The sequence below is a fragment of the Gossypium raimondii genome, chromosome 8 (genome assembly GCF_025698545.1).
Source record: "Gossypium raimondii isolate GPD5lz chromosome 8, ASM2569854v1, whole genome shotgun sequence".
Lineage (NCBI taxonomy): Eukaryota > Viridiplantae > Streptophyta > Magnoliopsida > Malvales > Malvaceae > Gossypium > Gossypium raimondii.
In genome coordinates, this window is record NC_068572.1 from 41160120 (window position 1) to 41232208 (window position 72089).

The window sequence follows — 72089 nt, forward strand, 5'->3', positions numbered from 1 at the left end:
ACCTACTGCATCTTTAGAGGTGTAGGAATTGCTTTGATCCACTCCACCGCAACATCGGGGAGATAGGATTCGTAACTCGTAAATCTGCTTAACTGTGATGATGGGGAAGTAAGATTCGCTGTTGTCAATCTGCCCTACTGCAACTTCAGGGGGATAAGACTTGCTTTCTCAGTCTGCTCCACTACAACCTCAGGGAGATAAGACCTGATGTGATCTACTCTGCGCAACTTCAGAGAGATAAGATCTATTATTTCAATCCACTCCACTGCAACTTCAGGGAGATAAGATTTATTACTTTAATCCGCTCCACTACAACTTCAGGGAGATAGGATTATTGGCTTCAATTTGCTCCACTGCAACCTCAAGGAGATAAGATTATCGGCTTCAATCTACTCCACTGCAACCTCAGGGAGATAAGATTTGCTTCTTCGGTCTGCTCCGCTGGAACCTCAGGGAAATAAGACCTGATGCGATCTACTCTACTACAACTTCAGAGAGATAAGATCTATTACTTTAATCCGCTCCACTACAACTTCAGGGAGATAGGATTTGTGGCTTAAATCTACTTTCTTACTCTTGAAGATAAGATTCGCCGTCCTTGATTTGCTCCGCTATTGCTTACAGTATGTGTGTAACCTTACAAATGTTGAAAAATGGCTTTATATAGCTGAAAAAAATGAAAATTACAAAAGAAAATGTATTTTGCTCTTTTTTCTTCTTTTTTCCTTTTTTGCTGTCGATTCTGCCTCTTCTTTTTGTCCATCTTTTGTTGCTTTGTGCGTTGCAGGTGTACAGAGGTCGTACAGTGACGCATGTGAAGAGTGGCTCGAAGGTGTGGTGGTGCACGCACGAGAGGGGGTGTACTGGCTGCGGCGCTGGTGCAAGGGCTGAACGCCTAGGTTTTCTGCTTGTGGTTAAGGCTGTGGGCTTAGGGTTAGGTGATTGGGTAGTTTAGGTTAAAACGGGTTGGGCTGTAATTTTGGGCTAGCTGAAATTTGTAAATGGACTGCTATTTCATTGGACTCTTTTTTTTTAATTTGATTTATTTTATTGTGTGGGCACGGATCAAAATTGGGCATTACAGGTTTAATATTTTGTTTGTCTGGTAATGCTCCGTAACCCTATTCCAGTGATGGATACGAGTTAGGGGAGTTACAAATTTGACTTAGTTAATATCTCACATAATTCGAGATAAACCCGACTTTGGCAAAGAAGGCGTTATGGAAATACGAGTCAATGTGAAGATTTGTGGAGTTATCCCTCGTATTTTTCGGCTTTTCTTCTCCCAGTTAAACTCTATTTTTAGTTTCCCACTTAAACTCTAAAAAGTGTAGGTTATTTTAATATTAGTTTCCCACTTAAACTCTGATTAGTGTAGGTTATTTTAATATTATTTTACCTACAAATTTAACCTATATATAGTCCCTTTTTCCATCCTAGAAAGATAACCCATTCCACATTTAGGTATTAGCTTTTACAAGCTTTTAGAGAATTTTGTGTTTACGTTTTGAGGGTTCTTATTTCGGGTTTTGGGGTTAAGTTTTATCTCAATCTTTTGTACAATTCGTTTTTGCCATTTTAGTGAAATTATCTTTGCTTGTGGTTTTTTATCCTCTTCAGAGGGATTTTTCCACGTAAAATATTTGTGTTCGATCTTTTCAATTTCTTTGTTGTTTTACTTGTTCGTTGCTTACCCCAAAAAACTCAATAGCAATTAGACTTTTACAACTTAATAATTGCACTAAATTAACTATTTACTTTATTTAATTTCTTATTTTATCTTTAATATATTTTCATACTAACTCCGTAAATCCTCCTATTATTATCACACTAACTCGGTTCATGGAATTGGGTTACAAAACTGTATTCTTCAACACCAACTAAAGTCGAGTCCTTACAATTATTATAATAAAACAACACATAGTATCTTAGTAACCTTCATGAAGGATGTGATTCTTATCAAATTAACCAGTTAGCGCAACACCTCTTGATGTGTCTGGTAACAAATTGTCTCAGTAACTCCCTATAAATAGATTAAATAATATATTTTATCCTTTGCAGTTAACAAATCATAAATCACCAACAAGTTCAATTTTGTTATGCAAATCACTAGACTTACAACACTTTACTCATGCCAAACCTAAAGAACCAACTTACCAGAGAAAAAGGTTTGTACTTACACCTCATCTACATGGCATTTACATGGTACCCAAGCTGAGGCTTGAGTATCGAAAAATCCTTCAAGCGAACCATCATTCCTTACTTCCTCAATCTCGTCACCATCAATCTCACTAGCTCCATCGATCTTCAGCGTGGCCATGGCACTGTTACTCCCTCTCTCCCCAACATACCCACTACTGCTAGGACTCGAAGGCCTTTCGTCACCAAGTATTTCTCGATTCTCCACTGTTAATCGTTCATCCTCTTTATTGTCGTTGATTTTTTCGTTTCAACGATCCATTGGAAATTCGATCACCATTTCCACAATTAGGTTCCAATTTAACAAATTTGGTCAATGCCAACAAACAAATCATTCATCAAACAATTTGATATTGGAATTATGGTTCAATCTGGTGGAGTCATAAACAGAAGACGAATATGAAAGATTCCAACAACATTTACTTTTTTCCCTCTTTGACAATAAAATCTAGGGTTTAGAATTGGGAAAATGCAATTGAGAAAAAAATTATAATTACCAATACCAACAACACTATTATGCTCAGCTACTAGTCAAAACCTTAACAAAGAAATCTAAAGTCAAAATTAAAACATTTGAAATTAACGAGTGAATTTAACAAAGAGAAGCAAAGGAGAGATCCAATATAAGGAATGAGAGTGAGAAACAATGTGCCTTTAAAAACTGGTGTTGAGAGGCTCTAAAATAATTTGGGCAATAAGGAAGGCCTTGTTGAATTTAACATTTAATGTGATTTCCATAATGAATGGCATTGAAAAAGCATGTTTGCGGCGTTTTATGATAAAACAGCCACCAATTCTTGCACTATTTGCGGCATTCGCAATAAAAATGCATTTAAATAAAAAATAAAGTAATATTTGAAATTAAAATTATTTAAAAAATTAAATAAGTGGGGCATTTATTTCCAAATTAGTGGCCTTTATAAGAGAACGACTACAAAATATAGAGAACATATGTGACATTTATTTAAAAAGCGCCATTAATTATTTTATATAATGGCATTTATACTACAAGTGTTGCTAAATGCTAAACCTCGTGGCATTTTTGTAAAAACATCACAAGAAATGCCGCTGAAGCACCAAATTGTTGTAGTGAAAAACCATATATTTGCTAATTGAATGATAATTTATTAATTTATAATAAAATTTTATTAATTTTGTAAAGGTTTAATGATGCATTTGACTCTTAATATTTACATTTTTTTTTGTTAATTTGGCTCTCTCTTTTTTTTTTTTAACAAAATTTGTCCCTCAATATTTTAAAAAGAGTTGAATCTAGAGGTGATAATGGGTTGGGCTACCCGGCCCAGCCCGACGGTCTGCCCAAAAAATGAGAGAGTTCGGGTAAAAATATAGGCCCGAAATATGGATTTTGGTAAAAAAAATAAGGCACATTTAGAAAACGGGCCGAGCCTCGAGTAAAACTTTTTTGGCCCGGGCCCTGCCCAAATTATATATTAAATATATATATTTTATTTTTAATCAAATATACTTTTTAATCAAATATATATATTAAATATATACTTTTTTTGTTGTAAAATTTAATATGGGTCGGGCCGGGCCGGGCTCGGGCTCGGGCTTAGCAATTTTCTTTCGGGCAGGGCTTGGATAAATTTTTAGGCCCATATTTCGGGCCGGGTCGGGCCCAGGCCTAGAAAACGGGCCTAAAATTTTGTCTGACCATCAACCTTTTAAAAAAGTCAAATTAGTTTTTTTTAATGGAAATATTGGCTAAAATGTTAAATTTTTAAACATGACAACCAACATAATAATCCATGTATATTTCATGCTAGCTTTTTGAAAATTTTATTATTATTTTCATACAAATCTCATATGTCACCTTTTGTTAAAACAAGATTAAAATTCAATATTAATCTACCATATACACTTTAACATTGACTAATGGTTTGCGACTCCTCTCTATCCATGTTATTATAAAATAATTAATTAAAATGTAAACTACACCACATGTCATTCAATTATTGCTTATTTTCATTTTTATCATCCAACTATCATTTTTAATTTGGTCACGTAATTATTGTTCATTTTCTTTTTGGTCACCCATTTGTCAATTTTTAATTTGGTCACCTAATTAATTGAGATTGTTTTTTTAGGTCCATTTTCATTAAATCTCGTTAATGTAGCAATTAAAAATTGGTATAATAATAAATTTATTCTTCAAATTTTACATATTATATCGATTTAGTCGTAATTTTAAAAAATCAACCCTCAAAATTTACAAATGATCTCAATTTGATTCTCAAAATTTATCTTCCTCTTTCGCTTCCCTCACCTCCACTACCATGTTGCCTCCACCTCCGCATCCTCCTTCACCTTTCTCCACACGCGCACAAAAGTAGAAAAAGAAGAAGAAGAAACTTCCTTTCGTCTTTCTATTTGAACTTAATTTATCGTTAAATATTAGTACATATATTCTTACCAAACATGTGTGATTTCTGATGCCTGCTTGTGAGATATTATTCAATTTTCATCTTTTTCTCTTGAAGTTAGGATTTGAAGATGAATCAATAAGTATCAGAGACCCATTTGCTCAATTTTCCTACTCTTTCAAATGCAAGAAACAATTTATTATTATTATTATTACACTTTTCATAGAGACCATTGTTATTGTTAATGATTATCATTTTGAAACCCATAAATCCAAGTTCAAATCTCTACCCAAATTGTTTTTAACTCAAATCTTCTTCAGATCCATGATTTTCAACAAATTTAAAAACTTGGAATATAACATAATTGGAAAGGTTGATGATGATCAAAATAATAACGAAGCTTTACCCTAAATCAATCATTAAAGGTGTCAAAAACACCTTACCCTTTACCCTTTATATGTGCTTTTTGGCAAAAGTTTAGGTTCAAACTATAAAAAAAAAAAAAAAAGCAATTTTTTTTTTTGGAGAAAGGTGAAGGAGGAGGAGGTGGTGGTGGAAAATTTAGATCATTTGTAAATTTTGAGGGTTAATTTTTAAAATTATGACTAAATCAATATAATATGTAAAAGTAGAGGCTAAATTTATTATTATAATAGCTTTTTAACTACCATGTTAACGAAACTTAACGAAAATAGATAATAATAACAACAATCTTTATTAATTGAGTGACCAAATTAAAAAATGATAATTGGGTGATCAAAAAGAAAAGGAAAAATAATTAAATAACCAAATTAAAAATTTAATAGTTGAGTGATTCAAAAAGAAAATATATTATAATTGAGTGACATATGTGTAGTTTACCCTTAACTAAAACATATTAATAACAATTATTTCATGCCATTTTAGTATTTATTTTAAAATATAATAATAGAAAAGTAAATATATCCTCCAAAATACACAAAAATAACAGAAGACTCCTTTCTCTTCCTTCGTTCTACAAGTTTTATTTTCCTTTACTTGGAGCACCCTTCTCCATTTCTTTCTCTTGACAACACAATAAATATCCACCGTAAATTCCATAATAAAATATTAAACACTTAACAACTAAATAAACATAATTGCCTTGGATAAATGCAGTAAGATGATGATAACTAACATCATTCAAATGATTTTATAAGCATTTAGCATTTGTTTGAATGCTAACATTCTCTTCATAAATTATCTTGAATGATTAATCACTTCATTATCTGGTTTTGAAAATAACTCCAAATACACTTTAAAAGATAAATATAAAAAATGGAATGTTTGGTAAACAAAGTTTTGGATTTTTTTGGTTGATTTGGACACAAATGAAGGATTGGTTAATCAAACCCTCTAATTGTACTGTTTGGTGAATGGAGGTTTGCAAGAATTTCTTGGGTTAAAACCTCCAAAACAAAAAACGCAGAGATGAATAACTCTTTTCACAGCTGATTGTGAATGAGATATGTGGAATGATATACCTAACCATGCTTGCTAAAAAATTACTCCCTTTATCACACGCTCTCAAACCTAATGATATATGTAGAATGATATATGTATCGATTTCTTGAATATTTATGGACTCTTAATCATTTTCAATTTACTTGTGTAAAATGATTTTCTATGCAACTTTATATGAATTGAAATATGCTACTTGACAAATTTATTCAAAGTGTGACATAATTGTTGACACCATTTTTTGGATGGAAAAACGGGGTCGACTTGGGTTTTGAAAAATGAAACGGGAGTCGCCACCAATCCTTTTTTATGAGGTGTGATTGGATCACCTCGAAAAGTGGTTGTTTTTAATAAACGGTTTGATTTTATTAAAACAACAAGTTTGGTCCACGAAATTCAAAAAAAACGGTTCGGGAGTCGGTTACGCACGAGGAAGGATTAGCACCCTCGATACGCCCAAAATTGGTACCTTAGTTGATTACTTAATGTCTTAACGTCGAAAATTGAGAATTTTGGAAAATTTTAAAAATACGATCCTTGTATTAAAACGTTGAAAATTTTCAGGAAAAGGGCATGTTTCACGTTATTCGAGAAAGAGAATCATATCCAGTAAATTAGGACAAAATGTCTCGAATTCTCGATACACGAATGAAAATGCTTGTTCAAAAGATACTTAACTATCTTGGATAAAAAAAAGGGATCACGACCAGTAAGTTAGGACACGATCCTTTTTTTAATTCCCGATATCGTTTAAAACTTGAGTTTGAAAAGATTCATGTAATAAAGTTAAAAAGAATATTCAATTGTTTAAATCAAATGAAGAAATCGCAACCCAATACATTAGGGCACAATTTATCAAAATATTAAACATTGAATATTACATTTATTTCGAAAAATCCTCGTCTCGAGAAAATAACGTGTCACATCCAATGCGTTAGGACACAACATATTAAATTCTCGATAATGAGTTTTTTATCATTTTTAAAAGAGTAATCTCGATTATTTAAGTTCAACGAAGAAAATTGGAACCCAATACGTTAGGGCTCGATTCTCTCAAAGATCCAAAATACCGAATATTACTTATTTCTAAAATTTCTTGCTTGAAATCTAAATAAGAGTGGGTGTAATGGAATAACAATGATAATGATGTAAGTAAAAATAATAATACGAGCAATAGCATCAAAGATAAGATAAAATAAAAAGGACAAATCAATAGCATACGAATAAATATATAAGCAAATAAAGTTAAAGCATTCGCTTAAAATAATAATGAAAATGTAAATAAAGAGATAAACAAAAAATGAACAAAACTATATAAAAATAAAAGATATATATATTATATACATAAATACATTTGTACAAAAAAAGGATATGTAAGTTGAAATATAGAAAAATATACGTAAGAAAAAAATAGGTTTTTAAAACATAAAAGTATGTATAAATATGTTTATATGTAATAAAAACACGTATATAAAAACACGTATGTATATATGAAATACAACAATAATAAAGTATAAATATGTACATTTATATAAATGGAAAAAGTAGATATGTAGACGTATATATATATATTATAAAGCATAAACCTAAGTATTTAAATAAAATTCGTATGTATATACATATATATTACATAAAGATAAAAGGTATAAGTATGTATATTATAAAATAAAACCGTGTAAGTATGTACATATATAGATGAATTATAAAGTAAGTAAAATATGAGTATGTATATAACAAAGTCTAAAACGGTATAAATAGGTAGATTAAATGCAATAATAATAATAATAATAATAATAATAATAATAATAATAATAATAATAATAATAATAATAATAAACTAAATAAAAAAGGGCTAAATTGAAAACCAAAACAAAATAAGAGGAAAAAATCAAAATGAAAAGAAGTCAAGGATTAATCCGTGACGTGCTTGAAAGGAGAGGGCCGAGGTCAAATAAACCAAGCCCCAAAACGAGCGCAAAGAAGGACTAAATTGAAACAAAATAAAACTTTGTGGCCAAATTAAAAATAAAAGAAAATGCGAAAAGGGCCAAATTAGACACACTTCAAAGTCGAGGATCATGCAAAAATATCCCTTTAGCGAAAACACGCGGATCCTCCCCTCGGGTCGGGTCACCGCGCAGGTCAAGGGAGCCTTAAACATCGCCGTTTTGAAATTCCTATAAAAGCTTTTTTTTTTGCTATTTCATTTCTTAAAAACATAAGAAAAACAAAAGGGTCTTCCCCTTTCTCTGCTAGGGTTCCAAACTTGGAACCCCGCCGCCGTCTGCCGCATCTCCATCGCAGCGCCACAAAGGACGGTGGTCGGAGTCGTGCGAGAAAAATGGGTTTTTAACCCTCATCGTGTGGTATCCTTGAGATCTCAGATCTCTCAACCCGCGGGAAAGAGGGAAACCCACAACCCCTCTCGGACTCGAATCGACGACGGAGGAGAAGCCCTCCGATGGCGCAACCACGGTGGTTCCCGGTGAGTCCCCTTTCCCTTTTTGATTTTTCTATTTAATGTACGAAATAAAGAAAATAAAATAAATAAAGAAATGCGAATCTGATATCCAAGCCTTGAATCTATTTTTTTGATTGTTTTATTTATATGAAAATGTTACAAAAGAAAAGAAAAGCCCCGATTCAAAGGATGAAGCCCCTCCAAATACAAAGTAATGTTTGGCTTTTATAGCCTATCTATTTCTATATTTCTTTTTGTCATTTTTGCTGCTATTTGCGTGTTTGTTCCTTTTTGCGGGGTGATGGATGAGTGATGGAGCGGTGAGGGGTTGGTGGTGCGGCGTCGAGGCGTCTGTGCGCAGTGGCAGAGTTAGAACCCCTAGGTGCGGCGCACCTAGGGTTTGACATTGTTTCGATTTGTTTTCTCTTTTTGGGCTAGGGTTAGGTTATTGGGCCTGTAGGTTGTGGGTTAGTGTTTAGGTGGGTTGGTTTGTAAAAAATTAGGTTTTGGGCCGGGCAAAAATGGGCTTGTACAGCTGCCCCTCTTTGCTCGTTGTCGTGTAACGAGAATAGAGCAAAGACTAAGAAAGACCAATTTTGTCTGGCCTCGCCGCTTCTCGACTTCTTTTGACGCTTCTCTTCTTCAAGTAGCCTCATTCCAGCCCACTGTGTCTTGTCGCTTGACTCCGCTCCACTGCACTTCAAGGAGACCTGACTTGTAGCTTCAGTCTTCTTCGCAGCAACTTCAGGGGGATAGGATTCGTGGTTTTAGTCCATTCCACTGCAACGTCAAGGAGATAAGACTTGCTATGGTAAATTTAATTTGACCTACTGCAACTTCAGAAGTATAGGATTCATCATTTTAATCCGCTCCACTGCAACTTCAGGGAGATAGGATTTGTGATTTTAATCCGCTCCATTGCAACTTCAGGGAGATAGGATTTGTGACTCTTCGTGGAAACATTTGCTATCTTCAGTCTGCTATACTGCAACCTTAGTGAGATAAAACTTGTAGTTTCAACTTGTTTTACTTCATCTTGAAGAAATTAAAATCTGATGCGATCTTCTCTCGCAATCAGAGAGAGATAAGTTCATGGTTTTAATCAGCTCCACTGCAACTTCAGGAAGATAGAATTGGCTTCTTCTGTCTGTTTAACTGCAATTTCAGGAAGTAAGATTCGTCGTCGTGGCTTCAATCTATTTACTTACAATTTCGGGAAAACGAGATTCACTGTCATAGCTTTAATATGTTTCACTGCATCGCTTGGAAGTAAGATCCACCGTTGTGGCCTCAATCTTTTTTAAATTGTAATGTCGGGGAAGTGAGATTCGCCGTTGTAGCTTCAATCTGTTCCGCTGCATCGCTTGGAAGTAAGATCCGCCGTTGTGGCCTCAATCTTTTAGATTGCAATGTCGGGGAAGTGAGATTCACCGTCGTAGCTTCAATCTGTTCCACTGCATCGCTTGGGAAGTAAGATTTGCCATTGTGGCTTCAATCTTTTGAGTTGCAATGTCGGGGAAGTGAGATCCGCCGTTGTAGCTTCACTATATTCCGCTGCACCGCTAGGAAAGTAAGATCCGCTGTTGTAGCTTCAATCTTTTTAATTGCAATGTCAGGGAAGTAAGATCCGCTGTTGTAGCTTCAATCTGTTCCACTGCAACGCTAGGAAAGTAAGATCCACTGTTGTAGCTTCAATCTTTTTAACTGCCGGGGAAGCAAGATCTGCTGTTGTAGCTTCAATCTATTCCACTGCAATCTGGAAGTAAGATTCGCCGTTAGCTTCAATCTTTTTAACTGCCGGGGAAGCAAGATCTGCTGTTGTAGCTTCAATCTATTCCACTGTAATCTGGAAGTAAGATTCGCCGTTGTGGCTTCAATCTTTTGAATTACAATGTCGGGGAAGCGAGATTCGCTGTCGTAGCTTCAATCTGTTCCGCTGCATCACCTGGGAAGTAAGATTCGCCGTTGTGGCTTCAATCTTTTGAATTGCAATGTCAGGGAAGTGAGATTCGCTGTTGTAGCTTCAATCTGTTCCACTGCATCGTCTAGGAAGTAAGATTCACCGTTGTGGCTTCAATCTTTTGAATTGCAATGTCGGGGAAGTAAGATTCGCCGTTGTGGCTTCAATCTATTCCACTGCAACGCTAGGAAAGTAATATTCGCTGTTGTAGCTTCAATCTTTTTAACTGCCGGGGAAGCAAGATCCGCTGTTGTAGCTTCAATCTGTTCCACTGTAATCTGGAAGTAAGATTTGCCGTTGTGGCTTCAATCTTTTGAATTACAATGTCGGGGAAGCGAGATTCGCTGTCGTAGCTTCAATCTGTTCTGCTGCATCGCCTGGGAAGTAAGATTCACCGTTGTGGCTTCAATCTTTTAAATTGCAATGTCAGGGAAGTGAGATTCGCTGTCGTAGCTTCAATCTGTTCCATTGCATCGCCTAGGAAGTAAGATTCACCGTTGTGACTTCAATCTTTTGAATTGCAATGTCGGGGAAGTAAGATTCGCCGTTGTGGCTTCAATCTGTTCCGCTGCATCGCCTGAGAAGTAAGATTCGCTGTTGTGGCTTCAATCTTTTGAATTGCAATGTCGGGGAAGTAAGATTCGCCGTTGTGGCTTCAATCTGTTCCGCTGCATCGCCTGAGAAGTAAGACTCACCGTTGTGGCTTCAATCTGTTGAATTGCAATGTCGGGGAAGTAAAATTCGCCGTTGTGGCTTCAATCTGTTCCGCTGCATCGCCTGAGAAGTAAGATTCGCCGTTGTGGCTTCAATCTTTTGAGTTACAATGGGGAAGTGAGACTCGCCGTTGTAGCTTCAATCTATTCTGCTGTATCGCCTAAAAGTAAGATTCACCGTCGTGGCTTCGATCTTTTAAATTGCAATGGGGAAGTAAGATTCGCCGTTGTGGCTTCAATCTGTTCCGCTGCATCGCCTGAGAAGTAAGATTCGTCGTAGTGGCTTTAATTTTTTGAATTGCAATGTCGGGGAAGTAAGATTCACCGTTGTGGCTTCAATCTGTTCCGCTGCATCGCCTGAGAAGTAAGATTCACCGTTGTGGCTTCAATCTGTTGAATTGCAATGTCGAGGAAGTAAGATTCGCTGTTGTGGCTTAAATCTGTTCCGCTGCATCGCCTGAGAAGTAAGATTCGCCGTTGTGGCTTCAATCTTTTGAATTGTAATGTCAGGAAGTAAAATTCACCGTTGTGGCTTCAATCTGTTCCGCTGCATCGCCTGAGAAGTAAGATTCACAGTTGTGGCTTCAATCTTTGCAATGTCGGGGAAGTAAGATTCACCGTTGTGGCTTCAATCTGTTCCGCTGCATCGCCTGAGAAGTAAGATTCGCCGTTGTGGCTTCAATCTTTTGAATTGCAATGTCGGGGAAGTAAGATTCACCGTTGTGGCTTCAATCTGTTCTGCTGCATCACCTGAGAAGTAAGATTCGCCGTTGTGGCTTCAATCTTTTGAATTGCTGCAAACTATGGTTTCTTCGATCGCTTATTGCCGACAGAAGGCAAGATCTGCTATCTTCATTAACTGCTCTCCGGGAACTCGACCAGTATAATCCATTTGATGGACCTATTTATGCCTAGTGTTTAGGATGTCATGATCGAAATGAATCAAAATTTCCTAACTAGATGTGTATGAATGATGTTTGCATGAATGCAGAATGTCATGAGAATGATCCATTTTTAATGTTTGAGTTATCATTACCCATTGTTTTATCACTAACGTGTTACGACGCCTTCTTGCTTGGTTGGCATATCCAAAGAAACACTTAATCAGATTGCCCCCACTGTAAACCTCCAAGTTCAATCCACTGGATGCAAAATTTAAACCATGTAAACCTCCAAGTTCAATCCATTGGATGCAAAATTTAAACCATGTAAACCTCCAAGTTCAATCCACTGGATGCAAAATTTGAACCATCTTTCTCCCGCTGTAACCCAAGGATAGAAAGACTTGGCATTTTCTCGATCCTCTGTTATCATAATTCAATGATACAGAATGTGAAACTCTTTGGTCTCCTACACCATTCCCAGGGTGTCATACCAAATGTTTATGCACAATTGCAAAATTGTTCTCTGAGAAAACCTTTTCTCATCACTCGATGATCATTGTTTGTTTGTTCATTGAAGCCTTCACATCTTGTGATTTTGTTCAATCAATATTTGGACAACAAAATCTGAAAGGATAGTCTTTATTTAGACTCTTCCTTCTTAGATATTTCACCCTTTAAACTTGGTGTTTTCTAAACAATAGTCTTGTTTCAGGCTCCTATATTATTTAGAAACTTCTAGAGTAATATGCAAAACTTCCATTGTGAAAGTATTACTAGTCCATTAATCATTATTCTAATGCAACATGCTTGCAAAAGATCACAACGATAGATAAAATAGAATTGATTTGAGACCATAGCTCGAAATGAATAAATTATCAAGGATAGCAAGAATAAAAAGAGGAATTGATTAAAACATGTATCTTGAAAAAGAAAAAAGTATTCCAAGAATAACAAATTCAATAGTATGAGGACTAGATGCCCCAGATATCGCAGCTTGAACTTCTCTGTACAAACTCTTTGAAAGACCATTCTGAGTTTGACATGTGTTTAGGAGATCTACAAGACTTTGTCGATGCCCCAAGATGTCGCCTACCCTTTCCTATTGATTCAGGTATAACAAGATCACCATATGCCCCGATCTGATCAAAATTTGAGCTGCTCTGATCGCCTCATGCCCCAATTTGATCCAAAATTTGAGTCGCTCTGATCACCTAATGTCCCATTATGATCAAAAATTTGAGCCGCCCTTTTCGGGTTTTCAACTCAAATCCCCTTTGGTCTCAAGGTGCCCTTTGCGGGTTTTCACCCTGGCTTCTCCTTTTTCTTTTTTCTTTTTTCTTTTTCTTTTCTTTTTTTCTTTTTTTTCCTTTCTTTCTCTTCTCTTTCTCTTTTTTTTTTTTTTGAACTCATTGGATTAGGCATGTCCTCGTTATCCTTTCCGATCAAGATTGACGCTTTTCCAGATAAGACCTTCCACATAAGGTTCTTCCCATCTTGGCATGAAGTTCTTTTTGTGTGGGAATGATCTTCTTCGATACCAAGTCCTTTCATGGAATTCTCTTATTCTTCTTCCTCTTTTTTTTTTGAGCTCGCATCTTTTGGTGCATTTGACCATGATGGATAACTTTGAACATTCCTCCTCGATCGGGATTGGGTCTAAAAACTCAGAAAGAATCTCATCTTCAATAGACAAAATCACGATAGGCCCAAGAGAACGGCATTGCCCCAGCAGAGTTTTTTTCCTTAAAGTGCCCTTTGTGGATTTTCACCTTGGTCCTTTCTTCTTCTTTAAACAAAGTGTTTCTTGACTAGATCCGAGTTTATAGGATTAGCAATCTTACTCAGGATTAGTGCTTCTCTGAAAAAAAGGTCTTCTTTACAACACGGAGACATCCCCGGCTTGGCATTCATTTTCCTCTAGAATCCTTTCGTTAAGGAAGAATCTTTTTCAACATCTAGCCCTCTCGTGGAATTCTCTGAAACGAGCCTATTTATTACGGGCTCATATCATTTATTTCTGGTACATCCGACCCCTGATGAATAGCTTTTAACTCTTTTCCTAGGGTCAACTGATCACATCGAGATTGGATCCCTCTAACCAGCAATAAGGGGATTTCAATAGGTAAAACTACCTTAATCCTGTAAACCAAAAAGAGAGGTGTTGCCCCAATACAGATGTTTGACAAGTAATGAGGGCAAATGGTAATTTATCATGCCAGTCCTTGTTCACCTCTAGGTAATTCGGTGACAAAATGTGCTGTCTGCTTTTGAATTGATTTCAGACTTCAGTTATCATGCTATCATTTAAGTTCAATGCATTTTCCAATACCATCCTCTCTGAAATTCTATATCGGTATAGGATAACCTTGATCCATGAAGTAGCCTCTCAAAATGAAGCAATGCCCATTAGAAGTCTTCGATAATGGTGATGTCCATGCCCCATTTCGCTCAAAATTTGAGTCGCCCTTTTTCGGGTTTCCAACCCAGATCCACCTTTGGTCAAAGCGCCCTTTACGGGTTTTCGCCTTGACCTCTCCTTTTTCTTTTTCTTCTCTTTTTTTATTTTTCTTTTTTTTCTATTTTGACTTTAATTTTTGATTTTTTTTGATTTTTTTGATTTTTTTAATTTTTTTTTTGATTTTTTTTTTAGTCTGAACTCATGAGATTAGGCAAGTCCTGGTCATGCTTTTCGACCAGATTCAATGTTATTCTAAAGTCTTCCACATGAGATCTCCCACTTTCATCTTGTATGTGAGAAACCTTCTTTGGTATCAGATTTCTTTCATAGAGCCCTTTTGGTACGCAACTGCGACAGAAAAATTTGGATCTTCCTCTTTAATCAGGATAAAATCCAACAACATCTCTAAGGGATGGAAACTCGACTTCAAATGGGCAAAGCTATGCTGACTCCACGAGAAAGGCATTGCCCCGGGTATGATCATACAAAGACATCTTTGAACTCTAGAGGTAACTCAACAAGGTCTTGCTTTGTCTCTGTGGTCAAGTCAATTCTAGTCTTCACCAAGCTCACAATTTCTAATGATTCCTTGAGAGGTAGGATCTATTTATCCTCTTGTTCTACCATCCTCAACAAGTCCGAAGATAGGCTATAATCTATGTCATCTTCAAAGTCGTGAGATCCCTCTAAACACTTGTCTCGCTCAAAAGGAGATTCTAAGTCTGTAGCAGTGTCATTCATGTCGTTGATATTTGGGGACCTATTATAGGTACGAAAAATGTATGAATTTAAGAATGATTATTTTTACGAATGAATGGTTTGGAAAAAGAATGAAAGAATAATTATTCATAAAGAATGAAAGAATAGTGGCTCAAAAATGATCGCAAAGATGCATTTCATTAAAATGAGTCTATTTCACAAAAGAGTTCTTGTTGCTTCTAGGCTAAAAGCAACAAGTTTGTTTTGAATATTACTCTAAGTAAGTTCTAAATACTATAGGGGTCTCTTCTACAGTCTGATTATTTAGAACACCCCCAAGTTTATAAGGGCGGATATCTAACAAGGTCCCTTTTTGTCTTCATGTATGACATTGATATGAACATTTTTTGACCCCTTCACAGAACTCAATCCCGTTGGACCTTAGCTAACCGCTCATGTATTTGTAGTTGGTCTTGCCTCCCCTTTTGGAGTTGTTCAAGTTCTTCCAATCTTTGGCCCATGTCCTTTTGTTCCTGTTCGGGTACCGCAAGAATGTTGGCTTTTCCAGATTAGCTAAAATAATTTTATTCAATTAGGGTCACTTTGTGAAAATCTAATGCATATAATGCAATGTAATGCAAATGCATGAATGCAAAAAGAGACGTTGATTTTTTTGATTCAATTATATTAGAAGAACTTTACTAGAAAACAAATCTCTTTACATAAAGCGGATATACATACGGCCTTGCCCTTATATTCCAAGACAACGATCCTTTTCTTCATTCGCGCGTTAGATGAATCTCACGAACTCTTCGAAAGGGACGTCTCTTTTATCTCCTTTTTGCTTGATCCAGGCCTCAGCTCGTTACTCGTTTATCCTCATGATGCTCGTTGGCTCCACTTTAAGAAAGTTCAGTGGTTCTTGAATAATCTTTGTCATCTTGAATCATCGGGCATCAGAGCAATAGTTGTGTTGTCTTCTATCATCTTTCTCTTGTTGTGTTTTCTCAGAACATATTCGGGCAACCGTATTATTTTCCACTTTATCAAAAGACCCATTTCCTTATGACAAGCTCTTTATTTAACAACCGAACCTGAATCAACACCTCTTTATGATAAAAATGCAATGCAATCATCAAAAAAGGAAAATAGGTTAGTACAAAGCAAAAGCAAGCAAAAATAAATAGAACCCCTATTCGGGTGAATACTAGGGGTTCGAAGTTGTTCTACCTAGGGTGGGCTCCTAAGGTTCACTACATGAGGTTTGGTTCTAGAGTAAGGGTACCCGAACCAGCAGATTCCTCGATCCTCACCCATTATAGGCTCATACGGACCGAGTTCGGTTCAGGGGAATACATTTCCCTATGGCTACACGGAGATGAAAATCTCACGAAGACATAGGTACGGATGTATCCCGAAAGCAATCCACTATCCTGCACGGAGGTGAAAACCTCACGAAGGACTAGCTTCTCACTCCCACTTAAAAGGTGTGACCAACGGTCATGCAATGCAATGCAGGAAAATATAAAAATTTAAAATACAAAACATGATGAAAACTATAACTCAAAACAAATGAAATGCAATAAGAGGATCGTATATTTAAATCAAATTTTCAACTTTCGACAAAAAGACAAGAAATAATCAACTCGTGGCTTGACTCTCTTATTTTATGTCCCCAGTGGAGTCGCCAAGCTGTTGACACCATTTTTTGGATGGAAAAACGGGGTCGACTTGGGTTTTGAAAAATGAAACGGGAGTCGCCACCAATCCTTTTTTATGAGGTGTGATTGGATCACCTCGAAAAGTGGTTGTTTTTAATAAACGGTTTGATTTTATTAAACAACAAGTTTGGTCCACGAAATTAAAAAAAAAACGGGTTCGGGAGTCGGTTACGCACGAGGAAGGATTAGCACCCTCGATACGCCCAAAATTGGTACCTTAGTTGATTACTTAATGTCTTAACGTCGAAAATTGAGAATTTTGGAAAATTTTAAAAATACGATCCTTGTATTAAAACGTTGAAAATTTTCAGGAAAAGGGCATGTTTCACGTTATTCGAGAAAGAGAATCATATCCAGTAAATTAGGACAAAATGTCTCGAATTCTCGATACACGAATGAAAATGCTTGTTCAAAAGATATTTAACTATCTTGGATAAAAAAAAAGGGATCACGACCAGTAAGTTAGGACACGATCCTTTTTTTAATTCCCGATATCGTTTAAAACTTGAGTTTGAAAAGATTCATGTAATAAAGTTAAAAAGAATATTCAATTGTTTAAATCAAATGAAGAAATCGCAACCCAATACATTAGGACACAATTTATCAAAATATTAAACATTGAATATTACATTTATTTCGAAAAATCCTCGTCTCGAGAAAATAACGTGTCACATCCAATGCGTTAAGACACAACATATTAAATTCTCGATAATGAGTTTTTTATCATTTTTAAAAGAGTAATCTCGATTATTTAAGTTCAACGAAGAAAATTGGAACCCAATACGTTAGGGCTCGATTCTCTCAAAGATCCAAAATACCGAATATTACTTATTTCTAAAATTTCTTGCTTGAAATCTAAATAAAAGTGGGTGTAATGGAATAACAATGATAATGATGTAAGTAAAAATAATAATACGAGCAATAGCATCAAAGATAAGATAAAATAAAAAGGACAAATCAATAGCATACAGAATAAATATATAAGCAAATAAAGTTAAAGCATTCGCTTAAAATAATAATGAAAATGTAAATAAAGAGATAAACAAAAAATGAACAAAACTATATAAAAATAAAAGATATATATATTATATACATAAATACATTTGTACAAAAAAAGGATATGTAAGTTGAAATATAGAAAATATACGTAAGAAAAAAAATAGGTTTTTAAAACATAAAAAGTATGTATAAATATGTTTATATGTAATAAAACACGTATATAAAAACACGTATGTATATATGAAATACAACAATAATAAAGTATAAATATGTACATTTATATAAATGGAAAAAGTAGATATGTAGACGTATATATATATATTATAAAGCATAAACATAAGTATTTAAATAAAATTGTATGTATATACATATATATTACATAAAGATAAAAGGTATAAGTATGTATATTATAAAATAAAACCGTGTAAGTATGTACATATATAGATGAATTATAAAGTAAGTAAAATATGAGTATGTATATAACAAAGTCTAAAACGGTATAAATAGGTAGATTAAATGCAATAATAATAATAATAATAATAATAATAATAATAATAATAATAATAATAATAATAATAATAATAAACTAAATAAAAAAAGGGCTAAATTGAAAACCAAAACAAAATAAGAGGAAAAAAAATCAAAAATGAAAAGAAGTCAAGGATTAATCCGTGACGTGCTTGAAAGGAGAGGGGCTGAGGCTGCAAATAAACCGAAGCCCCCAAAACGGAGCGTAGCAGTGGACTAAATTGAAACAAAAGTAAAACTTTGTGGCCAAATTAAAAATAAAAGAAAATGCGAAAAGGGGCCAAATTGCGACACACTTCAAAGTCAGAGGGACTGCGCGCGCAAATGTCCCCTTTAGCGAAAACACGCGGATCCTCCCCTCGGGTCGGGTCACCGCGCGGGTCAAGGGAGCCTTAAACATCGCCGTTTTGAAATTCCTATAAAAGCTTTTTTTTTTGCTATTTCATTTCTTAAAAAAAAACATAAGAAAAAACAAAAGGGTCTTCCCCTTTCTCTGCTAGGGTTCCAAACTTGGAACCCCGCCGCCGTCTGCCGCATCTCCATCGCAGCGCCACAAAGGACGGTGGTCGGAGTCGTGCGAGAAAAATGGGTTTTTAACCCTCATCGTGTGGTATCCTTGAGATCTCAGATCTCTCAACCCGCGGGAAAGAGGGAAACCCACAACCCCTCTCGGACTCGAATTGACGACGGAGGAGAAGCCCTCCGATGGCGCAACCACGGTGGTTCCCGGTGAGTCCCCTTTCCCTTTTTGATTTTTCTATTTAATGTACGAAATAAAGAAAATAAAATAAATAAAGAAATGCGAATCTGATATCCAAGCCTTGAATCTATTTTTTTGATTGTTTTATTTATATGAAAATGTTACAAAAGAAAAGAAAAAGCCCCCCGATTCAGTGATGAAGCCCCCTCCAAATACAAAGTAATGTTTGGCTTTTATAGCCTATCTATTTCTATATTTCTTTGCTGTCATTTTTGCTGCTATTTGCGTGTTTGTTCCTTTTTACAGGGTGATGGATGAGCTGATGGAGCAGGTGAGGGGGTTGGTGGTGCGGCGTCAGAGGCGTGCGGCGCGGTGGCAGAGCTAGGAACCCCTAGGTGCGGCGCACCTAGGGTTTGACATTGTTTCTGATTTGTTTTCTCTTTTTGGGCTAGGGTTAGGTTATTGGGCCTGTAGGTTGTGGGTTAGTGTTTAGGTGGGTTGGTTTGTAAAAAATTAGGTTTTGGGCCGGGCAAAAATGGGTTAGTGACAGAAGGTATTCAAAATATCATTTATAACTTCAGATTGCTTCGAGTCCGCTTCCCCAAAAAGCTTTAAGTCATCCACAAAAAATAGATGGATAGAGCTGGACCACCCTTAGCTAAAAATAGAGGTCTCTACCTCCTGTTATTCACTACATGAATTAAGTGTCCCAACCTCTCCATACGTAAGACAAATAAGTGAGGAGATAGGGGATCTCCTTGTCATAACTCCCTGGAAGGCCTAAATTTATCCGTGATCGTACCATTCCAGAGAACTTGAAACGTAGTTCAAGCCACACAATTCATAATTATTGTGATTAACATGGATAGCAACATTGCTTCTGAAATTGTATCCCTCAAGAAATCCCAATGAATTCTATTATATGCCTTCTCAAGATTAATTTTAAGAATTATCCCAGATTTTATACCTTTAAAATTCCTCAAAGAATGTACCACTTCCTGAACAATAACAATATTGTCCGAAATACTTCTATGTAACAACCTATTTTCAGTGGTGTCAAAAATAATAGTTTCGGGACCACGATTTTGATAAGTGATTTAGTATTTTAATATTTATTTAATGTATATAAGGTTATATTAGGGTCGTATTAAATTTTTGTTACGAAATTTTGAGGTTTATATAGTTAATTAGGTAAAAGGACTAAACCGTAAAAGATACAAAAGTTGGTTTCTATTAGTTAAATGGATTAAATGACTTTGGAAATATAAGTTAATGGATCTAGTTGATAATTATGCCATTTATTTTCATAGTGGACAATGATGGACATGATTTGGTTATTTTATAATCTTTTAAACTAAGGGTAAAATTGTAATAATTAAATAAACTCAAAATAAATCACTAAAATGTTATCATCTTCTTCCTTTTAATTTTTTTCAACCAAAAATACCATTAAAGAAGGAGCTTTAATTTTGGCTAGGGTTATTCAATTGCATGGTATGTGTTTGAATCCCGTTTTTAGTGATTTTTATGTTTTTGAGCTCGTTTTAGCATAGTTTAGTTAGTTCGAGGGTTAATTTGCAAAATTTTAAAGGATGAGGGACTTGCCATGGATGAATTTGAATATGTTTTAGGTTAAATTGATACATTATTAAACTTGGTTGTTAAATAAACTTATTTTGTTAAGTGATTTTTGATGAATTTAGGGTTAAAGGTTAATTTGTTAAAAGTGTAAAATTCCTTGAGGTTGATGAGAAATTTTGATAATTATGAGCTGTTTAGGACCCCTAGTAAAACTAGTTAGTATGTTTTTGTTAGAAAAATGGTGAATTTGCAAGTTTGGCTTAGGGACTAAATTATGTAAAAGTTAAAATATTAGGGGTAATTTCATTTCACATTGAAATGAGTTATGAACTAGAATTAATGATTTTTTTTACTATTTGAAATACTTAATTGAGTTGAATTACTATTTAGATCAAGAAAAGAATCAAAAGAACTTGAATCGAGGAAAAGCAAAAATCTCGGATTAGTTTCGACTTAGTTGTAACAACCATGGTGATTGAGGTAAGTTCATATGATTTAAATACTTATTAATTATTCTTTGGATTGATTATTAGTTAACGATATGTTAGATATAAGTTGACTCGACAATATTACGATAGCTTGAATACTTGACGATTTAATAATCTCATTTGAACCTTAAGAATTCTTAAGATACAAATGACATGTCATTAAGGATTATATGGTTTCAGGTGCTGATCCTAGATGTCCTACCGATGGCTAAGGTCTTGCATTTGTTACAGATTCTCCACAGCTCGTGTGAACATTATTAAAAATGATACGATTACATGAAAAGGCGCACTATGTGTGAGCATTCCCGAGTATCTGACGTAATTCTATATGGTTCAAAGGATAAGTAAAGGATAATGGAAAGGCATTAATATAAACTGATGGGTGTTAATGATATTAGGAAATGGAAAATTTGGTATTTGCAAATGAATGGAAAAAGGTTATTAAGCAAACATGTGAGAAACATGAATGTATGCAATTCATTTAATGATATATGCCATGTTACTTTGATGATATATTTTTAAGTTATCTACTACCTATGTGGATTGTTGTGAATAGGAAAGTAAAGTATTTATGTGATTCAATGAGCATGGTTGAATGATTTTATATTGATGTTCAATAAGTATGAATTTCTCTTATACAAGCTTATTATGCACTAGTTGCTTATGTAGTTGTTTTTCCTCTGTTTTGTAGATCATCGGAAGCTCAATCGATTGGAATTTGTCTGAGTCCTATCACACTATCCAACATTCAATTTGGTAGCTTTTGGTTATTTTGGCTATGGTTATAAATGACATGTATATGAATAGGTGTTGTTAATACATTATTTGGTTTACCTGGTTTGGTTATGTTTTTGAGTATATGTTTGTTGGACAAGTAATGCTTATTAAGAATATGTTTTTGGTCACTTTTGAGTGATATGTAAATACATGACTTGAGGTATGTCTATATGTGATTGAAATGGTTGAATGGTTTGTGGTTGTGATGATGTATGTTTAGGTTATAATGTGATTTTGAATTAGTATGAATTGAGGTACCTTTGAATGGCATATTGGTTAGAACTTATAAGTTGATTGATTTGGCATGTTTAGAGAATGTTCTGGTCAATTGAATGTATGGGTAAATAGTATATCTTGTTGGGCAAGGATAAGTATTGAAATAGCTTGTTTTAGGGGTTAAATTTGGAGCACACAGCCTGGGACAAGGGCTGTCACACGACCATATGCCACACACGGTCATCTCACACAGTCGTATGTCATTTATATTTAGGTGCAGTTTTCACACAATTTAAGACACGGTCTATGACACGACTATATGTCTCAAAACAAATTGTCACACGGTCTCGTATACGACCTGCAATATGGTCGTGTGACCCAACATCGAATGTACACACGGTTTGGCACACGGCCTGCGACACGACCGTATAACCCTATTTTGAATACCCACACGGGTGGATACATGGGCTGGGACACGGCCATGTGTCCCTACATCGAATGTCCACACGGTCTAAGCTATGTTACACGGCCGTGTGACCCCTATTTCCAAATTTTTCATGTTATTCCAAAACCTTCTTATTTGTTTTAAATTGAACCCCGATTATTTTTAAATTGTTTTTAGGGTCTTGAAGGCTCGATATAAGGCCCAAATGTGTATGATTGCTATGATTGTAATGAGTTATTGGAAATTAATTTAAATTGTATTTTTGATCTATTTTGAAGTTAAAGGTTCTGTTTTGTACAGTAAGTAATACTCCGTAACCCTAATCTAACGACGGTAATGGGTTAAGGGTGTTACATTCTACCCATCACAAAACTACATTGATTTTGTTTAGTAAGCCTCAACATTAGCGGTCTTAATCTGTTAACAATTGATTTGGTTATTATCTTATATAAAACCATACAAAAGCTAATTGAATGAAATTGAGTGATAATTTTTGGACTATCAACCTTTGGGATTAGAACAAGCAAAGTTTTATTAATCCTGTGGTGCACTGGACAACCTCCAAGCACCTATTGCACCATCGAGCAAACTGAAGGTCCAACAATATTGCACTGACTTTGATAAAACTTCATATGGAAACCATCAACTCCTGGTGCCTTAAGTGGGGCCATACCAAAAACTACATTACGAAAATCTAAATTTGTCATTTCCAACACAAGCCTATCTTTTTCAACTAGTGATAAATCTTGGAAATAACCTCTGCAGCGCAAAACACCATCAACTGAATAGTCTATGGAAAATAGACTCTTATAAAAATCCACAACATGTTTTAGTATAGTAGGATCAAAACACCAATCAACCTCATCCAACTTAAGGCCCTCAATTCTGTTCCTTCTACGCCGAGCAAGAGTCCTACCATGGTATTTTGTATTCCAATTAGACCTGTCCATGGGCCGGGCGGCCCGGCCCGGCCCGAAGGCCCGCCCGAAATATGGGAGGGTTTGGGTAAAAATATAGGCCCGGAATATGGGTAAAAACGGGCTAGGCCTCGGGCACAATTTTTTTGGCCCGGGCCCGGCCCGGCCTGAAAATATATTAAATATATATTTTTTATTTTTAAAATATAATAGTTTTTTATTTTAATACTTTACTTTCATTATAAAAGAAATATAATAGTTTAGTGTTTCTATTTTCAATAAAAGAGGGATAAGAAAACAATAAATCTAACTTCATTAGCTCTTGATTCTTATTCTGTGATATATACATTGTTGGTATATACAATGACATTCTTTAAAGCAAGTAGGTGCATTGAAGTCGTGTAATTTCCATTTCATTTCACCACTTAAAATAAAGTGTTATTTCTTGTCTCATGACTTATGTCTCACATACTTCAATTACTTGCGTGTAGGGTTTGATGAAAATTGAAAATCTAATTGAATTCATGTATGCCCATGATCATAAACCCACAATTCTTCTTAACTTGTGCACATGGTAGGTGCATTTTAAAATTTTAAGGTGATATGATATGTTGGAAGAATACCTTTACCAAGATAAATTGTTTGTAAAATTTAAAATTTAGCATATATATCTTAAAAGTGTGATATAGACATCCTGGGCCATTAGTTTCAAGGATCAATTATCAACCTTGGATAGAAATATCAAAATAGAAATAGAAATGGAATAAATAAACCCATGTATTGTATATGTTTAATAATACATATTAAATGTCAATTCATTATAAAAGAAATCATTTAATGATTTCCATTAGTTATTATTTTAATGTAAATATGTTACAAAATAAAAATAATAAAACATCAAGTTTGTTTTACTAATCAAATGTTAGATTTACTAGTTAGATTTTGTTATAACAATTAATACAATTAATACAATTAACAATTAATACAATTAATAATTTGATAATTTTATTAATCAAATGTTAGATTTTATTACAACAATTAATACAATTAACAATTAATAATTTGATAATTTTACTAACAAGCAACAACTAATTTTAATAACAATTAGTTTTAATTTTATTAAAAAAATAATTTTAATTAAAAACGGGCCGGGTCGGGCCGGGCCGGTCTCGGGCCTTTTATTTTTTCCTCGGGCCGGGCCTGGGCAAAATCTCAGGCCCATATTTTAGGCCGGGCCGGGCCCGGGCCTAGTAAGCGGGCTGAAATTTTTATGGGCCCGGCCCAAACCCGGCCCGGCCCGGCCCATGGACACCTCTAATTCCAATCACCATTCATAAGCCAAACTGATCGGGATTTCTGAAACCATTAGAGCTCCTCATGCTTCAACCCCTCCTCTAAAGCTTGTCTCAATTCTATTTCCCGAGTACGAAATCTCTCATTTAGCCTTAACTCCATTAGACTCTGTATTTTCCTCAGTTCGTAAACTAGTTGTCTTTTCTGGCTAAAGATGTTACCATAGACATGCTTGTTCCAGCCTTAGACCTTAACCAGAAATTGCTCAAGCATATTCACCACGGATTTTTCAGAATTCCAATTATTACTAACCAACATCCTAAACTTAGGGTGAAGCATCCAACTGTCAAGACATTGAAAAGGTCTTGTCCCCCTACCCATTGAGGTTTAAGGGACACTAAAATTGGGCGATGACCAGATTTTAACCTGTGCAAATTCTGAACTATGCAATCAAGCGTGAACATATCAAAACTAGTATTCCATGTAAAGTGAGACCTAAAACAACCCAAATCCCGAAGGCCATTATTAAAAAGAAAATCCTGAAACAGAAGACATCCATTCCTAGTTGTAGTTGTGCTACCTCTCCTTTCAGATATATCCAGGATCGGATTAAAATCACCAGCAATTAGCCAAAGTTCATCACATGACTCAACTACAGAATTCAAATGATCGCACAACATATGCCTATTAATTCATTGGGGACTAGCATGAACAACCAAGCAAAAAATCTCGACAATTTTTGGCCATTACCAATCCACATGTGAATAGCCTGAGAATTTAATCGCAAAATTTTAACATTAACAATATCATTCTAGAGAACCCAAATATCACATGAGAATCCATTCGCCACAATTCTACAAGAGTTTGAACACCCCAATTTGCTAATAACTCCATCAGCATGACAACCACTTATCCAGGTCTCAAATAAGCAAAAGATATCAGGACTAAACACACATCTATATTCAAAAAAAAATTTATGGAAATGGGGGTGGCCTGCTCCTTGAGAATTCCAAAAAATTAAATTTTAATCCATCAAAATATATGACAAGATCAAGCATCAGAACAAAACACGGCACTAGCAACTTACCCCAACGTCATGATCAGGAACTACTGTCAAATTCTCACCTTCTATCAAGGAAGTAAACCCCACATTCGAATGTTCCAAAGCCTTATGTAAATTACCCACAATACCCTCCATAGCTGCTGAAACGTCCACGGGAGGTTGCACGTTGTAGCTCGATTTACCATCAAGAGGATTTCTTTTTTTAATATTGTCCTCTAAAACAAGCTTAGATCCTTCTCCCAAAGATTCTTTCTCGGTAGCTCCAAATTTAAACATATTATTCTCCTTCCCAGCCCCAGTACCATGCGATTCAATCTCAATATCCCGAAATGTCGCGTGCTTTAATTTATCCAAATTGGACCCAGAATATCCTCATTACCCACTCTGCCCAACAAAACACCCATACCAAACCCATTAGTATTCTTTTTTTAGACAAACCCACCTCCACCATTATTGGGTATCAAAACCCTTCTAATAGACTTAAGCCCAAAATTTCCAATCAACCGTTTACCCTTAACCCTAACGTCCCTTCTCCTAACCCCAGCATCCCCATTAGCCGCCTCCACAATTTTCCTTTCTAAAAAAGACGTTCCTTTCCTTACTTCTATCACCGTTTCATTCTTAAATGAAAAAATCATCAGATTCTCCTCCATCACACCAGTTCCAATCGATTCACTCACCCTGTGATTGTTGATTCTTGTCTCCTCCCATTCAGCCTCCAACACGGAAAACTTAGAGCCCCCGAAACGGTTGTTACCACCGACAGTTCTTCCTTCCGATGGATCACGTGATTTCCTCCTTTACTGTCGCTCAATCATCATCTAAGGGCCAAACGCCTCTTCCTCCACTCGAGATTGGAGACCTGCATCCTCTGCCGCAGGCGATTTGTTTTCAGTGCATAACAACGAGGTATGTCCAAAAAGTCCACACGATAAACAAATATTAGGTAATCCTTGATACTCAACTATTTGGATTCTTCCATTGATTCTAACCTTTGAAACCAGGGGTTTTTTCAGATCCACACTAACAGCCAGTCTCGCGAATCTCCCTTTAACTGCCGCATCAGTCCGAGCATCGATCCTGTAAACCGATCCGATCATACTTCCGATGGCCCTTAGCAAAAAACCAGAGTAATATCATTCAGACAACCCCAATAATCAGATCCAAACTACCTAAGTATCCATCTCACTGTTGGCTGTCGAAAACTGGCTGACCAGGTTCTCACCGACAAGTAATGATCAAACACCACCCATACCACCCTATCAAAGTCATCTTTCTCCTGGAACCGGACAAGGTAAAAGTCATTTTACAGTTCCATTAACTGAAATCAGCCCCTACTATTCCATAGAACAGACACCTTGTTTAATAAAGTGTTGAAAGCTATTTCCTACCCAGTAATTTGATCACAATTGATAGAGCCATTTTCTTTTCAATTGACTTATGGACATGGTCCGAAAATGTGATAGGAAGGAATTCCATTCACAATTTCCGTCATCACATCTTCATCCTGTAACTTGAAATCTTCTTCCATACCAACACTCCCATTTGGATCCGATGAATCTGCCATCAACTTAATGTTGTATGAATCCTTTGCCACGATCTCCTCTTGCACCGTCTGCCCGTTTCCATCCATTGTCGGGTCAGACACCTCCGTAGTTAACTCCGGCCGTCATCTAATTTTCTTCGTAACCCTTCCGACACCACAATTCGAAGCCGTGGAATTCGCTCCAATAGCAAAATCAACTCGAGAGAGCATTTCAAACATGTTTTCTCTAATTGTAATACAAGTCAACTGTTAATAAAAATTCAAGTTTTGTTAACTTTCAAAATGATTGTGATGAAGACCAACATAATTTAGAATAGTTTAATAACTTCAGATATATTTAATTTATAATTCATGGATAAAGTATATACTAGTAGCATCATTCATGCTAACGTAAGCGGTGACCTCAACAAATCCAATTGTTAGCTCCACTCAAACGTTTACTTGGTAGACTCGAGACCATCGGCTGCTTCGTCTCAAAATATAATATTTATGACATGCCAACTTATTTCAAATAAAAAGTGGCAATTTTTTTTACACTTCATTGGAAATATTAAATACAATTGCTTATTGTATTCTATTTCTAAGGGTTTATCTGTATTTTTTGAAGATGATGATTCGATTGAGCCAAACTGATTGATAATATCAACTTCACTAATTTCTCTAAATTATATTAAATAATGCTAATGTCATGAGTAGAAATGGTGTTTTTCTTTTTGTATTTAGATATAAAATCAATAAAACAAAAGCATAGTGCAAATTGAATTCATGACACGATCTATCCATCTATCTATTTGTTTGTATGTCTGTTTATATATGTCACGAGTTAACTCAGACTAATCTAGTTGAGAAATGATTAAAATAATGTTTCTACTTATAAAGTAATAAATATTATTGTGAGGCTATTTTATCTTTTTTATTTTATAATATATCCATAAAAGACAGTTTAAACCTAAAGTAGATTTGAACCTAAAACACTATCATCCCTAAAGCCTCTATTTTAACCAAAGTCTTCATTGATTTTTACATTATGTTTTTGTTTAGTGCATTTTACATTTTTTTTGGCTTACGTCATGATTTAACCTCAAAGTTATACTCATTTTTCCATTTTAATATCTAAACTATTTTTACCTAAAATATCATTTCGTTATAGTTTTTGGTTCAAAAATTAATGATATTAAAATAAAAAGATAACACACCCAACCAATGAGAACATGTCACAATGTTCATAGCAAGCGATGATGTGACATACATTAAGTATTTCAAAATTCAAAATATATACAATATTTAAAAATTTAATTTTTTAAAAACTAAAATTTTATTAAATTCAAAAATCTCGTTTTTCTAAATAAAATATTATAAAACATTATGAAATATAAACAACTCAAATATCTATAAATTCAAAAAATAAAATTCAAATTAATATATCAAATATAAAAATTGTATTAAATTTCAAAATAAATTTTTATAGTGTATGAATTATATAAATAAAAATTATAAAAGAATTATTTAAAATATAAAAAATAATTAAAAGAATATGTAAGAATGTAAAATTTTTAAAATATATAATTATATAAATGAAAATTTATAAAATGTTATATAAAATAAAGAAAACAATTCTAAAAGGCAAAATAAAAATTCTAAAATATTTAAAAATTATATAAAAGTAGGGTTAGCAATTAATTAACCAAATTAATAATCAATGGCCGCATATGAGAAAAAGTTAAACACGTGGCATGTTTTTATAGGTTGAGCATATTATTTTTTTATATAATTTGATACTTAATTGTGACACTTTTTCTAATATGATATATGTGTTATTTTTTGTTTATTTTGATATTTATAGTTAATAAAAATATATATTTTGGAATCTAAAATAATGTTGTTAATTTTTAATGTTTAATTTGGGCTTTAATGTTAATTTGATTAAAACTAATTGTTAATATTAACTCTAAAGCATATATCAAATCACATCCATCGAATTGTATTTGAAAAATTAAACGTAAAATTAAACAAATTCACAATGAACACTAAATTTATTCTATTAAAAAATCATGAAAAATTTAAACCTAATAATATTATCAATTAATTTCATCAAATCAACTCTAAAACCCTAATTAAATACTAAATAATTTACATTGTTATTTCCAGTACCAAATTATATAATTTTTCTCAAATATAAGTACCAAATTGGACAATAAATAATACAGAAACCATATTAAAAAAGTGTCAAACTCATATACTAAATGATATATTAAATTTGTTTTAAACACTATCAACTTTTATACTAAAATTATATGGGATGAATAGCTTATGTGCAAAAATAGGACAAAAAGTTAAAAATCAAGATAAAAATAATATAATTCGAGAGTGAAACAGTAACATAATTCACATGGGTGCTATAATCTACTTTAATCTAATTTATATTTATTATAAAGTTTTTATTGAGTTGATGCCACAGTTTAATTGGATATTAATTTAGTTGAAAAATTTAGCTTAAAAAGTCCTTTAACTTTTAAGAAAACCAATTAAGTCTTTTTTTCACTTAATTGATACTTGAACTTTCAAATGCATAAAAGACCTCAAAGTTTTCAAAAAGCAATTAAGCCCCACTCTTATTAAAAATTAGAAAAAATTATAAATAATAAAAATAATAAATATTAGAAAAATTATTAAATTTTAATGAAAATTTAAAGTTTATTAAAATTAGAAAGTTTTTTCAATTAAAGTCATCACGTGTCGCAACACAATGTGACATGTGGCTAAAAATGATAAAAATAAAAATCAATAAAATTATAGAAAATTATAAAATGCTTCTTTTGGTATGATAATTTTAAAATTTTTATATTTCTATATATTTTATAATTTTTTACGATTTTTATAAAATTTTATTTTACTATTTTTATATTTTTTCTAATTTTTAATATTTTATTAAAATTTAATAATATTTATAGCTTTTATTGATTTTAATTTTTTTATAAATTTTAATAAAAGCAGGGCTTAATTGCTTTTCTTGAAAAAGTTTGAGAGTCTTTTGATGTATTTTGAAAGTTCAAGTACCTAATTGAGTGAAAAAAAATAGGGCTTAATTACTTTTTTGAAAAGATTTGAGGGTTTTTTAATGCATTTTAAAAGTTCAAGTACTCAAATGAGTGTAAAAAACAAGCAGAAACTTAATTATTTTTTGGGAGAGTTTGACGGCTTTTTTAGCCAAAAAATTAATATACCCTTTCTAATAAATGATTAATTGGTATTATGTATTTTCATACTTTTATATATTAATCTTTAAAAAACTAAATTAATATATTTAAAGATCAAATGTGTTAAATAAATTTAAAATAAATATTTGTGTGGCTATCAATAATCATTATTAAATAAATATAAATGATGTTTTTACATAAAATATTTTATTTATATTTTATTGTGAATGTGATATAATTTAATATTAATTATTTTCTTTTTAAATCCTTTAATTAAGTCTCAGCCGCTAGCCCCTATCGACTAGCAGGGTGGCTACCTATTATTTACTTATTTATTCTTTATAATTACGTAATTTTCTTTTAATTATATTTATCTAGTTCCACCGACATTGGCGAAATTTGTAGTCCAATTACAAATATTTTATTTTACTTTTTCTATTCCTTCCTTTTCACGATTTAGTTTAATTTTTATTTTAAAATGAATGATATTCAATCCCCCTTCCCCTTTCTCAATCTTGAACAAAGAAAATATTATTATTCTTGAGTTTATTTGTATATCTCAAAAAGGGTTAAATTCTCTATTTATATGATACGGTTATTATTCATGAATGTAATGTCGTCGATAGGTCTCCATGCATGCCAACACGTACCTTAATCTGGGATTAGCACGTGTTCCCTAGGTGTGGGTTCACCCGCATGGTGGTGTGAACCCACATCATGTGAGCTCATGAAAGGATGTGAACACCTCACGTGCGAACTCAAGGTACAAACCACGTAGACTACGGGTCAAGACCCAATCGGGTAATCGGGTAGAGGGTTGGTAATGGTGAATACCATAACAATTTGTCCCCCGCCTAGTTCAAATAAGAGTTATAAAGTAGCTATTTTGAAAGCTTGGCTTCACGAGGTGGGAGATTACTGAGATAGAAACTTATCGTGTACGCTTTTTGCTTTAGATTGTCATACACGTTTTGCCATGTGTTGAGGAGAGGTACAACTGTATATAGTTGATTGTGCATTCATTCTCGGACACTTGAATCGTTAAAGTGTAAATTTCATTTAAAATGAGGTTACCTTAGCCCTCAAAGTCAAATCGTTTGAATTTGAAATTTTTGAGAATGAGCTGCTATTGAGGAGGACAATCATGTTTCAGAGGTAATTTTCTTAAAATTTCCAAATTGTTCTTATGGTTTTTCTAGGTTTATTCGGGCACAATAGTTGGGGTAAGAGGAGGTGGTCGTATTACTACAGGTATCTGTGGTGGTTTAGGGAGTGAGCCTTCACAATGTCATGAGGTAAATGCTCTCATTAAGGTGAAACCTTATGTTTGCACCACTAAACAAGAAGAGAGGAACTGTTACTTGGCCATTCAGGGCAGCTAGAAGCAGACTTTCATCTTCCCTTCTATCTGTTTTTCTACAATCTACTTGACCAATATGGGATAGCTCCGGGGCAGCTATTCGGCTTCTCATGGTGGGTTGTGGTAGCCTACTTCATTGAATATGGCCGACAAGAAGAAGCATCATTAATTTTTATTTTTCAGAATCTATATCAACTCAAGGCCTACAATCGAGGGTGTTTGCTAGGTCTGTTTTACTTTACTCCTCGCAATGGACTAGAACCTATTGTTTCGAATTAGTCTTCGAACATTCTATTGAATCATTGTAAATACATAAGGTAAAGAATAAAATCAGAGTTAGTTTTGACTTTCCCATTGAATGGTTCACACTTAGCAAGAGTGTGTGCTTGCGAAGACAAGACATCATATTAGAGGCGGGGTGGGCTCAATTCCATAGGCTTCACCGAGGTCGTGTATTAAAGTTGGAGGAGTTGCTAACGGTTAGAAATGTATTTCATTATTGCCTTGCGATTTGAGCCCTAATGGATGGAGGCAAGTTGATGATGACAATGGTGCGAACACCATTTCAATTTTTCCTGCTCAGTTTACGTGGCCACATGAAGCCATTGATGAGTTAAGACTTATTTTTTAGGGAAAAAAGAAGAGCCCGTAAGTTATTTTTATACTTTTTGTAAATTAAAGCCTCGTCCGTGGTCCTCTAAACCTGTAAGGGAGCAAAAAGGTAACATGAACCCCTTTATGATTACTGCTAGTGTTGATAATAAACTTGTTGGTGATGTATGCATAGCTTGCATTGTTGAAGAGAGTTCAAGGGAATCAACAAGTTTATCCAGGAAGATCGACGAATACATGGACGTTCGATCTTTTATGCAAAATGTATGAGGAGGTCTCTTTGGTGCTTCTGTTGGGGAAGGAAGCGTAAGTAGTCAAAAGAAACAAAAGACTACTACTGGAGCTACCAATATTATTCTAAGTAGCGAAGATGAGGGTAGCCCTATAAGGGAACTTTTCTGAAAGAAAGGAAAGGATCGCGCTGTAAAATCTGGTGATGTGGACACCACTGTTACAATTCTTGCTGTGATTCATTCTCCTCTTGGGTATCTGATAAGTCTAAATTATATAGACTTATTTAGCATCTTTTTACTTAATATTTGAGCAAATTTCGAGTATATTGTTAGCACATTATATGAATTTAATTCATATTAAGATATAGAGCATGATTTTAGTAAGTTTGTAATTTTATTAATTTTTAGAGCTAATTTTGCATAAAATTGAGTTATATCGTTACATGTTTAATAAAGTGCTTAATATGTTGCAGTGAGACCATGGAATTAACTAACATGGGAGCAAATTAAATGTCACACATGAACAAGTCATATGGACGGTTAGAGCATGATTGGGTTCAGAAATTTTACCTTGACCCAGTTGAAGTTGGTTGCTGAAAAGAAATCTAATTTTGTCTCAAATTAGGTCAAAAAATCGTCCATCAAGGGGAAAAGAAGCCAAATTCAGAAAATGCATATGAGCAGCCCAAAATCAACTTTTGGAAGATTTATTTGGAAGTTATTGCACTTGGGAAAGAATCAGAAATCAACTCTCAATTATTACCCAAGAAACCGTCCAACCCCTAGCACAAATCAAGCTAGAATCAAGTAAGAAAATCAAGGAAAAAATCAGCCACTTTCCACATTTCATGGCAGACCAAGAGAGGGAGCATTTCAAGGGATCCCTCAAGCTATTTTTAGCAAACTTTCATATTACCCTTCTACTCTAAATACCACTTCTCATTCCCGTATCACTCATCCACCAATCATTCATTCATTTTTCATTCTTCACTTATTCATTCTTATTCTTTTCAAGCATAAAGCCATTCATTCTCCCCATTCCCTTTAGCTAGCAATTCCTTGAGAAAATTCTCTTAGTTGGCCACCTTAAGGAGTATTTTGCGAAGGAGCAAACACAAGGATCGGAGGAAGCCACTGCAACCGATTTTCGAAGGACTGCCGAAATCATTCAGAGTTTATTCTTCCTTATCTTTATTTTGTTCTTATTTATTCATCATGTTCGCAAATGGTTTTAATTTTTTCATTAACAATGGTAGCTTAATTTGTTTAACTAGAATGATTACATTATTTTGACAAAGTTCATTTGATTCATGTTTATGATGTATGTGTCCCAATCGTTCATGCTTTCAATTAAACTCATGCATGTATTTCATTCATTAAAATATGATTAAATGCATTAGAATTAGTTGATCAATCCTAGCCAGATGACGATTAATAGACGCAATAATTAAAAGATACATGCTTAATTTAGATCCTAGCCTGATTAAATTAAAGGTTCGTAATAACTCGAGAGAGCTCTATTACCTTGCATAACTTTTAGATTTGTGTGATTTAATTGTTTCAATCCTAATTCGTCCCTGTTACCTTCACATAACTCTAAGAAACCCTTAGTTAAATATGATCATGGTAGTATGCATGTTTTTAAGCATAAGATTCCGAAAGGACTTATAATTGGTTTTCAAGTTAATAAAAGATCAAGTTGCCATGGAATACTTTTCGGACATTGTTAAACATGATAAAAAATGAATTAAGTTGAATATTGTAATTATTCTAGCTCATTTATGTTATTGTTGTTGAAGCTTGTGAATTTTCTACTAAATCATCTCATCTCATTTATTGCATTTAGATTAATTCATTTGCATTTAGTTCATATTAAATTTACCCATCACATCAAAATTATTGTGTTTTCTCACCAACTTGTAATATTTAATTTTACAATTATTTGATTAACATATACAATCACTATGGAGACGATAACTCTTATACTTACTTATTACATGATAACAACTGTGTATACTTGCACAAACCTACGCATTACAGTCTCCACCTCTACCAAAACCACCTCTAGAAGACACATTTGGTGTGATTGTTTAACATGGCCCTTCTAGAGCTTCAATGCAATTTATGTCTACTGGAGGTGAGACACAGATGTTGTTTCCGTGGTGCGAGCACCTAAGTATGCAAAAATTTCCTTATTTCCCTACTAAGGTAAGCAGAGAGTGGAAATATTTTATGCCTCAAGAAGTAAAAAAGTATGTTTATCTTTCTGCATCATCCATCTCTGTGAAGAAACCATTGTTGAAGGAACTAATATTATCTCTTCAGGTGGCCTTGGTTGAAGCTGGTATGGTAAGTGTGGGGATCGCTGAGGGTATTAGTGTAGAAGAGGTAAAGAGGATGGTATCTAAAAATGCTCACTAATCCACCATAGGAGCCTTGGAAAGGGCTCGTGAACTACACAAGCAGTTTGAAGAAAAAAATTGGTGGAGCAAAGTAAGAGGTTACAAGATCGCCTTGCTACTGCTGAAAAAGATATTGAAAAATTGTATGGAGAGATTGTAGGTGAGCGAGTTGATAAGGTTGTTTTGGAAGTGACTATGAAAAGCATGGACAAGCGACATAAACTTGATATGACTAATCTGATAAAGAGTCATGAAGAGGATTTGAAATCTAACTTCCTGCTCCATGCTCAAGTGGTTGGCGGTCCCTTCGAGACTTGTAGGCTAAACATCGATGCTATTAGTCACCTCACGGGTGTTCAGATGGACTTTGATATTCACTTCCCTCTAGATTTTCTTAGGAGGAATTTGTAGAAGAGTGGAAGAATTCCAGCAGAATTTATTTTGCTGATACTTCTGCTGAGACCATTGTAGCTCACACTGTTAGGTGTGAAGAAGATGCTAACGAATGAGTGGAGGAAGGAGAAGATAAAGATTTCATCGACCCCCAAGATACTAGTGCTAACTCATGACTTCCTTGTATTTATTGTATATGTTGTTTTTGTTTTGAAATGGGAAGAAGTATCTTTGCCTTTTGTTAAAACTTTGTAGTGTTTGATCGTGATTTTGTTTGAACAAACTGCATAGCTAAGTGGTCGTTGTAAATGTCTTAAACAAATATGATTTAACTGGTGATTAGGAACCATAAGATTATTCATCTTAACTGTGATTTGAAATCATCGTATTTAAGTTGTGATCGTGAGTCAACTTAAGAAATATTATTCAGGATCGTAAATCAATAAACTTAGGCTGTGATCATAAATCAATGAGACTTAATAATATCAATTGCGATATTAAATTAACTAGTTGTTTAGAGTAGTGGCAAGAAATCAATTAACTTAGAGGAGATTGCTCATGATAGTAAATCAAATGAACTTAGGTTGTGATCGTAAATCAACGAGCCCTAATAATATCAACTGCGATATTAAATCAGCTAGCTGTTTGGAGTAGCGATAGTAAATCAACTAACTCAGAGATGATTGTTCGTGATAGTAAATCAAATGAACTTAGGTTGTGATATTAAATCAGCGAGCCTTAATAATATCAACTCTGACATTAAATCAGCTAGATGTTTGGAATAGCGATAGTAAATCAGCTAACTTAGAAAAAAAATTTCATGATAGTAATTCAAATGAATTTAGGCTGTGATCGTAAATCAGCAACCCTTAATAATATCAACTATGATATCGGAGTAGCGATAGTAAATCAGCTAACTTAGAGAAAATTTTTCATGATAGTAAATCAAATGAACTTAGGTTGTGACCATAAATTAGCAAGTCTTAATAATATCAGCTGTGATATTAAATTAGCGAGTTGTTTGGAGTAACGATAATAAATTAGCTAACTTAGAGAAAATTGTTCATGATGGTAAATCAAATAAACTTAGGTTGTGATCATAAATCAGTGAGCCTTAATAATATCAGTTGCGATCTTAAATCAACGAGCTGTTTGGAGCAATGATAGAAAATCAAAAAACTCAGATAAGGTTGTTTATGATAAATAAACTAAATAACATTTTTAAAAAGTGTATCTTTATTGAAAAAGAGAGAAACATTCATACATAATATTTTTTTCAAATGGTGTGTATTCCATCTACGAGGTAGAAAAGGGTCATCCACTTTTGCTATTCTATAAGCTCTATAGCCTATTTTTTTGACAATTTTGTAAGGTCCCTCACAATTAGGGTAATTTTTCCTTGCTGTGATGCTGGAAAACTGGCTTTAATATTTCTCAAAACTAGATCGTCCACTTGAAACTGTTTATTTTTCACTCTAACTTTGTATCGAGCGACTTGTTGAGCTCGAGTAAAATTCCTAATTTATGTTGTCTCCCTGGTTGGCATTTTCATAAAAATGAGATGTCCTGTGGGATCACAGGCCTATCTCAATAGATATTACTGCCTCTACCTCATATACTAGTGAAAATGTTGTCTCTCCAATTGCTGTGTGAGGAGAAGTTCGCAAAGCCCAAATAATTCTTAATAGCTCTTCTAACCAGACACTTTTGGCCTCATCAACCTTTTTCTTTAAAGCCGTCAGGATTTTCTTGTTCATTATCTCTACTTGACCGTTAGTTTGAGGCATTTTTATAGAGCTTTAGGCGAGAGAAATCTATAGGTCCTTATAGAAGTTATTGAATTTTCCCTAGAATTGAGTTTTATTTTCCGTTATTATCAGACGTGGAACGCCAAATCTACAAAAAATGGATTTTTAGAGAAAATATTTCATTTGCCTTTTTGTTATCGTAGCCACAACTACAACTATGAATTTCTTTTGAGCCGTGGCTATTGGAAACATACCTAAAATATATATTCCCCAAGTTGAAAACAACCAAGGACCAGACATCACTTGTAGGGGCTCAGTTGGTGATCGCTGCACTTGAGCATGTTTCTGGTAGGAATCACAAGTGCAAACCATGTGGTGTGCATATTTCTGTACAGTTGGCCAGTAATATTCCCGCCTGATAACCTTCTGTGCTAGTAGTCTTCTCCTCAGGTGATCGCCGCATATTCCTTCATGTATATCTCTCATAACATATTCAGCCTTAGTGAGAGCTAGATATCTCAAAAGTGGCTGGAAGTAACCTATTTTTTATAAAATACACGCTCTAACATGATATATCTAAAGGTGATAAATTAAACATTTTTAATTGAAGTTAAGTAGTTTGCAAATACAATGATATATTAAATGAAAATAATAACATCGTACCTTGCAGCCTTATGTTATATTTTAGCGAGCTCTTTTTTGTTAAGATGGTGAATTTTCCTTTGTAGAGCTTGTATTATAGGGGTCATCCATGTTTCCTCTTAACGCAAATTAAGCAATTGCTGGGTGTCACAACTTGGGGTAGCTCTATGTTCTAGCAGAATTTTCCCTCTTTGCTCAATGGTTATAAAGGACGCTAACTTAGATAAAATGTCATCTTTGACATTCTCTACCCTAGATAAATGTTTAACCTCTGCCTTGCCAAATTGAGTGAGTAGTTGAGCAACTATGGCATGACACTATTTTAGGCTAGGCTCTTTTACTTCATACTCCCCATTCATTTGTTTCGCTACGAGCTGAGAATCAATGTATATTATCAACTCTCTAGCCCCCAACTTTAGAGCTAGTTGTAGCCTAAAGATTAATGCTCCGTACTCTATAACGTTCTTAGATGCTTGAAAGCTGAAGGGTAACCCATATTGCCACTTATTCTCATCAAGGTTTATAAGGATAACGCTCGTTCCTGATCCCATCTTCGCTGTTGAGCCATCAACATAAGTTGTCTAGCATTTCGACTTCGTAGCTAAACTAGTTTATCCATGTGTTGAGCTAACTACATCTTGTATAATCAATAGAAAACAATTTTTGAACCAAATGTATATTTGTAATGAAATATCATGAAGCAAAACGAGTATTTGTCAAATAAAATTCCAATAACCACTGTAACATACTATTGTATCATTTATGTTAGTAATAGTGTTACAAGTTAAAGAGTTACTTGTAGGGTCTGACGATATATGAAAAGAACATTCTACCATGAAGTCGACTAAGATCTGAGCTTTTATTGTTATTCTCGGGGCGTACTCTATTCCAAAATTTATTAGCTCGATTCCCCACCTGGTCATTCTTTCTGAAGTGTCTACTCTATATAATATGTCTTTGATGGGTTGGTTTGTCATGACTATCACGGTATGGGCTTGAAAGTATGGTCACAACTTGCGAGCTGCCACTATTAAAGCAAAAATGAGCTTTTCTGTCTTTAAGTACCTTTTTTCGCCATTTTGCAACACTTTGCTAACATAATACACTGGAAATTGAAGAACTCGTTCTGCTCTGATCGAGACTGCTACCACTGTTTCTTTAGAGGTTTCCAAATAAAGATAAATAGTCTCCCCTACTCGAGGTGACATTAGAAGTAGTGGAGAAGTGAGATACAACTTGAGCTTTTCAAAATTAACCTGACATTCATCTATCCAATTAAAAGAAGTTCTTAAAGCCTTAAAGAAAGGTACGCACTTATCTACCATTCTAGAGACAAACCTATTGAGTGTGACCACACTTCCTGTTAGACATTGAATATCCTTAATAGTCTTTGGCAAAGGCATATCTAGAATAGCCCGAATCTTCTCAGGGTTTACCTCTATACCTCTTTCCGAAACCATGAAGCCTAAGAATTTCCCTACTTTCACACCAAAGACGCACTTCACTAGATTTAACTTCGTGTTATAGGCTCGCAAAACAACAAACACTTTAGACAGATCCCCAATATGCCCCTCCAAAGTAGAACTCTTCACTAACATGTTATCTACATAGACCTCAACATTGCGACCAATCAGCTCTTTGGAAATCTTATTAGCCAACCTCTAATAGGTTGCACCTGCATACTTCAACTCAAAAAGTATAACTCAATAGCAGAACAAGCTTTCTTCTATAACAAAGGCCATTTTATCCTAATCTTCTAGAGTCATGGAAATTTAATTATACCATGAGAATGCGTCTATGAAGCTCATGAACTTATGGCTTGATGACGCATCTATTAGTCTGTCAATTGAGGGCAAAGGAAAACTATCATTCGGGCAAGCCTTGTTAAGACTAATAAAATCAATGCACATTCTCTATTTTTCATTAGCCTTTTTCACTATTACAACATTTGATACCCAGTCCGGGTATGTCATTTCCCTGATAAATCCTGCTGGCAACAACTTGCCTACTTCATATCTAATAGCCCCCATCATCTGCGGAGCAAACCTCTTTTTATATTTGATTTTGGGTGAAAAATTTAACCGATGAATAATCACCTAATGGTCCACACCAAGCATGTTCGCCGCTCACCACGAAAAAAATGTCTGAATTCTCTCAAGCACTGTACTAAGTTCTCATTTTCTTTTTTTGTTAATGCTGATGAGATCCTTACCACCTTATCCGTGTTATCATAAAACAGTTTCTAAGTTTCTATGACTTCTGCTGCTTCTGGCCTACGAATTCTTTCCTTACTTCTCACATCTAGACTATCCAAATATCCACATCTGCCTATTGCGAACTCTAACCCTGTGGCTCTTGCTTACGCGTTTGCTTAATTAACAACATATGACATTGCATGGCTGTTCGCTAGTCAGATTTATGAAATCTATCCCCATTATGGTAGCGACTTAATCTTTATAAAAAAGTAGCTATAACACTTTTAGCCCGTATCCGTCACCGGAATAGGGTTATGGAGCATTACTATAAAAACATAACTTAAAATTAATTATTTCCAAACATTTTGTAATCATAGCAAAATATATTCAAATAGATGCATATCGTCCCTTTATTCGAGCCCTCGATGCCTTAGAAACACATTAGAAACAATTCAAGACTAAATCAGAAACATTTAAAACTTCATGGGAGAAGATAAAAAATTTCACACTGTAGGGATCACACAACCGCGTGGCCAAGTCATGTGACTCACACGGTTGAGACACACGCCCGTGTCTCAGACCGTGTGGACATTAAAAGTAAGGACACACGGTCGTGTCCCAGCCTGTGCTTGTGCTCGTGTAACTCACTAGCTTAGGTCACACGACCAAGCCACACGCCCGTGTGCCAGGCCGTGTCTTAGGCTGTGTAACTGTCTGAGTTGCAACCCTTTGAAACCTACAGGGGATACACAGTCGTGTCACATGTCCATATGTCACACATAGCTGAGACACATACCCGTGTCTTAGGCTGTGTGACAAGAAATAGGCCATTTTCAAGCCATTTCTTTCACTTAAATCAAGCTTACATCTACAAGCTATTTGCACATATCATCAAACTTCAAAACATACCTAAAGCATGCATAATAGGACCAATTCAATATGGTATCTATCCATACAACCAATATGCCAAAATGCACCTCAATCACAAATCATCAAATCAACCTAAACATAAACATAAATTAGCCATTCATCAACCATATCTTTATAACTTAATTCCATACCAACTTACCACAATGACCATATGCCGAAAATCACATTCAAACATACCAAATTGGTCATTCAAAACATAACTTCTCTTGACCATTTCAACACCAACCATCAAAGCATTAAAATACCAAAAGTTCATCAACCATAATACCACATTTACAAGCCAAACATAATGACCATATCATCAAGCACAATTCACCTATACATGCTATTATAATCATAACCAAAACATCAAAAGCTACCGATATAGCCACTGGATAGTGTGATAGATCTCCGACGAGCTTTCAAACTGAACCAGCTTCCGATTATCTATAAAACATGGGAAAGAGGACTATGTAAGCATATAATACTTAGTAAGTTCATATAACATAAAACACAACTTACCATTTCATTATATAACATTAAAATTTAACATGATATAATCCAACCTTTAGCTTGACACAAGCCTAAGCACCAACACAAACATGTTAGCATACTTGAACATAATTCATATGAATTTAACATGGATAACCATTATACTAGAGCATGATTCAATTGGATTTATCATCCATCATAACATAACATATTTTCCATGTAGCTCACTATTTCAGTTGGTTCATATTGAACACTTACTATTTCCTTTCAAATTTCATGCCCGTTGAACCGTTTAGAATATCATCAGATACGCGGGATAGCTTACACGAAGTGTGCTAAACATATAACCATAATCTTTCCTTCCTTTTATAATGTTGCTCACACGAGCTGTGAAATGGTTTTGCTCACATGAGCTGTGAAATGGGCCTGCTCACACGAGCTGTGAGTCAGAATGTAAGCTACACGATGTTGCTCAAATGAGCTGTGGAGTATCCACAACACATGCCAGGCTTCAACCATTGGTAGGACATTCAAGATCAGCACTTGAAATATGGAAACCCTAATGACATGTCATTTGTATCCTACGAATTCCTAAGGTTCAAACGAGGCTCGATAGTTGTTGTAACATCATTGGATTTGCATTAATTATTTACATAACAATCCAAAATTTACATATAGCTCAAAGGATAACATTAAAATATTATACGATTACACGAACTCACCTCGATAATAAAGGCGTAGAAATGGAATTGACTAATTTTACCCCGATCTAAAGCCGTACGAGGTCTATCTTGATCTAAATAAATAAATTCAATTTATTTAATATCCATTCTATTCTATTCAATCCAAATTTCATATTTTTGCAAAAATTATGCTTTTGCCCCTATTGTTTTGATTTCTTTACAACTTAGTCCTTAAGCTCGTAAATTGAAATTCGTGTAATTTCATCCCTACCCAAGCTAGTCGGATTCAATATAGATCCATAGAAACTCATAAAATTCATGATTTCATAATTTTCACCATATATTTTACACATTTTACAAATTAATCCGTATTTGATATTTTCAACAAAATTCACTTTACAAAAGTTGTTCATTTATCAACAAAGATGCATTTTCTTCTATCAAACATCAAAAATCACATGAACACCTTCATGGAAAAACCCTAAACTTTTAATAGTTTTGCAAATTAATCCCTAGGCTAACTAGACTAAGCTACATCGATCCCGAAAACATAAAAATCATTAAAAACATGACTGAAATTTTACTTACATGTAAGAGGAATGTCTAGCCGAACTCAACAAGCTCCTATGGAGGTTTTTTTCTTCTCAATTTTCGGTGGAATAGTTCATTAAGGAAGATGATAACTTTTTCTTTTATTTTTTACTTAACATATTTATCAATTTACTTAAATAACCTTATAATTTAACCTTTAAAAACACACATTTAATGTCCATATTTTTCCACTCATAATAAAAATGGTATAATTACCATTTAATTTCATAGCCATTTAGTAATTTAACTTATAGAATTCTAATTTTGTACCTTTTACGATTTAGTCCTTTTTATCAAATTAAACATGCAAACGATAAAATTTCTTAACGAAATTTTTATACGACATTGCTAGAATACTATAGAAATTAAAAAATAATAAAATAAATATTGTCACATCAAATTTGTGGTCCCGAAACCACTGTTCCGATTTCACTAAAAACAGGTTGTTACTTTAGCAATCATTATTTTAACTATTCTCATAATAAGACGCCCAAAAATGACATTATAAGCCATTGGATGATCTACCACAAAGAACTAATAATATTCTGTGGTGGTGTGTTCGCCATTTCCTAGGGTAACAGGCAGGGTAATACACTCTTTCACCTCAACTAGATGGTTTAAAAAGCCTTATAAAGGGCTCACCTTTTTCAGAGCCTGCCCTTTCAGCCCAATCTTTTAATATGCGTCCCATGTTAAAACCTCCATGACACTTCCACTATCTACCAGAATCCTTTTAACCTCAAATCCTACGATAGTTACTGATACGACCATAGGGTTATTTCCTTCATCATCACATATTGAATCCTCATATTCCTCATTAAACTCTACCTTCCACTTCTCTTACTAATGCTGCCCCTTCGACGAACTGATCGACATCACACTTCTGATATAAACCTTTCTTTTCTTGTTATAGGTCGCTCACTCTTTATCTGTACCAGTTACCACATGTATTGTGCCTTTAACCTTCTGTTTACCCTTATCAGTGCCCCGCAAAATCTGACTTGATGGTGAGGCATCTTGAACCACAAAATCTTTCAGCTCACCATTTCTAACAGTCTCTTTTATAACATCTTTCAAATAGAAACAACCCTCAGTCTTGTTCTTCTTGTCATTGTGAAAACTACATCTGTCTCTCGAGTTGGTTATTAATTGATTGCGTCACATAGGTAAAGGGCTTGGCAAAATGTCCAAACTCCTAACCTGATTCAGAATGCAGGTACGCAAAGCATTAAATGGGGTGTAAGCTTCAAATTTTCCATGAAGAACATACCTTCTTGTGTGCTCGCCCTAAGGCCTCTAGAATGCCCTTGATGATTCATTTTGTGAATAGTTCCTCTGTTATCCCTCACCTTGTACACGCAGACTTTGAGAAGGAGGACCTTGTTGGCTGCACGCACTTCAATGACCCTTAAATTGCCTATTATCCCTCTGAAAAATGTTGCGAGCTGCTCTTTTAATTTCCTCTGTCTCAGTGAACTTATGCTCCCTCTCATTCAAATCTGCCAAACTCTATAGCCTATTATCAGTAAACAAATATTGTATGTGCTCATTTTAGACTCCTATAATGAAGACATCAATGACCCACTAGTCCTCCAAGTTCCTTGTGTTCAACGAGGCCACATAGAACCGTTTGACATAATCCTACAAAGATTCTTCATCCTTCTATTTCACTGACATCAAACCCATAGGAGTGCTTATTATTGTCCTATGGGCTCGAAATCTTCACAAAAATATTTGTCCCAACTACGAGAAGCTTTGAATGGAGCCTTGCGGCAAAGATAAATACCAATCTTTTACGCTTCCCCTGAGAATTGTCGAGAAATCTTTACACTTCACCGCATCTGAAGCCCCTATCACATTTGTATAATCATTATACTGTATGAGATATGCTTTGGGATCCTTCTTACCTTCAAACATCTTTTTCACCACTTTAAACTCGGATGGTAGGCTCACAGTTGCCACTATTAGGGACAAGGGTTGTTTGAACAAAATAACCAATTCTTGTCTTGTACATTAGGGTGCAATGCTCGAACATTTTTATGCAAAGCATCCATCTTATTTTGCCATGGCTTTGCATGTGCTCCCACAGCCTCCTCCTGGATAGACGTGACATGATCTTGAAGATTAGATTGGTCAAACTGTATTTTTCTTCTCAGTTCTTCATTCTGTCTTAGCAGCTCATGTTGAAATAATTGTTGTTGTTCAAACCTGATACTCTGTTGAGTTATCTATTCCTTCATCATCCTTAGTTGCTCCTGCAAACCAAATAGTTGCTGTGACGATGCCCATTGATTAGAGAGAAAACACGGTCCATAACAAGAGGGAGGATTGAGATCGAAAAAATTGGATGCATCTGACTGGCTTAGGTTGCTCAAATTTTCTAGTCAGTTAGCAAGCCAACTAGCAAAAAGGTCCATTTCACGGGGTTGATTGCCGGTGTCAGAACCTTCTACTTGGTTTGATGGGAAGTTGTTGGGGAAATTCTCGTTAGGGTGAGCATCTTGGTTTTCTGATTATCTGAAGATCGGAAGTCTGTCCACGCTTACTGTATCAAATTGTTTAGTGTTTTTGTGTGTCTCAAAAAGGGTTAAAATCTCTATTTATATGGTTATTGTTCATGGATGTGATGTTGTAAGTAGGTTCCCATGTATGCCAAGACGTACCCTACTCTGGGATTAATACATGTTCCCTAAGTGTGGGTTTGTCTGCATGGTGGCGTGAAGCTACATGATGCGGACTCATGAAAGGACGCGAACACCTTACCTGCGAACTCAAGGTGCAAACCACGTAGGCTACGAGTTGAGAGTCAATCGGGTAACTGGGTAGCGGGTCGATAATGATGAACACCATAATAACTATATTAATATCTAATATTCAATAATTATTTTATTTTAATTGTGTATTAAATTTGTTTTAAAATGAACTAGTGTTGCATGTGTGCGTGTTTGTTCTTTTGAGAAATAAAAAAAAGGGGTTTTAGGTTTACAATTTTCAGTGGAGGAGACCTAAATGATGATATAACTCGTGGGATTATTGATAAAGAATATTTTCATTTTTGATGACCTTTGCAAATAAATGATGTGATATGGGGGCAGTTCGGTTGCTGACAAAATGTTTATTATGTTTATTTAATTTCTTGTTTATGGAGTTGACTTGGTACGTGATGGGGTGATTAGACTTTTGCACCCAGCTTTGGTTTAAACTTTCAACCGTTGCGGCAGTTAGTGCTTTAGTCATGCAGCAGAATTAATTAATTTAATTTCCCTCAAATCATTCGAATTTGTTCTCTTTTTGGTTTTGCCTTATCTAAAATTTCCAAGTCGTCACGAGGGCTAATTCTTTGCTTGGAAAAGGAAAAAAAGAGACTTTGAAACCCCCAAGTGGGGAGTTTTCATACCAACCTACTCACCACTCGTTAATCCATTGGATTTTAAATGGTAAATTCTCTTAAAACCAGTCTCATTTAATTTTATCAAATTAAAAAAAATAAGAATTAAGCGGTGGATGCATTATTTTATTTTATATTCTTACAAGTTTAATCAATCATAATAAATTATCAAATCAAATTAATTAATTTATCATGCGTTATTAAATTCAAGTAATCAATTTATAAATTTATGATGCTTCAAATTCATAATAGCATATTTAATTAACGAATTTAATAGTTTATTGAATCGATATTTTAATTTCACTCATCTAAGATTATTTTTATTTAATAAAAATGATTAATAGATTTTCTTTCAATTGAAATTTAAATATTTTATCGAGATAGTATTTTAATAAAAATTATTTTTATTTAATAAATTATAATTAATAGACTTACTTTATGAAATAACTATAATTTTAATTTACTTAACATTTTGACAATATTTTCTTATAGATGTGAAAAACTATTATAGAAAGTTATAAAGTATAAAACCGATTCTACTTAAAAATTTACTATTATAGTGAAATGCTATTATAACAAATGACTATTATAGAGAGAGCTAACTGTAGTTTCATTTGTTAAAATTTTGGTTTGCTTTGGTTATTCTATGTTTTGGTCTGTTTTGATTAATACCAACTTATATTGGTGTATAACAACTCGTAGAAATATTAATAATTTAAATCGGTTAGTTTAAATCAACTTTTAACTTTTATTAAATTAAAATTAAAATGTAATTATTAAATTTATATATAATTCAAGACTTGAACAGAGCGGTAATTAAAATTCTTGTTATTGTCGTAATTTTGCCATTTTTTTTACTAAAAGTGAAAGAGGTTGAATGCTCTAACAAGGAGAATGAAAGAACAAAATTGATTAATTGAAATGGTATATTGTACTGCTATAAATCTCTATCAACCAGATATTGTTGGGTGATTCATTTACATTACTTCAAATTTTGTGGTGTTTACTGTTAGATAGCCTCTCTAGACTATAAGTAGCAAATTAATGGCGAAAATGTTTTAAGATATATAAAACTTTAATATTATACGTCACGTAAGCTAATTCAAATCATCGTCATCATAAAGCTGCTGTCTTAGGAACCAAATATTCTCTTCATTCCACACACTCTCCATCGAATCTCCACCGTCCGTCGCCTCAATTTCAACCCCACCCCATGTTCCCGCTATTGTATTTCCTGAACCCGACCCGTTTTGTAAGCTATTCGGGTATTTTGAATTGGTCAGGTCTGAAACGGAAGAGACTTGGGCGTCCAGGGAATCTGATGAAGTGCCTGATAACTCGGGCAAGAGTCTCGGGTCAACTCGGACCGAACCGATCGTATCTGCGTAGGTGGTGGTGGTGGTGGAGGAGGATTGTTGAGCCGAGTGGGATCCGGATGAAGAGCAGATTTGTTCGACCAGACGAGGGATCCAAACGTACCGCATGGCGTCCCTGAATTGCTTGCTGTTAACGTCGCATTTAAGCTGTTTCGCCTGTTTTTGGACTCTGGTTCTCCAATAGTTCTTTATCTCATTGTCTGTCCTTCCAGGCAAGTGTTGTGCAATTTTAGACCATCTTCATGATCAAAACCAGATCCAAGTTAGCACAAAAAACCCATTCATATATGAAAATTTAAGGAATGATGAAAGCAAAATTGGGGTTTTTAAGTAAAAAACACAAACCTGTTGCCCCATTGAGAATGGAGTTGAAGAATCAATAGCTGTTCTTGGAGACTAATGTTCCCACGTCTCACTTCCGGTCTCAAATAGTTCAGCCATCTTAATCTACAGCTTTTGCCGGTTCTTTTCAATCCTGGACCAATTCATTTCGTTTCATTTTCAGTATCACAAAAAAGAAATCATGTGCAGAAGAGATGCATAGAAGGCTTAAAATTCTTGAGTTTTATACCTGATAAGCGAGCAACTGAGTTCCAGCGACCTTCGCCATGGATATTAACATAAGCTTTAAGCGTGAAGTCTTCTTCTTCAGTCCATGGACCTTTCTTTACGTCCATATCTTCTTCACTTTGTGGGGTTTCAGATATGAAACCAGTCTCGTAAACATTCATTTCTGAGCTGAAAAGAAACAGGCTTTGTTTTTTTTCCGATGAAGAAACCAAAAAGGATAGAGAGGGATTTGATTTGTGAATTTGGGTTGATTCGAGCCAAGGGGATTCATTTATATAGGGGGAGTTTGGACTGACTACCAAAAAGAAAAACAATGATTTTTTTTATTTTTATTTTTTGATGAAGAAGAGAAACCAGGGGCATGTGTGTGTGATGAAAAAGTAGAAATTGCAACGACCCATTTGTGAATTTTCTATTTGGGGTTTGACTGTCTGACTTTTCCATGTCTTATGTTTTGGTCTCGTACACGCACAATTGGACAGAATGTTTGAATATGAACTATGAAGACCAAACACTGTTCTACGGGGATAAAAAAGGTAGTTTCTTTCTTTTTCAAAACGAGGACAAGTTGTGTTGTTTTATTATTACATAGATCCAATATTTTCAACGTGTTCTGCTGTGGTTGCAACATGTGAAGATGATGAAAATGGTCAATCAAAATTTGTACTATTTGTGACCGACCATGTAATGCTATTTCTCCTCCTCCTTTGTGTCTAAAACTAGAAGTAGATCTTCTCTTTCTTGTGGGGTTTTAAACTACCATTTCATCAACAGTTAAAAGAGCATATGGCGCTGATAACATAAAAATTGACCCATTTTAAGATTTTATTTTGTTTAAACTCATGACCTTAGATTCATGCGCAATCAGGATACCATTTGAGTTATGTGGTATTCTGGTTGCCCTTCAATCTTTAACCATCATCAATTCAAACTACTTTTCATGCACTCTTATTTTTAACTAGTTATGAATTTCCACTACATGTCAAGTGGTGATTCTCACTCGTCAACAATTTAGAGGTATTTGTAGAATTTTTTTAAGAGTCAAGGGACAAATTTTTAATTGTGTTGTTAGGTTTTAGATTCAAGAAAAAGAAAGAGAGTTTGGTGAGCAGAGGAAAGTCAATTTGGTAGCTGTTGCAGATTGTGACTCATAGATGTAATTTTCATTTTTCTTCTGCAAATGGTGTGCTGACAGAAATTGTTTTGGTTAAGAATATAGAATTATGTGAAGAAACCCAATTTAGCAATCAATGTAGTGAGGAAGTTTGGTGTGATTAAAACAGATATAATCCCCACCAAGTCAATCAAATTTCTCTTTCAACTACATGTATCTGTTATACTGATTTATGTTGTAAAATTTATTACAATAAGTTTAGGAGAATACATATTTCTAATTCCTTTTCTTTTTTTTTTATTCTATGATTAAAAACAAAAATACATAATGAATTCATTGTTTTTCAGTGCCTAGAAGTTAAAGAAACCTTGGCAATAAAATTTTGATAAAATCTGTTTGCAGCTCAGACAACTTACACCAAGCTAAATGCTGACTGTAGTGTAGATGAAAAACGAGAAGCAATGGTCCTAGAGGCAAACGCCTGAATCTTGTTCTTGGCATCTGAATTTATTATAAAGAGGAAAAAAGAAAATCTTGTAAGATAATAGAAATGATATAAACTGTAGCTGAGAATTGGCTTCACAGGTTTAGGTTAGATTAAGGTTAAGGGATTAAAGATCCCACCCATCCACTCAAAGCTAAATTTGTGTGGATTTCAAGTTAATTAGCATGAAGTCTAAGGTTCGATAACTATATTTGAAAACCCTTCTTCCTTCCGATCCCATTTTGTATAAAAAAAAATCAGCTCACCTTCAATCCAAATGAACAAATAAGCCAATAAAACCCAACTTTAACCAAACCCATGATTTGAGGTGATCTTAGTATCATTTTCTCTGTTTTAGGCTTGCATTTCTATTTACAAGTTTGCTCCAAGCCTGTGTAGTATAAGATCTAAAGTTTGATGAAGCCACAGTTAGAGTGGTAAAGTTGTTGTTCGTTGGCATCATAGACCTGGGTTCGAGTCTTGGGTCACCTGTACGCTCCTCTCCTTGGTTTGTAATGATCAAACCAAAAAAAAAAAAAAAAGCCTTAGCTCAACCTAGTCTCTATGTGTATGAGCCAGTGAGAGCAAATTAATAACCTTAACCTCTACCCTACATACTATTGGTCTCTTGGACTGGCAAAGCTGGGCAGACCCATTCATGCACTCAGGGCTGTTAGACAGCTAGAGATAACTATAGTTTATAATGGTTTGTATTCAAACAATAACACAAATGGTTGGATGGCATGTTGTAGGTTATTCCATTAACAAAAAACTTTGACTAGATATGCTTCAAGAGCCTTGCAAAATCCACCTAAACCAAGCTAATGACATGGACTGCCATGGTGTGTGATCTAAAACTATCACCCTTTAGCTTTTTTTTCGACACGATTTATCGTCCTACAAGAATTACTATAAATCTGAAACGGCGGAATCTCATACCTTTACGACATTTGGTGAATCCGATGATATTGGCAATGGCAAGGCTCAAACAAACTCCCACAACTAGGAGATAATCAACTTCAAGTCTAACCAATGAAAATATCCCAAAGATGGTCCAAGCAACTGCCTGAATAGAAAAAAAAGGACGAGAAAGTAAGAAATGTTAAAACTTGAAAGCATATCAGAGTGAAAGCATTGCAAATTCATCAGCAAGTGACTTCCAATCCATTGTCGCAATAATTACTTACATTAAGATACAATGTCCACCAAAATAACCAAGAATCCTTTTGGTTAATACGAGCTAAGGACTGCATAGAGGGGGGGGGGGGTTAAAAACAATGTCAAACAATGGAATTTGCAAATGAAGAGATAGGGGTAACCAAAATGTAAAGGACAAACCTCGTGGTCAAGGCACTCAAATCTCCATATGCTCTCACCTTGCTCATTTATTTCATTCCACCACCTAAGCCCCACCAAGATACGGCCGCTAACATTCTTGACCACCCAAAAATCAAGTGCAGCAAGCACGACGGTGATCACAAAGATGATAACAAAACTATCCGCAAACAGCGTTGAAAGCATGTAAAATGCCAAAGCCGAGGCCTGTCCGAAAAGACACTATACATCAACCAGGGGGAAATGAAATCATGCAATTCTCGAAACCAGCACAAAATTATCACAGCAATCACCTTGAAGAGGACGTGAAAGAAGCATGTTTTGGGATTGGCATAGTTTTCTTCTACGGGCTGTCATGTAATAGATGAAAAACATATACGTAAATAACAAGAAACCCGAATCTAAAATGTTATGATCTGAGAAATTAGATGGCATGAAAGTCTTTTTAAGTTTGGGTTTAGGGGGGAATTTTACCTGGCTTAGATCCATGAATGAGATGAATATTCAAATGTAAACTGTAATAGTCCTTTTCTTTTGTATGGATTATAGACGAATTCAGAGATTTTGATAGAACAAGTTTGTAGGGAAGGGGGGTGGGTCTGTGCTTTGGCTCATTTCGCTCCTATAAAATTTCCCTCGTTCTCGCACGAAACGTTGTTTATTTTTCAACAAAATGGACCTTTGGGAGAGGGGGGGTGGGGGCACGGGGGTTTGAGACAGTCACTTTGTTCATTGGACGGAGTCGAGTAGCGATTTAGATAGCGCGAAATTGGTTCTAAATTGGGTCTAACTTTTTGACACCAGATAAATGCAGGCCTGCCTATGTTCCGTAAGGATGGGGCTCTTACTAATCAGCTTTGCATTAAATTATACAGAGTTCAGTTCAGGTATAAATCGAATCATAATCATAACAGTCTAACTTATAATTTGGGGCTTATTTTTCTTTTGTCAAATAACTTAATTATTTAGTGGAGGAGATCTTTGGTTTAATAATAATTTGGGTTTAATTATTTGTGAGTTTGGTCCTATTTATGCTATTGAGTTTGTCATATTGACATTTCGGTCCATATTTATTTCGTTGAATTGTCAGTTGAGTTTTATAATTGAATTTGAGTGCAATTATTTGTAAATATTCGTATGATATGATTAGTGTAATTGGTGCACTTCAATTATTTGCACCAATTTTTATAAGCAACGTTTTAAAAGTCAAATAATAATTGAGATTGAATGTATTTATTTATAATTACACATGTGCGGCATGTTTGAGTAATCATTATAATTAGTGGATCTCACAAAATTAAGTGTAATTGGAGCACCCTAATTACATTATACAATTCTTAGGAGTAGGTTGGTATGGTGAGTGATAATGTGCCCAATTGACATATTTATTGTGCTTAATTTTGATAAATTCTTAAGTGAGGTTCTACTAATTTTGGGTTTATTATTTAATTTTTGATCAGGTGCAAAAACAAACCAAAAAATTCAATTGGGTTGTTGTAAAAGTTTTGGATAAAAAAATTGATAGATAATGATCTATTTTGGAAACTTTTATCTTGAGATTTATTTGTAAAAAACATCTAATTTTTCATTAGAACAATATTTTGATTTTTAGTATTTTATCTTTAGAATAATTTTTTGATTTTTTAGTATTTTATTTTTTTATCTTTAACATTAGATTAAATTAAAGAATTCAAATAGGATTAAGTACATATATATGCGTCGGAGGGTGCGCCCCTGTGCTTGGAATTTCCATTTGAACTGAAGTTTCAGTTCCTTTCTTTTTCATTTTTGTTCTTTATTCTTGTCCGAGCCATATTGTGTCAAGTCCCTTTCAATTTCTTTTTTTTTCCCTTTATTTTTAATTAATCTTTATTATACCTCTAATATAAATTTACTATCTTGATGTTATGAGTATGAAACATATGAAGTTAGTTGGTTAAGGTAGTTATCTAGTTGTTAGACTAGATTGTTATTTATGGTATTTTTGGTATGTAAGCATGGCTACATTAAATAGCCAATGTGTGTTCATTTGTTCATCAAGTTCTTGAATAAAAAATTAAGTCTTTCTTCTTCATTGTTGCAGCAGGTTCAATATTTTTCAAAGCATGACACGATAAAACTTGGTGAGAATAATTTTCTTCTGTGGAAACATCAAATTCTTTTGATTCTTGAATGTTATGATCTTAAGGGATATGCTTTAGGCACAATTAATGTTCCTTTACAATTTGTAGTTGGCAATGAGGGTCAGTTAGTTGAAAATCCATTGTTTCTTGTTCATAAGAAGAAATTTTTAGCTTATTGGATGTTATCTACGGTCACACATGATGTTTTGGTGTATATCACAAAGGCTAGTACTAGTTTTGAAGTTTGGACGACTATTGAAAGAAGGTTTGGTGCGAAGTCAAGCATCAAGATTTCCAGTATGCATCATTCGTTATATTCTTTAAAGAAAGACAATCTTATTGTTAAAGAATACTTGTTTAAGGTGAAAAGTATGTGTGATAATTTGATTGCAACCAGTAGTATGGTGACAGATCAGGAGTAAGTAAGCATAATTTTGGCAAGACTTTCGATGGATTACGAATCTATTCCTGTATTTGCGCCAGTAACTCCGATATCACTTAATCTGATGATTGAAATGCTTCTTGATTGTGAAGCAAGACAACTAGCATTACTTGCTGAGGTTCTTATGCAGGCTAATTTGGCATCTCATCGAAAACATGGGGAGCATCAAATAAAACAAATTGATTACTCCAGGAGTTCAAGCAAGGACACAGAAGAAATGAAAGAGGTTGGTCTTGTGGTAATGGTTGTGGTTGGTCTTGTTCTGGACCATAATGTCAGTTGTGTGGCAAGGTTGGTCATGTGCTTCAGACCTGTTACTACAGGTTTGATGAGAATTTTTCTGGTGTTGATCAAAGTTCTTCGATGTTGATCAACTATCATCACTTTGATGGACAAATGTGTGCTACTCAAGTGCCTCATTGCTCGTTTATGTAACATTGCTGTGAGTTGACTGTTTCATCTTCCCAAACTCAATCTCAGTCAATTCTAGTTAGTCTTGGATGCTCTTCTTCTACTAATATAGATCAGGCCTGGTATCCTGACTCAGGAGCAACTAATCATATTACTTTTGACGTGACTACTCTCATGAATGCTTCATCTTATACAGGTACAAGTAGAGTGTCTATGGGCAATGGTGAGTCAATATCTATTGCTAACATAGGGTCTTCTGCTCTACTAGTTGGTCCTAGGGTTTTGCAACTCTGTAATGTGCTTCATGTACTAACTATTTGTAAGAATTTGCTGTCAGTAGGTCAGTTTGCAAGATATAATGGAGTTTACTTTGAGTTTCATCCTTTTCTTTGTTTTGTGAAGGATATTCAGACAGGGAAAACTCTGTTAGTGGGTCGCATGCATGATGGACTCTATAGATTTAATTTTTCTCGTACAGCTTCCAACGTAGTTGCTGGTATGATTGCTGGGACACGTATGTCACATCGAAGGTGGTGTGCAATGCTTAGCTAGGAAATCCTGTTAAGTTATGGCATCAAAGACTCGGTGACCCTTGAATTGGCACTCCTAGTCGTATTTTGTGTGATTGTAATGTTGTTTTTAGTGATAATAAATTGTCTCGTGTTTGTTCAGCTTGTCAACTAGGTAAAGCTCATAAGCTACCATTTGATTCTTCACAAAAAATGTATTATTTTCCCTTTGAATTGACAGTATCAGATGTTTGGGGATCAGCACAAACATGATCAGATGGTTTTCTTTATTATGTTTCATTTGTTGACATATATAGTCAATATGCCTAGTTGTATTTTCTCAAGACTAAGTCTGAAGTTTCAAGTTGTTTATTCCATTTCAAGAAGTTTGTTCAAGTTCAGTTTGGGTGTTCTATCAAACTTTTCAAAGTGATTGGGGAGTCGAATATCATTCTCTCTTGAAGGAGCTCTCTTGATTTGGCATTCAACACAGGATCACATGTCGACATACTTTTAAACAGAATAGGGTAGCTGAAAGGAAGCATATACATATAGTTGACATAAGACTCACTCTTCTGGCTCAGACTTTTATGCCTTTGGAATTTTGGTCACATGCATTCTCTCATTTGGTGAATAGATTACCTACTATGGTTTTATAAGGTTCTACTTCATATGAGAAACTTTATAGATCCAAACTTGATTATTTACAACTTACAGTGTTTGGATGTGCTTGTTTTCCTTACTTGAGACCTTTCAATTAGTGTAAGCTTCAGTTTCGATCAAAGTAAAGTGTTTTTATTGGACTTGGAACAAATAAAAAAGGGTAAAAGTGTCTTGATGCTGAAGGACGAGTGTTTGTCTCTCAGCATGTTGTATTTGATGAGTATAAGTTTCCTTTTAGTTGTGATTTTCAATCAAAGTCTCATTTAGACTCTATACAGCAATCTCGTTAACAGTCTCATGTGCCTGTGGTTGCGACTTTTGGGCTAAGGGATACTATGTTCTCATCAAGTTTGTTGTCAACCTAGGGATTCTTCTTTGGCAAGTCCAGCATAAGTTTCTTCTATAGCAAGCTATTCTTTAACAAGGGAGATTGTGTCAGACTATCACACTAAAGGTCAGCTTGAAAGAATTTAGAAAGAGACTATACTAGTAATAATGACTCTACCCCACTTGGAGGTTTTGAGAGGTAGATGCCACATTTGCATAATTCTTTAAATTTACATCCTATGCAAACTAGATCGAAGGGTGGAATATTCAAACTTAAGGTATTTTTATCAGTCTTGATTGAAAGGGAACCAATGTCCTTTGAAGAAGATTTCAAGAATGTTGCTTGGACAGAAGCTACAAAGAAGGAGTATGATGCATTGATCAACAACCAAACTTGGGAGCTGATGCCTTTACCTGAAGGTCATAGGGCAGCCGATTGCAAGTGGATCTTTAAACTAAAAAGGAATGTTGATGGCTTGATGGCTAGGTACAAGGGCAGACTGGTGGTTAAAGGTTATTTGCAAGAAACATGTATTGATTTTCAAGAGACCTTCAACCTTATGGTTAAACCAACAACAATTAGGGTGGTTCTTGCCCTTACTGTCTCGATGGGGTGGTCTCTCAGAAAAGTGGATATCAATAATGCGTTTCTAAATGGTGATCTACATAAAGAGATTTACATAGTGCAACCACCAGACTTTGAATAGCAAGGAAGTGATGGAAAGCAATTGGTGTGCAGGTTAAAAAAGGCTTTATATGGCCTCAAACAAGCTCCTCGAGCTTGGTTCCATAAGTTAAAAGAGTATCTTACAGCTACTAAGTTTGAGGTTTCAAAGTCTGATACTTCTCTTTTTATTTAAGAAGAGGGCTCTACACTTCTTTATGTTTTGGTGTACATGGATGACATTATTGTTATTGGAAATTACTCACATGGAATAGGTTGGTTTGTTAAGGAGCTAGACATTCAGTTTTCTTTGAAGGACTTAGGAAGGTTAAGTTACTTTTTGGGTATTGAGATTACTTATACTCCGAATTGTCCATTTTTCAATTAGAGGAAATATATTCTTGATCTGATTCGAAGGGTATCCATGGACAAGTCAAAAGGATCTCCCACACCTATGGTGACTATATGTAATTTGTTAGCTCAAGTAGGAACTCTTACTAAAGATGAGTCCCTGTACAGAAGTATAGTAGGTGCATTGCAATATGTTGTGATCACAAGGTCAGACATTGCATTTTCTGTGAATAAAGTGTATTAGAACATGCACAAACCGTTGGACCATTATTTTAAAGCTGTTAAGAAGATCTTACACTAATTACATGATACATTGGATCATGGTTTGTGTTTCACTTGAGCTTCAAAATTTTTGCTTGAAGTATATTCATATGCAAATTGGGGTACAAATGTTGATGATCGAAGGTCTACTTTAGGGTATTGTGTGTTTCTTGGAGGAAATCCAATTTCATGGAGTTTAAGAAAACAACAAGTTGTTCTGAGATCTACTGCTAAGGCTGAGTATAGAAGCCTTTGCTGTCTGAGTTACATGTACCAGTTATGAGCAAAGCTTTAGTATGGTGTGATAGTTCAACAACTATTGCAGTTGCAGGGAATTCTATTTTTCATTCTAAATTTAAACATGTAGAATTAGATCTGTTCTTTGTCAGGGAAAAAGTTGCAACTGGTTCACTTCAGGTTAGTCATGTTTCTAGCTAAGACCAAATTGCAGATATACTCACTGAGCCATTATCAGCAGGATTGTTCACGAAATTTAGAAGTCAACTTAAGGTTCTTAGCAGCGGTCATGAAATTAATGGCAGAGAAGAGAGTCACCAAGCACATGGAATGTTATGAATATTAAACAACTGAAGTTAGTTGTTAGGTAGTTATCTAGTTGTTAGACTAGATTGTTAATTTTTGGTATTTTTGGTATGTAAACATGGCTACATTAAATAGCCAATGTATGTTCATGTAACACCCCAAACCCGACCTAGAAGTTTAAGCTGAACTTGGATGAGTTACACCAACACATTGAAAATCGATTTCTTTTCGAAATTCTAACTTTGAAAACCAGAAATTTACTTTTGTCGGTTTAGGTTATCTTATAATTTCGTGTTAGAAATTGACCGATACGGACGAGATTATCAAAAGGAAAGCAAGGTAAAGTCCAAAGACCATTTACAAACCTAAAAGATCAAATCACAGTTATTACAGTACAAGGCAATTTGAGTTCCCGAACGCTGTCTGATCCTAAGTCAGATGTCCACTTGAACAGAATAAGGTAAGACAAGGGTGAGCTACTAAGCATTGCATAAACAAACTCAGATACAAATAACAAATCTTGATATATACATCAAAGTCACGCAAGGAACTTAAGACAGTTTTATAACTAGTACAAAATAGGTTTAGAATATCATAAAGGTTTCCACAACAATAGTACAACCAAACTGAACAAAACAGAACGAAACAGAACATAATGAATCGAGTAGAACATCCTACCCAAACTCTGCTACACACTAAAATAGAGTTCCCCCAGAAATTATTCAACCAAATCACACCAACAGATATCTGTGGACGGTGCCACCAGTATTTTACAGTTAAAACTGCCAGATCGGATACATGTGGTCAAGCCACTATAGTACAGTCGAACTGTTAGAACAGAATTGTGGATAAACCACCAGATAATGTAGATCATTAAACTACCAGAAACTTTCTCCTTTCACATCAACCCAAGTCTCGTGCAATGTGTCTGACATGCATATGCAGAATCAGAGTAATGAGCATATAAGTCATGCTATCTTTCAGTGACATAATCAGTAAATATGGGGGTCCATGTGTTGTAAAACAGACTTTTCAAACCTCAACAGACCATATCAGATTTTTCATGAAGTCACATGCACGGTTATAAATCAGAATTAGTAATAATTAGTCTAACATGTTCAGATATCGTACATTCCTCATCAATAGAGTAGCACAGAGGCGTACCAACAAACTTAACAGAATACAGATCATACCTGGATAATTTACACATATCAAGTAGTAGCACATTACGTTTTGATAGATCTTATTCACTTAGATTCAAACATAGCAGACATATGTATGAATCATAAATAGTTCATTGTCAGACCATCAGATAGTCCTCATACAATCAAATTCAGATCATAAATACATTGTGGAGGAGAGTGCTCGTGTTGGGCAACACGCACGACCTAAAAAACAAGATTTAGACCTTATTTATATGCTACACGGCCTGGACACATACCCATGTCCCTGGCCGTGTGGTTCTAAATCACAAACAGTGAGTTACATAACCTAGACACATGTCCGTGATAACTCTGCACTAACATGGCCACATATGGCCTAGACACACGCTAGTGTGCCTTACTCGTGTGGCTCCAATTCGATGAACAGTGAGTTACATGGCCACCCACACGACCGTATGGCTCACACGGCTTGGACACATGCCCATGTCCTTAGTCGTGTGGTGTCGACAACCACATTTTTTGGCAACCGAAATTTGCATAAATTGAGTTTTTCGGTATGCACCTGATACGGATTCGATGCAGAAACAACCAGGATGACCTCTCGTCCCCTAAAACGACATTACAACAATAGATCAAACAACTTGTTCAAAACAATCCTCAAGACTAGCATTCAAACCCAAAATGATGTTGAAGAACTTTGATATGAAGTCTCAAACGAAAACTAAAGCTTACCCTCGCATGAAATAAAAAATACAAACTTAGAACGTTGAAAGAATGTTACTCTTGAGAACTTCGTCTGACAAAGACTTACATAATTCAATATCCATTCCAAACGAAAATAATTAAACGTAACTTCAACCATCATCAAACTCAAACAAATAAACTTGACAAAGGGCTCTTACAGTTCGATTGAAGCTTAATCGCACAAAGGAACTTGATGTAACAAATACAGAAGGATTCAACGACAGAATAACGGAGCAGAAGAAAGAACGAAAAAAATAATATTGAACGGAGAGGAGAAAAGACAAAAATAATATGTTAATTAATTTTTTGGTAAATTTTAAAATATATGTTATTTTACTAATCTGGCTTTAGTAATCTAAAATTTTTATTAACGAGAGATATTTTCCCATATATTCTGGTCTACTAAATATTTAGCTAAATTACATAGTATTTATTATAAATTATTTATACTAATATTAATTAAACTAAATAATATTTATTATTCATTATTTATACTTATCACCATGCAATATGGTTGTACTTGTACCCTTCAAAAGATTTATTTATATTTGTCAAGGACCAATTGATGATAACAAGAATTATATGTTTAATGTTAGAGAGAAATAACCTAACAAATATGGAATACTAGAGTAGTCGAAAAAAAATGCATAGGATGCTTATTTTTCATGTTAACTTTATTAGTAATGTATTGTTCTTGGATTGGCGTATTATATTTGATAATTTGGTTTTAGGTTTTATTGATTGCTTATAGTTTTTATAATTTGATGAATGAAAATTCAAAAAAAAAATGCTTGTGTCAAATCATCTAATGAAGTGATAAGAAGATATCTTTCTCATAAGAATGAAATTTTAACTTGTTAAGTACCAACTATTCAATTTTATCTAATTCGATCAAGAAAATAAATTACAATTACTACTAAAAATAAACTAAGGAAATTATGAAAATTATGTTAAACTAAAACAATGAAAATCTATAAGTTTCTCAATCAATTTTAAGATTTTGGAACTCTAACTTCACCTATTTTGGTTAATCAATTTTCTCTTGTTCAATTGTTCAACCTATGTAATTACTAATCTAGGATTTAATAGCATTAACTAGACTCTTCCAGTACCTAACTAAGTTAACCCCCCTTCCTCACTAGTTATAATTCTATGCTAGGCAAGTTGGACAATGACACTACGAAACGTATTGGGTTGATTAGAGACTAGATATATTCCTATCCTAGCCGCAAATTAACTTGGTTATCAACGCTACTAAAGTTAATCGTAATCTATTTAGTTAAGATCTTAACCTTATTTTTCTCTTCGAAGACAAATTAAGATTATCAAATTAATGCAACTTGGTAATCAAGAAAGCATATTACGAAGCACAAGACTAAATAAATAATTAACACAAATCAAAATAATTGAAGATAAAATAATTAATTAACTAAGAAATATGATCTATCATCGTTCCAAGAAAATATAATTTAGTTCATAATGATTTGAGAAAACCACACAAGAAGAGATTTAAAACAAACTTGCATTGATAAGAAGTAAAAAGAAATAATCTAGAGAGAAATAATTATCGAACTAATGCTGAGTGCTTCAAATCTCTTTTTCTTGTCTTTGCAAGCTTGAAGTTCCCCTTCGTGTGTAAGAATTGTTCCTTGGCCTCTAATTTGATTTATTCCTCATTTCCTCCTTTTTTCTCCTTAAATCATGTCATTTATTATTTTTAGGGTTTTAATTGCGTCGTTCTATCAAACGCAAAAATTACAGTGGAGTGGACTGCTTGCTGTCAATTTCTAAATTAAAAAGCTTGCTCCGCTCCACTGGCGAAAGATTTCTCTTCACTACTTTTTACTCTAGGCTCCCAATGTTCTACTCTTCATCTGAAACCTACAATATAGAAAGGAAAATAAGAAATAAACCCGAACTAACTCTAAAAATGATAAAAATCAAACAAAATTCAAATAAAATACAAATAATCCAAAAAACCTTCAAATGCACCAAGAATTAATCTAAATACTAAAATATCTCCTAAAATGCTATAAAATTATACTAAAACAACTCTAAATATAGGAGTTATCATAATCATTAATATTGTTTTTAGAATTTAAAGTTTTGTAGTTTTGTAATTACAATTTATAGTACCAAACATAACATAGAAAATTACAATACAATTACAATATGTTAACCATGTAGAATTTTTTGTAATTACAAAATGTTGTAATTACTACTCTAGTAATTATATTTTTTAGTTATTTTGTGATGTCCAACCATACTTATAAAAAGCTAAGAATGAAGGAATTACGCAGAGTAATTAGCCATAATGGCTTTCAAACTTTTTTATTTCTCTTTTTTTAAATTATATAATTGTGTGGTTACAATTACAAAATAAAAATAAAAAAATTCAAATAATTTTAGAATTCAAAATATTATAAAATTTTGAACTTTATATTTTAAAAGATTATAAAATTCTAAAGAATATATTTAAAAGAATCTAAAATAATAATTTTGGATGTAAATAAGTAAATTAACTATTTAAGTTTATCATACTAAAATATTTTATTTTTCTCTTATTTTGCTTTGAAAAAGTTTTCAAATATATATGATTTCAAATATATGTGCTCTAACATTGAATTAGTTATATTATATCAAGATTTTAATTTGGCATGTTTAATTTTAATTGATCTCGAACAATTTCACTCAATTTTATTAAATAAAATTAAATTGAGTTAGGAGGATAAAATAAGACTTACCAAATCGATTAACTTGAATAGTAATTCGTAAGTATTTTAGTCCAAAAAGAGGGAAGTGGGATTATATTGAGTGGTAATCAGAATATGTGAAGATAAGAAATAAAATAGTGACAACAAAACAGAGAGTAGTACATGAAATTCCTTAATATCTGCGGTTGTGAAATGACATGGTGGAGAATGGGTTTAGGTTCTTATGTTTTTGGGCATCTGATGTTGTTGCTTTTTTTGCTTTGTGATACGGGGGCAGCACAAGAAGTTCCTTCCAGATGATACACACGACCCATATAAGGCAATTACTGTCGCAATAGAAAATAATTAAAATATAATCTTTGTGAGATTTTATTCTCTTTGACCCAACTATGTGGAGAAGAATCTTGTACAAAGGAAACACATGCAGCGTATTTATTAAACATAGAAGAAGCATTACAAAAAGTTCTTCCTTTTACAAGGTTTCAATTCCCACGTACTTTTTTTTTATTGAGGTCAGAAGGAGATGGGGTAAAAGTTATTGAGGTATTGAGCCTAAAATTATATAATTCCAAGATTTTGTTTCAACAAATTTATTATTAATTCTGTTGACATAATTCTTTTATTTCGACAAAGGAAAAATTGGATAACCTCAATCAATTCAATTTATGTACTATTAAAAAATCAAATAAGATTAAATTGTAACAAAGCTAATATTTATTGTTTTAAAATGACATGAAAATTATTTTTTATTTATAGTTCAACTCCAACAAAATTTATATATTTCATCAATGAATCATAAAAATACTTTCAAAATAAAACTCATTGACTAGTAAATGACATTTTTAAACAATAAATGTTAGGGTCTTTTACAAAATATTACAAAAAAAACCAAAATAATATTAATTTTTTATTTACCAAAATAATACAAAAAAAACAAAACAGTAGAAAATGGGATGCCACAGGCGGCACCAAAGGTGCCTGTGGCAGAGGCGGCACCACTTGTATTATAAGTCTAGCATCCGTCCAGCTAAAGGAGAAGAAGAAGAAGGAGGAGGAGAAGGAGGAGGAGGAGGAGGAGGAGGAGGAGGAGGAGGAGGTGCGGAAAAGAGAGAAAGAGGAGAAAAAAAAAATGGATTATCTTGTTATTTTATTTTTTTGTATAATTTTTATTATTTTTTGTTGTTAGTTTAGTTATTATTGTTAGTTATTAAGATTAATAAAAACTCAAATTGATGGTTTTAGCTAGTATTATTATTGTTAGTTTTTAGGGTTTAGTTATTAATAATTATTGTTACTTAGTATTATTGTTAGTAAAAACTAATATTATTATTATGGTTAGTTATTAAGATTAGTAAAACCTACTTATTATTTTAGTTAGTATGATTGTTAGTTTTACATTATATTATTGTTAGTTAGTATTATTGTTAGTTAGTATTATTTTGAGTATAAAACTATTATTATTGTTATTGTGTTAGTTATTAGGATTAGTGGTTAAACGTTGTTCATGTACAAAATGATAACCTAAAAGTATGAGCTTAAGGATGAAAAAATTGTATATTGAAACATTAATTTTTTTTATTTAAGTAATTTATTTACCGTTCGAGATTGTTTTTTGAGATTTTGTTTATTTTTTGATAGATTGAATATTGAATATGGATGATAAGTTTTTTGTATGCGTTTATTTCGATGGAGTCATCTTGACAACAAGTGTTGGATGTATATTTGAATGTCGGCAACAAATAGCAATGAGATTTAATAGAAATGTCTCGTTGGATGATATGAAGGAAATGATTAATGCAAAAATTCTTAGACGTTGTGGGAGAAGGATATCAAAAATTTTCTACAAGTTTCCAGTTTCGACAAATTCGATCAAATTCACCGAAATGGAACTTGTAGACGACGAAGACGTGGAGACAATGGTCGCTCTTTACTGTGGGAATGGGAGTGACAAGAATGCACCGATTCACTTATTTGCTGAGTTAGCCGGTATGGAGCAAAATAAAGATGTTAATGCATATAGTGAAGAACACGGAGCTCAAAAACCGTGGATGGTGGCTCCAATATCGTACGTTGATAGTGAATCGACTATAGTTGGGATCGGTATCGATCTGAATATTACACCCGATATTGATGTGGTTGGTGGTGAAAAAGAAGGTGGTAGCGATCATTGTGATGAAGAGGTCGATGGTGACGATGATTCCGATGTGGACGATGTACCTGATGATACTGACGATGAAGATGTGAATAACGATAGAAATATTAACGCTTCTTCGGTCGGGAACCAGATGCGACGTATTTTGATACACAATAATCCTGGGCCACACATGTTGTTCATAGACCTCGACGCAGCGTATGTAGCTGAGTTCTCGGAGTACCCTGAAATAGTTCATCCTCACCGGTTGGCCGTAAATTCTGATCATGAGGAGTTATTCATAGGCCAGAGATTCGAAAGTAAAGAAGAGTGCGTACTTGCTATTAAACGGTATAGCATGAACATATTAGTGGATTATAAAGTTGCAGTGTCTACTCCGACAATATATATTGGGGAGTGTTGGAAGGTAGCGAAAGGCTGCAATTGGCGGGTACGAGCTGCATTCATTAAAAGTTCGCAGATGTGGGAGATACGAAAATTTGTTGGTTCTCATACATGCACATCAACACGTATGACAGAAGATCATGGAAAAATTGATTTGAAAACTATCTGTACGTGTATCATGCCAATGGTGAAGGACATGCCGACCATTAAAGTTTCGGTACTGATTACCGAAATGCAAGCACGATTCCAGTATCAAATATCATATCGAAAAGCGTGGATAGCTAAACAAATAGCAATGGAGCAATTGTTTGGGGATTATGATTCGTCGTATAATGAGCTACAAGGATGGATAGTTGCTATGCGGGAGTACGTATCGGGGACTGTGATTGAGTTACAAACAAGACCTTATTACGGCCCGGATGACCAATTACAGCCGAGAAAAAGGATTTTCCATCGGATGTTCTGGACGTTTGATCCATGTGTGCGGACATTTCCCTATTGTAAGCCATTTGTGCAGGTGTATGAGACCTGGCTATATGGAAAATATACACAGATCCTACTTCTTACGGTTGCTCAAGACGGCAAAAAAAACGTGCTCTCGATAGCATTTGCCATCGTAAAAAAGGAGAACTTGGAATCTTAGGAGTTTTTCCTCACTAACTTGCGAAGGTATGTTATTAGCAACGATAATATTTACATCATCTCTGATAGAGGGAAAGGTTTAATTGCAGCAATTAGGCACTCCGGTGTGCCATGGAGATCCGTTTACTGCATCCGCCACATTGCATCTAACTTCCATAAAGATTATAAGAATGCAGACTGGAAGAGACAAGTCGTGGCAATGGGTAAATGATAACCTTATCTTCTCAATATAAGTTGTAATGTTTTATGTTATCGAGTTACTGGAACTTATTTTTTCTTAATATGTATACGGCGTACGAGTTAGAGCCACATATTTTCCGCCAAAGAATGATTCGACTTGAGAGGGACATGGAGGGTAAAACAAACACATCTTTCCGACAATGGTTGGGTACAATGGAGCCGTGTCAATGGGCTCAAAGTTTTAACGAGGGCTTTCGTTATGGTCAAATGACCATAAACTTAGTAAAGGGGGTCAACGCTGTGTTGTTGAAAACACGTCATCTTCCGATTGCATCTGTCTTTTCTGCTACATTCTATAGGTTGGCTACCTTGATGCCAAGAATGGGTCAGCTACAAGTCGACCAGATAGAAGCGGGACACGTGTTTGTCGATGATGTCAGGGATGCAATGGTTTCAAACCGTCGAATGACGAGGTCAATGAATGTAGAAATATATTCACGACGTCTGAAAACATTTCGAGTTAGTGAGACCATCGGTCGTCGACCTGGTATACCACCTAGGTCCTATGGAGTTGATCTCTGGAACAGACGGTGCAAGTGCAGGAGGTTCGAAACACTTCATTATCCATGTGCGCATGTCGTGGCAGCGTGTGCTAAAGTGAACCTTAATGTTGAACAATATGTCGATGATGTTTACACGCTCGAGCGCACATTGCGTGTCTGGGAAAATGAGTTCCCCATCTTGCCTGACCTGTCTATGTGGGAGGTGCCTTCGATGACTTTCGAGCTTCTCCCAGACAGAGGGCTACGCAGGAATCCAAGAGGTCATTCGTAATCAACCAGAATCCGTAATGAAATGGACATTAGGGAGAAATCCGACGGTAAGCGTTGTGGATTATGCAGGTTAAGTGGTCATAGTCGGAATAAATGCCCTCAGCGAAACTATCATGTTGGACAGTCATCAGGATCGGGTCGGAATTGACCTAATGCTGTCAAATTGTTATGTGTAATGTTGTAAAAAGTATAATTCATTTGGAATAATTAAAAGTATTCAGCTTATGCTTATGCTTAAATTGTATCCAAATTAAGTTACAAAAAGTATAATTCATTTGGAATAATTAAAATTATATCGAAAATGGAGCCATTTAACCTTAAATTCAGCTTTAATATAATGCAAAAAGGGAAGAAAAGTTCCGTAGTAAGCATACCTAAAATTAGAATAATTAAATTTATACAAAAAGTACAAACTTTGTAATGTACAAAAAAGTGCAATAAACCCCTAAAATTGATGGTCCAATGGTGTGGTCCTAGGGGTATACCTATGCGGAGTTCGACGATCACGTTCTGGTTGTTCGCGATGACCAACATCCTCATTTGGTGCAGGTGGGGGTGTGGTAAACATAGAGAAAAAATCATGTGGCTCGATCGACATCGACGAACTTGAACCGGAAGGAGTCCTATGATGCTATGGATACGGGCCGGGAGTGCCGTACTGCGGCGGGTAGGATCCAAAGAGATCAAACTCGTATACGTATTCGCCCCCTGAGAAGCTCGGAATATAGTCATTGCCCACCAAATTTGGATGATAGCAATGTGAATCACTATGTGAATGTGACTGCTCGGGATCTGGCTCGGGCTCCGGCTCAGGCTCTAGATCGGGATCATTATCTGCCGCAGGCCCGCCTTTATTGGGGTCACTGGGTACGATCCCCCAAGTCGCTGCATGTGTTGGGGGACTACAGTCGACTGCCCTCCAAGTATATATGGCTTTCTGCAACTATAGTACCATTGTAGGTACTCTAATGATGGTTGCAAATCATAAGCCATAACCTTCTGAGGTCTTTGACCCATCCGATCGTTCCACAGCGCAACAAATTTTCGGTGCTTAACCCCCCAATCCAACTGCGATTTTCCTCTTTTGTTGATGCCGTGAACAGCCCCCACCTCGCATGGCGGATCTGAGATATATTGGATGCAGCCAAACTGTCGTAGCAGCCGATCCCCATAGTACCACTCGACTACATTGAAATTTATAATTGGTACGTTAGTGCACCACATTACAGAATGAACGTTTGGAGACGAGGGTATCATAGCTGTAATTACCGGGATACGATATGGCATCCATATAAACTGCATAATTAATAACATGGTTATAATTAGCCATAACGTGTGAGTAAGATATAGAAAGTAAGATGTCACGAATATTAGAATAACTTACCCCTTCCCGGGCATGCTGTTCGATCATGAGTCGGTATATCGGGACAGTGCGCGACCTCCCGATACCCGGATAAATACTCTACCTACAAAAACAAATATAGGGTTTAAGGTTGGTAACATCAGTCAATATACTATGACTACAAATAATGACAAGTTATATTTTATCACCTGTTCACTAGTGGATAAACATGCGGTTGGTGAGTAACCGATGCCAAAAATGGCATTCGATAGAGCGCCTAGGATTGCAGCGATGTAAGTCATCTGCCCATGTCTACAACAGAAGGTTTTGTCGTCCAACAAAGCTCCCGATATAACACTGCTAGAACGGCGGAGGCCCAGCTATACGAGCGAACATTGGACAAATCAGCTAATAGGGCCAAGTACATCATATGCACCTTGTTGTTGTTTGCATCGGGCATCAGTACTCCCCCTAGGATATGCATGATGTACGCTCGAACAGCGCACATCAACTCACCTTCAGTGGCATTCGCTGATAACTGTCCAAATTTGGCTTTCAGCCATGTAAATTTCAAGCTCGTAAAATTTGACTCATCGCCGTTTGACGAGTCTCCTAGTAGCTGATAACATAGTGCAGCCAGATCAGTAAATGCAGTTACTCCCATTACGGGACTCCGGTCGATTGGGAGCCTAAGCTGCAACGCAACATCCTCTAAGGTCACCGTGCACTCCCCACACGGAAAATGAAAAGTGTGGGTCTCCGGGAGCCACTGCTCCACTAGCGCAGATAATAAATCATACCGCAAGTCGAACGTCTGGATCAATGCTGCTGACCCAAATCCGGCTTGCTCCAAGTACGGCATCAATCGTAAATCCGGGGGATACTTTAAACTATTCATCCGACCCCTTATTACTCGGTACGAGTCCTGATAGTGTTAAATTACAGAAAAAAAATTAGGATAACATGATTTATTTCTATATATTACGTATATCCTTTTTTAATAGAACCCGTGATTAACAAATGATAATATATTACCATGTTATTAGCTGCATCAGATATGTGTGTATCGCTGTTAATCAATGAAGCCATTGCGATGCCTGCAACTTCAAAAAAAAATTAGTAAAAAACCCTTATTTCGGCCATTTGTTCGTATTTTTTTCCCGAATTTTATTACTTTTAAAAAATATACTATTTTCTAATTTTATTATTTTACATTATTTTAGTACATTATGTTTGAGATTTATTATTTTAGTGTGTTTTTTAAATAAATTAAAAAAAACCCCTTATTTCTCCCTTTGCTCGTATTTTTTCCGAATTTTATTACTTTCAATAAAAATATATTATTTTCGTATTTTATCATTTTACTTTATTTTAGTAAATTATGTTTGAAATGTATTAATTAATTTTATTTTTTAAATTTAGTAAAAACTCTTATTTAGGACCTTTGTTCGTATTTTTCCCTAATTTTATTACTTTGAAAAATATACTATTTTATAATTTTATTATTTTACATTATTTTAGTACATTATGTTTGAAATTTATTAATTTAGTGTGTTTTTAAATATATTTAAAAAAACCCTTATTTCGACCCTTTACTCGTATTTTTCTCGAATTTTATTACTTTCAATAAAAATATATTATTTTCGTATTTTATAATTTTACATTATTTTAGTACATTATGTTTGAAATGTATTAATTATTTCTGTTTTTTAAAATTTAGTAAAAACCCTTACTTGACCATTTGTTCGTATTTTTTCTCCGCATTTTATTACTTTAAAAAATATCATATTTTCTAATTTTATTATTTTACATTATTTTAGTACATTATGTTTGAAATTTATTAATTTAGTGTGTTTTTAAATATACAATTCTTTTGATTTTATTACTTTCGGTGAATATACAATTTCCGTTTTTTTCTTTTCGTATTTTTGTTTTCTTAAACATATTTTTTATCATTTTATTTTTAATGCTATTTTTCTAAAAAACTAATTACAACATGCTAAATAAATTTCATAAAAAATTCTAATCAACATAGAATGTACATAACATGAATTTTTCATGCTAAATAAATTTCATAAATTATAAATGCTAAATAAAATAATAAAACACATACAATGTACATAACATAGCTTTTTACACAAATATTACAACAAATTTAAATTAATACAAAAAATTACCTTTACTTCTTTTTTTTTTTCTGTTTCCTTCCTTCCCTCTTCTTCTTCTCTTTTTTTTTTCTTTCTTCTCATTTCCTTTTCTTTCTTTCTTTTTCTTTCTTCTCCTTTCATTTTCTTTCTTTCTTTCTTCTCCTTTCCTTTTCTTTCTTTTTCTTTTTCTTTCTTTCTTCTCCTTTCCCTCTCATTTTCTTCTCCACCCACCAGCCGAATGGTCCCTCCATTATAAGGGGGTGGTGCCGCCTGTGGCAGTGGCACCATTGGTGCCACCTGTGGCATCCCCTCCACCAAGGTGCTGTCACATCCTCCAGCAGCTTTTTTTTAACTTTTTTGTTTTTTTTGTATTATTTTGGTAAATAAAAAAATTAATATTATTTTGGTATTTTTTATTTTTTTGTAATATTTTTGTAAAAGACCCATAAATGTTAACTTTGCTGATGATGCGTCATTGAGAGTACCAAAAACAATCTAGCCCTAAAAAATAGCGAAAATAATAGTATAACGGAAGTAGGGTCAAATCCTCAAGGACTGGACTTGCATAACTTCTTGTTCCTCGAGATCCCGAGCACAGTCGTGCCCAAGAAAAGTGGCGTAGCTGAAAGAAAAACAGAATTAAAAATATGGAGGGATTAAAATTGTATAAATGGAAATCGAAATTGTAAAGAGAAACAAAATTGATAAAAGAGATTCTTTGATTGAGAGATTCCAGCCTCCGATTATCTCGATCCTTCTTGGGTTCAATCCTAGGCTTTTAGGTTATCCTTCTCGAATAGAATAAGCCAGTTATAGTGGAAGAAGACGCCTACGACCACTAGCTCCACTTAGATTTTAGACTTACAATTCAGAAGAACCTGACTCTAGCCAACTGCCACTTTTGTGGGACTGTCTTACACTAGATCATCACTTCTCAATGGCGAATGCCACGCCATTTTGTCTCTTAGGCTCGACGACCACTGACATAGTAAGCTAACGAACCGACTGTGCAACCTTCCCAAAACATACAAAACGGCCGCGTTTGCACAAGATGAAAAGATCACTTTTGGAAGGACATGGACGAAAGTGTCAGTCCCGTAATGAGGAGAAACGGTGAATACTCATTGAGAAGGCTAAGTGTGGATTCTAAGCCTCATGAACCTTTTTTTTTTTGGGAATCTCGACAACCTTTGGCTAGATTTAGTGGCTTATATTTTTTGGGAAAGAGAAATAAGTTTGATAAAGTGGAATTTTATTGAATAAAATAAAAGGAACAAAAACTAGAGCTTTTGGGAGAGGGGGCTTTTACAGAAAAGATGAGTGCAATTTGTGTCACCCCATCCCCTATTTATAGTACTTAGAAAACCTAGTTTGTTCCTATTTAAATTCTAAAGATAAATAAAGATAAATAAAGGTAAAAGCTAAAATTAAATATAAATAATAATCTTAACAATAATCCTAATATAATTCAAATTTAAATAGAGTCTTGTGTTTATAAAATCTCTTCTTTGAACTTTTGCCCCCAAGTCTTCCACACTTTGTATTTTTGGCACCACTTCTTTCCTATTTCGCATGCTGGCCCATTTTGCTTCCAATTCACACTTTTTGCCCCCAAATTTCTTTTTGCCTTCAATTTAATCCCTACCAGATAAAAAACCATAAATAGCTCAAATTAGCAGGATCATATTCAAAATAAACATGTAATTAATACATAAAAATATGTCATTCTATCGTATTATCAAATTCCCCCTACTTAGCCCATGCTTGTCCTCAAGTATGGTTCCTATCCACTATGTAATTTAGATTTTACGATCAAAGAAGTATCACTCCAAAGTTTTATAAAAATTAGGCATAATGCATATGAAAATAAAGAGAACCTTTATCTTGCTTTAAGTAAAAATAAAAAAGTATTCCAATTTAAACACACAAAAATCAAAATCGACTTGGATTATTTTCTGAAAATTAAGTAATTTACTAAACTTACTAAGACACCCTATTGTTTCCACTCTTAGTCCCTAAATGCGATTCATTATTATTACTTCCCCCCCTTTTTTTGCTTAAGAATATATTGAACCTTTTGACGTGAAGAGAGTTGACAGCCAAGCACCCCACCCCGGTTACTTAGCCCAACATACTCCTAACTTATTATATTTATATATGTTTTTTGCTTAAGAATATATTAAACCTTTTGATGCGAAGAGAGATGACAACCAAGCACTCCACCCCGGTTACTCAACCAACACGTTTTTTAAATTT

At 34.5% G+C, this 72089-nt stretch overlaps 2 protein-coding genes and 1 long non-coding RNA gene across 4 annotated transcripts; 1 reads left to right on the forward strand and 2 right to left on the reverse strand.

Moving 5' to 3' along the window:
- The first annotated feature begins 26057 nt into the window (after nt 1-26057).
- On the forward strand, nt 26058-27797 carry LOC105791476 (uncharacterized). 2 transcript variants are annotated; one of them, XR_001133009.2, is made up of 2 exons: nt 26058-26877; nt 26973-27797. It is a non-coding gene; the product is annotated as an uncharacterized LOC105791476 (long non-coding RNA). The 2 variants fall into 2 exon arrangements; XR_008198767.1 differs by having other exon boundaries at nt 26985-27797.
- Nucleotides 27798-47254: 19457 nt separating this feature from the next.
- On the reverse strand, nt 47255-48558 carry LOC105791477 (transcription factor MYB108). The gene is made up of 3 exons (XM_012619550.2): nt 48307-48558; nt 48081-48210; nt 47255-47973 (listed from the first exon to the last, which is right to left on the reverse strand). Exons 1-3 carry the CDS (start codon nt 48464-48466, stop codon nt 47457-47459), a joined length of 807 nt encoding a protein of 268 aa, XP_012475004.1. The 5' UTR covers nt 48467-48558; the 3' UTR covers nt 47255-47456.
- Nucleotides 48559-49831: 1273 nt separating this feature from the next.
- Nucleotides 49832-51727, reverse strand: LOC105791479 (Golgi apparatus membrane protein-like protein ECHIDNA). Its single transcript, XM_012619553.2, has 6 exons — nt 51713-51727; nt 51532-51588; nt 51242-51445; nt 51091-51150; nt 50843-50969; nt 49832-49920 (listed from the first exon to the last, which is right to left on the reverse strand). The coding sequence occupies exons 1-6, from the start codon at nt 51725-51727 to the stop codon at nt 49832-49834; spliced, it is 552 nt and encodes a 183-aa protein (XP_012475007.1).
- Nucleotides 51728-72089: the final 20362 nt, after the last annotated feature.

Excerpts from the sequence above, each read along its gene's own strand:
- LOC105791477 (XM_012619550.2), bottom strand. The coding sequence starts at position 48,466 with ATGAATGTTTACGAGACTGGTTTCATATCTGAAACCCCACAAAGTGAA. Across the intron at positions 48,211-48,306 it reads CTCAGTTGCTCGCTTATCAG|GATTGAAAAGAACCGGCAAA; the intron begins GTATAAAACTCA and ends GAATTGGTCCAG. Across the intron at positions 47,974-48,080 it reads CATTCTCAATGGGGCAACAG|ATGGTCTAAAATTGCACAAC; the intron begins GTTTGTGTTTTT and ends TTGATCATGAAG.
- LOC105791479 (XM_012619553.2), bottom strand. Across the intron at positions 51,446-51,531 it reads TCTTTCACGTCCTCTTCAAG|GCCTCGGCTTTGGCATTTTA; the intron begins GTGATTGCTGTG and ends CTTTTCGGACAG. Across the intron at positions 50,970-51,090 it reads GGTGGACATTGTATCTTAAT|GCAGTTGCTTGGACCATCTT; the intron begins GTAAGTAATTAT and ends TTTTCTATTCAG.